Below are 72,089 nucleotides of genomic sequence, written 5' to 3'. Positions count from 1 at the left end.
TTTATCAAAGTCAATTACTGATGATAACATTTGTGATATCAATTTGGAATTAATCATGAAAGTAACAAGGTAAAAATTAAGATTTAAAAGTGCAATAAAAGATCACTGGAATTGGTCTTTGACTAACATTACAGTAAAATCCTGACAACATATATTCTCTGTTCAAGCATTCACATAAGAGTATCTTGGTTTAATTCCTTAAAACAAGTTCTAAAATTATCCATTGAATTATTAATTCCTTAATTAATTCATCAAATAATTTTGCATTAAGTTCAGATGTTGAGAATGACCAAAAGCACAGAAGCTATTCCTAGCGTAATTTACTTTTAGTTTCTTTTCTTACGTTTCTAGTTCTAAAAATACTTTCCAGTACAGAAGAACTTTTAAAGAGATTAATACTTCTGTATTAATCAAAATCAAGTCAAGAAAAGAACATGAACAAAAACATATATTGCACAGGAAATTTACATTAACGTTTCGTCATACAACCAATTCCAATGAACAGAAAATTTAGCCTATTCTAGAAATCTTAAACGTACTCTTTACAGCAATTCCTTGCATAAAGTGAAGTCTTGATGTCTTGAAAGGTCTCTGGATCGTCTCCTGAATTCTCCAGTCTTTTCTCTGGCTATTTTCGTGTGTCAGAAGATAGTTTCTGCCTTTCTGTCACGTCTTTTAAAACCAATAACTTCATTAATTCGCACAGCGCACAGGTGTGTGTGCGCTAAGCGAATTTCGTGTAATTGCTGCCTCTCAACTGATGTTATTCGCATAGCGCACGAGTAATGGTGCGCTATGCGAATTTCTGTTTGTTGGCATTGCGAGTTTTGGCTTGCACTATGCGAAAATTGGCTGACAGCTCCCAACTATACATCCTTTCCTGTACAATAATTTACAAAACAATCTACTTCCTATTACAACATTTCACTAAGTAATAACATGAATAATTAGAAGATTGAGATCATTTATAAGTGTAAAAACAACTCTTTTTCACACTTATCAACTCCCCCAAACTTGAACTATTTCATGCCCTCAGGAAATCACAGAAAGAAACTGAACAACACAACACAAAAGACATTTGACATTTTGATAAAATGACTTAGCACATCAGAAAAAATCACATGTATTCCAAAAGATTTCAACAAGTATGACATGGTGCATCACTCACAAAATCATCTGTGCATAAAATATGAACAACCAGATCATCATTTATCATTACTCCACACTCAAGTGTTTGTCCTCACATGACAGTAGAATTGACATAGAACTTCATCAGCTTTTGCATTTCATTTGATTCACACACTTCACACTCTACTGGTTAAGTCCAAAGGTCTTTTCAGGGTAAGGCTTGGCTTGGCTAGAAAAAGAATCATGGTTTTTCTTGGATTCAAAGACACCTATTAAGAAGAGAACAACTTCAATTCCCAATCCAGTACTCAAATCCCAAAATATATCATTCATCACATAACATTTTCTTTCATAGTTCAACCTTCTTTTTCATTTTGAGCTTTTATGTATTTAATTGTTTAATTTTTTTTTTCATCATCTTTTCTTCCCCCAAACTTGAATTCAACCTTAACATCTTTTAAAGCATAATACATGTTCTCTTCTAAGGTGTAAGGTAGGATATCATCTAATAGGCTCAGGGTGGAAGGAAAAATTTTTCAAGGCTCAAAAGGGTTCACAAATGTATCACAGTGTCTAAAGGTTGGCTATCTGGCCAAGTAGCTATATAGTCAATAATAAGCAAGGCCTTTGTCATCCTTAACCAAAAAGTGTGTGTATATACGTAGCATCAAAATCATGCAAAAACCAATTCCATATCTAGACAACTCAATTTCTCTCAATCAATATATGCTCTCAACACTCACAGATCTGGTCATATTCATACACACAGATAAAAAATTTTAAGCACAGCCACCACAAACATACATGTCATCATCCTAAAGAATCACATAACTTAATCAGACAATGCCAAATCATTAAATCAAAACACAATTGTCTTTAAAACCACAAACATAACTGAACTAAACAAAGTTCCACATAACAACAGGAGTCGCTCTACCACGACCTATCAGCTCCTGATCTCCACTGGCTCTCCTGTGAATGATAACTCTGCTGTGTCCATCTGGGATCTGGCTCCTCTTCCTCCTCATCACCATCGCCTGCCTTCATCTCCTCCTGCTCATCTAACTCTGGCTCTGGTGCTCCTGGATAGGCACTCCCCCACCTGGACTTAGGCCTGCCCTCAGGCCATAGAAGGAGTGCTGCAAACTCAAAAGAGAAGTCATCTGCATAAGCATCGCTAAGCGCACCAGAGCTGTGCGCTAAGCGAATACAACAATTTTTTTTTTATTATGTTTTTTTAGAACAAAATTCGCTCAGCGCACCACATACTGTGCGCTATGCGAACTAGTACTTTAAATTTTTATATATTTTTTTTTATATTTTTTGAACAAAATTCGCTTAGCGCACCACATACTGTGCGCTATGCTAATTAGTACTTAAAATTTTATTTTATTTTTAAATTTTTTTTTTTAAACTTTTTTAAATTTTTTTTTTAAATTTTTTTTAAACAAAATTCGCACAGCGCACCACATACTGTGCACTATGCGAATTAGCACTTCAAATTTTTATTATTATTTTTTTGACATAATTCGCAGAGCGCATTTCCGCTATGCGCTATGCGAATTAAAACACAACTCAAAACCACTCTCATTTAATTCGTTCTGCGCAAAATGTCGCTGTGCGAATTTTGACAGAGTTTACCACTTGCGCTATGCGAATTTTGACAGATCTCACTCTCAAAAATTTTGGTAGCATAGCGCAAATTGTGCGCTATGCGAATTAAATGCTCAAGTTGCTCTAGTGATTTTATTCGTCTTGCTTATCAAATTCGCTATGCGAATACTTCCGCAAAGAGAAAAATTAAACTTTTAAATCGCAAAGCGAATGTAATCGCTATGCGAACTTCAATCTCAAAATAATTTCTTTTTCTCTCTCGCAGAGCGCATGAAATTCGCTGTGCGAATAAATCACTGCTTCATAAAATAATCTAGTCGCATAGCGCACCTCAGCTGTGCGTTGTGCGAATAGAGCGTTAAAACTCATTCCTCAAGTATCTTAGCACTTCCTCTCCACACTTAAACTTAACAATTACAGAAACACAATCAACAAACACAAATATATACAAACATGTGCTAGGGTGCCTCCTAGCAAGCGCTTCTTTAACGTCACTAGCTTGACCCAGACAATTCATGGTTAAGTTGGATTCTTGATGTTAGTGTTCTTTTTCCTTTCATGACACCAACATTTTCTGAGTAACTTTCCTGTCACCAACTTAATTCTTCTTGAATATGGAGCCTCAATTTCGAGTACTCCATTTGCCTTTATGTCCTTGATGACCCATAACCTGTTCTTAAGATTCACAGGTATTCTAGGTTTGAGTTCATCACTTTTCACTTCAATTTGTTGGTGAACTCTTTGCTTCTCCTTATCTTCATCTCTTTCCTTCACTTTTGGATTGAAACAATTAAGATTCTTTTTGGCCAACTTGGCAACTTGCCTTGGAAGACTAGTAATTGCTAAAACTTCATCTTTTACTTTGGAACTAGTCTTTTCCTCTTGATTTTGCTTCACATCTTCAAAAACATTAAATATCACCTCTTCATCTTGGTCTTTTAATTTTACAGTTCCATCATCAACATGAATGACAACCTTAGCTGTCTTCATGAAAGGTCTTCCAAGAATGAGAGGTATATCTACACCTTCCTCCATTTCCATTACTACAAAATCAACAGGGAATTTTAGTTTATCAACTTTAATCACCACATCTTCCACTACACCGTTAGGATGCTTAATGGACCTATCTGCCATTTGCAAGATCATTTTTGTTGACTTGACTTCAAGGTCACCAATCTTTTTGATCATAGATAGGGGCATCAAATTAATGCTAGCACCTAAGTCAACAAGAGCCTTCCCTATATCATGATTTCCAATGGTGCAAGGAATCGTGAAACTCCCTGGATCTTTGACTTTTGGAGGTAGAGATTTCTGCATTATTGCACTGCAATTTCCCTGCACTTCAATTGTTTCCTCATCTAAATACTTCTTCTTTTGACTGAGGAATTGCTTCACATATTTTGCATAAGCAGGAATTTGTTGCAGTTCTTCAGTCAAGGGCAAAGTAATCTCAAGTTGATTAAATATCTTCTTGAATCGATCCATTTGTCTTTCCTTATCCTTCTGTGAAGTATTTATAGGATAAGGAAGTTGCTTCACCAACACTTTCTCTTTTTGTCTTCCATCTTCCTTCCTGTTTCTACTTTCTTCTTCTTCAATCACCTTCTTTTGATCCTTCTCTTTGTGTACTTGAATCTCTTTATTTGTCGGCTTCTCCTTGGAATCAAACCCCACTTCTTTTCCACTTCTGGTTATTATGACATTACATTCCTCCCTGGAGTGAACTTCATTCTTAGCCACAAATTTCTTTTCAGATGTCTCATCCAGCTTCTTTGCAAGTTGACTCACTTGTGTCTCCAAGTTTCTAATAGAAGCTTCAGTGCTCTTTTGATTGGAGATGGATACTTGCATGAATTGTTGTAGAGTTTCTTCAAGTTTGGATGTCCTATCAGAAAGAGTAGGTTGTTGTTGAAACTGTTGTTGTGGTGGTCTACTAGAACTAGCCTGACCCATGCTAGGATGAGGTCTCCATCCTTGATTATAATTTCCATAATTGCCTGGACAGCCTTGATTACCCATGTAATTTACCTCTTCCTTAGCATTGGACTGAATAGCACACTGTCCATTTTGGTGCTCTCCACCACACAGTTCACAACCTTGCACAGTTTGATGTTGTGCCTGTGATACAGTTTGTAGTTCCTTGGGTAGTTGTGACAACTTTTTCATCAAAGACTCAAGCTGTTGAGTCATAATTTTATTTTGGGCTAATAAGGCATCTTGGGATTGCAATTCAAACATTCCTTTCTTTTGCGTTTGCACTCTCTCACTGTGGACATCGTTATCACTAGATGCCATATTTTCAATTATTTCATGTGCCTCATCAGGTGTCTTCCACCTAATGTTACCTCCAGCAGAGGCATCTAACATAAGCTTTGTGTGAGATTTTAAACCTCCTAAGAAAAGGTTTAATTGAGTGGGAATGTCAAATCCATGAATTGGAGTTTTTCTCAGCAACCCCTTGAACCTCTCCCATGTTTGACTCAACGACTCTTCATGCTCTTGTTGAAAGGAGGATATTTCCTGTTTGCCTTTATTGATCTTGGATTGGGGGAAATACTTCTGCAAAAACTTTGACACAACGTCATCCCAACCTGTCAGACTTCCCTCAAGAAAAGAATTTAACCATTTCTTGGCATTTCCTGCCAAGGAAAATGGAAAAAGACTAAGTCTGATTGCCTCCTCTGACACGTTCAACATTTTAACAGTGTTGCAATATTCATTAAAAGTTGTCAGATGATCGTAAGGATTTTCGTGTGACAATCCTGAAAACTGATTACTTTGAACAAGGTGTATCAATGCTGGATTCATTTCCATGTTAGCCGCGATTACCACAGGTCTGGCTATACTGTTGAAAGATGTAGGTATAGACACTGAAGCATAATCTTCCAACGTACGCCTTCCTTGTTCATTTTCCCTGTTTCCCTCCATCTTTTTACCCTCTTGGTCAGATGAAGAAAAAGCGTTTGAGGATAAGCTGGATTCTTTAGCTTCTTTTTTTCTATTTTCTCTTCTACGCCTACTATTATTTCTACGGGCTGTCCTTTCAATCTCAGAATCAAACAATAAATTCTCAGATTTTGTTCTGCATGGCATGCAGAACAAAAATCTCCAATGACCAACCCAAGAAATAACAACAGGAATAAAACACAATATACACAGATACACAGAGAACTAAAACAATGAATTTACAGAGATGGGAACAAAATTGAAATTGATAAACAACTAATTGAAATAACAAAACAATCAAATTCCCCGGCAACGGCGCCAAAAACTTGATAACTTTTTGGCAAGTATACCAAATCGTTCCAAGTAATACTGTGAATAAGTAAAAGAGTATCGTTCTCCCAAGGGAATTTGTGTTACGTATTTCAATTAAAAATTATTTATCAAAGTCAATTACTGATGATAACATTTGTGATATCAATTTGGAATTAATCATGAAAGTAACAAGGTAAAAATTAAGATTTAAAAATGCAATAAAAGATCACTGGAATTGGTCTTTGACTAACATTACAGTAAAATCCTGACAACATATATTCTCTGTTCAAGCATTCACATAAGAGTATCTTGGTTTAATTCCTTAAAACAAGTTCTAAAATTATCCATTGAATTATTAATTCCTTAATTAATTCATCAGATAATTTTGCATTAAGTTCAGATGTTGAGAATGACCAAAAGCACAGAAGCTATTCCTAGCGTAATTTACTTTTAGTTTCTTTTCTTACGTTTCTAGTTCTAAAAATACTTTCCAGTACAGAAGAACTTTTAAAGAGATTAATACTTCTGTATAATCAAAATCAAGTCAAGAAAAGAACATGAACAAAAACATATATTGCACAGGAAATTTACATTAACGTTTCGTCATACAACCAATTCCAATGAACAGAAAATTTAGCCTATTCTAGACATCTCAAATGTACTCTTTACAGCAATTCCTTGCATAAAGTGAAGTATTGATGTCTTGAAAGGTCTCCGGATCGTCTCCTGAATTCTCCAGTCTTTTCTTTGGCTATTTTCGTGTGTCAGAAGATAGTTTCTGCCTTTCTGTCACGTCTTTTAAAACCAATAACTTCATTAATTCGCACAGCGCACAGGTGTGTGTGCGCTAAGCAAATTTCGTGTAACTGCTGCCTCTCAACTGATGTTATTCGCACAGCGCACGAGTAATGGTGCGCTATGCGAATTTCCGTTTGTTGGCATTGCGAGTTTTGGCTTGCGTTATGCGAAAATTGGCTGACAGCTCCCAACTATACATCCTTTCCTGTACAATAATTTACAAAACAATCTACTTCCTATTACAACATTTCACTGAGTAATAACATGAATAATTAGAAGATTGAGATCATTTATAAGTGTAAAAACAACTCTTTTTCACACTTATCAAACACATTAGGTAATATTGCATTTTTTACAAATGGAAGAATAATTCATTTTATAGTTATTTTCACTTACATTCTATATTTTAATATTTCTAATTCAATTTCTCATTAAATCATAATATTAATTTAGAGTATATATTAAATAACCTTGAACAACACTTATCAATAATATCATTTAAGACTTCTTATCTTATGATCCACATATTTTCAAGTTTCGTGCATTCTATTAATAAAAACAACCTTATCAATGTAGAAATATATACTATTAGTCCCTTTTCTTAGATTGAAACGTATTTTATCCAAAAGTCTTTTAAGAACTTATTCCATCAACTCAATAAATCCAAACCTTCACAATATTAATCTTATATTGACAACATCCTTTTCAACCATACAATTAAAAAGAGAAGAGAAAAAAGAACCAAAACTCAATTAAGATTGATTTTACTTACCAAGATTAAGATTTATCTTCAAATCAATTTATTCTTCCCGTATCCATAAAACCTTGCTCTTAGAGAGTTTCAATATTATTTAGTATTAAAATTACTTATAGAAATACTTTAAAATAAATTAAAATAAAAACCTAACTTCTTTTTATAAACTTCATTTCTTAAATACTTTAAAATGTATGATTAAAATATCTTGCGTTTACATTAGTTATATAGTATTTTAAATTTTTTAAATTCACTTTTAGTATTTATAGTTTCGTTATATATATATATATATATATATATATATAATTTTAATTAGTTTAAACCTTTACTAACATATTTATTTCTTTAAAATTTTTAAATTGAACAATTTTAATTCATAACTGATATTAACTGAAAATAGAGGTGTGAACTACTCATATATTAATGATAAATTTTAATAATTTTATTAATACTTATATTATATATTAATAGTAGATACAACTTGCTTAGATGTAAAAAAAGAGTAAAGGATTAAAACTAAAATTAAAATTTTGTAAAAACCAAAATTTCTCGTTTGGTAGGGAATAAACTGAATTCATGTTAGAAGATTTCCCTATTTTGTACATATTTTTCATTCCAAATTTATCTTTTGTAATATAATTGTTGTTAACTGATATTTTAATGATAACAATTATTTTAAGATTTTTTTTTTGAATAAAAATGGCATAAGTTCTTCCCTTTTTTTTTCATCATATTTGTAGTTTTCAAATAAATATTCAAGTATATAGTGTTACTTCCAATTTTTTTTTTTTCTTAAAACTTAAAAAATGCAAACACACAACAGCTACACCTGCTTTTGCTGGTTATAGATAAAGTAATACATACATATATATAACATCTTAAATATAAAATAAATCACCAATTTTTATTTTGTTATTAAAAGTGTTATCGTAAGATTTAAAATTATTCATAAGAATGGTTCCATTCTTGGTAACATTTATTGTAAGATTTTGGGAGTAATGATTGATGAGTTGAGTGCAGACTAACTAATATTGTTAAAGCTTTGTAGTGTTGATAGATTGGTGGTAACTTTTGGACTCTACCCTTTTAAAGAGAAAGCAATTTACTATACATAGTAAGTAAGCATTTGAAATGTGTTGATTTTATAATGTTTATGGTTTTATAATATTTAAGAGGTGGAAACATTGATGAATGTTTAAAGTATATAAATAGTAATTTTACAAATAAATATTCAGGGCACTCATGTGAATGTGACTTAATCAAATTATGAAATAATGTTGAAGAGGGCAAGCAAAGTGAAGTCAAAAGTAGCATGGTCTCAGTCCCTACCACTACAATATGCTACCAAGCCACTAATTTTGGCAATCACATTATATTTTATCAAACAAGTGTTAATGGCACAATCTTTATTATATTTTTTTAGTAAATATCTTACAATTACTTAAAATATATTAAATAATGGGTTAAAAATTTGAATGAGGCCAACAAAGGAAGAGCATAAATTAAGATGGAAGTGGGGAGAGTCATATACACTCATAATGTTGGCTCCAGGGACTGGGGAACAACCCCCACTTCTATGCCCACTAACTTAGTTACTTAATTATTCATAAATAAACTAAGAATAAATCATTTCTTTTATTATATTAAATATAAAATATATTATTATTTATTATAATAAATTAATAATTTATTTTAAAAACATATGTTTAATAAAATAATTCCTGAAAAAAATTGTTTAAAAGGAAGGAAAGTGCATCAGGGTAGTTGGTCTGTGAGACGATAGTTAGTGGCTAGGTCGCATTGCTGCACGAACCATGTTTATTAATTTAACTACTTTATTCACAGAAGAGAAGCACATGAATAACTCTTTTTCAGGTCTTTTACTTTATCTTTATAGGAGTAAGAAAAGTTATAAGTATTTTAAATAAAAGAATTTGGACATTATTTTTAATCTAAAAATTTGTAAATAATAGATAATGATTGAAAGTTTGATATCAAGTTAATTTAAAATATATATATATATATATATATATATATATATATAAATCTTATTCTATAAATTATTTTTTTAAGATAATTATATGTCTTAACATGATATTAAAATTATAAATTAAAATTTATTTTAACAAAATTTAATATTTATTATATTTATTCTTCATTCATTATCAAATTATTTATTAATATTTAATTTCATATTCTAAATACAAATAGGAAAAAAAGTATTGAAAATTCTATAAATCTTATCTTATAAATCAATTTCATAAAATTGGATTATGCATGAAGTCATTTTTATATATTGTTTTTTATATTTATTTCAATTTAATGTATTATCAAATTCATATTTGGAATCCTTCATAATTTGTTTAAAGTGAGTTTTTTTACTTTAAACATTATCTACTTGCATTGTCGTTTTTTATTTCAACAGAACATGCTTATTTGAAAAACACTTCTAAAAATTCTAACAACACAGGATTCATTCAGTCGTTAGTTTCATCCGAAAATTCTAGCAACACAGGGTTCATTCACTCAGTAGTTTCATCCACCGATTCATGTTCACTACACCAATTTGTTGAGGTTTCGTTAAAAAGTTAATAAAGTAATCCAGTACCTATAAACCATAAACATTTTATATAAAAGAACAAAACACTATTTCCAATCCAAACAAAACTAAATATGCTATTTGTTTTATCATCGAAAATCATTCTCCAACTATTTCCATTTTTTTTATGATGTTTCTCTCTGAAAATTTCAACGAAAATCAATATAAAATGGAGAGAAAAAAAAACTATCAAAAACTGAGCTATATAGTCTATAGTACTTTTGTTTCTAGAAAATTAATGGTTAAATACAATTTTTCAATGTTTCATTTTGTGTTTCAGATACTCAACATGCCATTTTGAAATATAGACATTTGATATTTTATTTTAGAAATTTCATAGTGATAAGTCCTGTTGATGTAACAAGTAAATATCTATTACTAAAGTAATTGAATTTCATATTCTTTGAAACAAAATTCATTTTTTTTTTATTTTATAAGTTGATAAGAAAATTTTCACAATTATTGAAAAAACGAGAAAAATCAATTAAAAAGAAGATTGTCAATTAACACGTCATTTCATTCAAGCAACGTTGTGCTATTTAAGCACAATTACGTGGCAATCTAGCATTGTCGTGTTGCATATAAAAAGAAGAGAAAATCAAATGCTTTAAACTAGTAGAAAATAAAGTTGTTCAAATTAATATATTTATTAAATTTTAGATATCAAAAACACTGAAAATTGTTTATAGGTATGAATTTTAATGAGAGACAGTTTGATGACAACAAAAAGTCATTAAATTCATTTCTCCTGTTAGACGTGATAGTTTGTTTGACAAAAGGTAATTTTGGAAAAAAAAAATGCTTAAGCATTTGGGTCCAAAAAGCTGCTCTTAGTTGCACGATTGTAATACATAATGTTTGGAAGGCAGTTTCCTCATGCACCTCCATAAATTTTGTCTTGTATCTCTATATAAAATAAAATATTTTATCTTTTTTTATTATATAATTTGGAAATCAAATTAATTCTGAATTATTTTTTATTTTAAATTATTCAATTTAAAAGTTATTGTTTACTTATGAGTTTACAATTAAAAAAAAAAGTAAAAGTTGTTATATTAAGGTGCAGGAAGAAATTTATGGAAGTTTAAGAAAATTTTTCAAGAGAGTTACTTCCTCCACCACCACACGTTACTTCTTTTACCTCCCCATTTATTCTTTTGTCCTTCAATAATATTTAAACGGATGTGAATATGTGATTCTTAAACGGAAGTCAACATTCATGGACGAATATGGACATCCGTTGAAGGACAAACGGATGTCGATATCCGTCCACGGATGTTGACATCCGTTTAAGGGGTATGGATATTGACAACATAGCTAGTGTATGCAACTGTTTTAGTGCAATGAATTGTCTCATAGGCCTTCCCGAGCAATGCTTTTAACCCTGTAGAATTTATAAAACTTGAGATCCATAGTGTGATAAATTTGGGAATGCAACGTCTTGCTTTTTGAGCCAAAAAAGGTAAACGAATTTTCTACAGGGAGATAAATGGATTTATGCAGCAAGTGCCCCATTTAAGTCCGATCTATGACAACGGCCATAATATGTAATTTTCAAAGCTTCCTTTGTCAAAATTGTTTCCACGTTTGGATCACTTTCCCTTTCTCTTGATCTTCTTGATTTGTATTATTAATTTGAAAGTGAATAACGATTCTTTTCATTTGACTATTCTTTTTATTCATGTATAATTTGCACCAATCTCAGTGGCGGTCGAGAGCTTGGGCGGAACTCCCTTCTACAGTATGTTGCAAGTGTAGGAGAATGGAGGTGTAGGGGTATAAGAAAATTTAGGGTTTTAAAAAATGGTAAATAAAATTAAATAATAAAAGTTAAATGTAAGATAATTTTGGAATAAAAAAAATAGTGAAGAGATGTAGGAAGCACTTGGGGTGGTGAAGGCAGTAACTCTCAAATTTTAATGATTGGGATTGGTAATTATAGATTGCTATTGGCACCTTCATTTTATTGTCTATCATTTAATTTTTCATCCTTTGTTGTGTACAGAGGTGACAAAGTGAGACACAGTATGGGGATTTGCTGCCATAAGCCAGGTTTCATATTTTAGTTGCATGGCATAATAAATAAAAAAGTTAAATCATTTTCTTTCCTACTTTAATTTTCAATTGTATCTTAAAAGTTTTAATTAATTTTATTAATTTATAAATTAACATTAATTTGGACACAAACACGTTATATTAATTTCTAAGACCTTCTATATGACAGGAGAAATCAGGGCACCCCAAAAGCTTTTACTTTTTATATATATTTTTTAAAATTATATATTATATATTTTTAAATATTTTGAAAATGAAAATTAAAAAATCAAATTCTTCGTGTTAATCGGTTAAGTTATTTACTTAATTGATAGCATTGTGTTTTTGATATATATATATATATATATATATATATATATATATATGGTTTGGAAACATCCATTTGTTGAGAAAGAACATCTTGGAACATACTTGAAAAGTATTATAATACAAGAACATCCATTTGTTGAGAAAGAACATCTTTTGAACATACTTTGAACATTTTTGAAAAGCAAAAACATCAATTGAGGAAAATCAAGTCTACAAGCTTGTAAGAATGAGTAAAAAGAGTTAAAAACAATTGTTTCTACTTTTCTCTATAATACTTGCACAAAAGATATATTTATTTCTTTATTTTTTTATGTAATTACTAAGAACTATTCTATCTGTAAGCAAAGTTCTTAGTATGAGTGTGTAGCCTCACCTCACCAAGTTAATTTTATTTGGTTAAAGATTTAGATCATAGATTGAGTAAGTCTATAATTTTGAGACTTTTATAATAAATTTTCTTCTAACTCATATTGTTGGAAAAAGACAGATGTAAAATGAGTATAAAATCTTGAGTATCTTATTCCATTTTATTTGGTTGTTATTTGTTAAATCTTTAAAAGAATGAAAAGTTCATTTCAAACACATTTGTAAATTATAAATTTTTTAATAAGGATAAAACCAGTTTTAAAGCAATTTATTCATTTATTAATTGAGATTTATTAATTCTACAATTTTAAAAATATTTAGTTAATTTTTATATAAATACTTGATCCGTTAAATATTGGCAGAAAAAACAATCAATTTCTCCTGTTTTCTTATTCAAGAAATATTTTTGTTTTCATGTCAAGCAAATTAAGAAGTGGTTTTGCAATTTGCTGCGTTCTCCTTTTTATGTGAAAAGAAAATCACGTGACCAGAAGAATTATTGGTGTTGAAGTGATTTTGTGAGCGTGGAAGTTGTTGAAGGTGGCGATGATTAGAGCATGCATGAAAAATGTAGTTTAAGCAACATAACATGGAGAGTGTAGGTAAAGGTGTCAGCTTTAACAGTTTTTCTGTATTAAAACATACCAAGTTGGAAGATGCTTGGCTTTGCTCATTAGCTGTTACTTTAACTGTACACTACGACTAACTATACATTCAGCATCAGTTCTGTATTCATATCATGTTGCCTTTTTGTTGTTCGAGGACACTTTTTACTTTTATGTAAAGTATGGCACTGCATAAAGTATTCCATTCACTGTATTATAATCAAGTATGGACGATATTCTTAAACTAATATTAATAATAATAAGATATGACTCTAACTCATTTTCAATTCTAATAATCTCAATACTCCATTTACTCTCATACACTCATAACATCTTTTTTAAGACAAGTTACGAAGAAAATTTAATAATAATAATAATAAGATATCAGTTCATTTATATAGAAATAGACACCACTCCCAAATAAAAATCTTAAAACAGTAAAATTTTGAGTTTTATTTTTTATCTAATATGAAACATTAACTAACATTTAAATTCTCTACAAGTCTTATGATTAAATTGAAGCTATAAAATCTTATTATATACTTTTCAAAACCTGAAATGTTGGAAAGAACTATTTCATGCATGCATGTCCATGAAGGTTTAAATTTCATGTACTGGATATATATAAAATAATATTTATAATGTTTTTGGGCTTTTTATCGACCAAGGTAGCCCAATTTCTTGGGCCGAATATGTGGCCATGCATTTTGTTGAAATTCTATTATTAAATTGCAGACCAAAACAGAAGACATTAAGCCATGGCCTAAGTTGACGAATCCCGCTACAGAAATTATTAGGCAGTACAGGAGAAAGTATTTTATTATTTCAATCAATATCTGAATAATATGCATTTGGAATTTTTTAATTTATGGGAAAAAAATTAACAATATTTAGTTCCACGTATAAAAAGAGACCATGAATAAGTGAAAGTAAACAAATAATCACCTAATAATTCCTGCTACCACTCGGATTGTTTGCCTACATTTTTTGGAAATTCTGTTTGGTGTAATTGCTTCCATAATATGCAAAAACATATTTAACATTCTGTTTAATAAGAGAACATGCTCTGATTTATAGCCTTTCTTTTTATATATTTTTAATTGACATACGCAAACAAAACATAGAAAATATGCTTTTAAAAAAATATTAAACAATTCTAGACGTATCGCTGGAGCAAATTTTGCATTGGAAAGCTGAGAAATATTGGACAAAGTCAAATTGATATGATGCTTAAGCAGATGCATTAAAGTAAATAAGATGCATGATTGAAAACGATACCTTTATTCATGAGGCAACGGTCCGATTCAAAAAAGATACTTACATTTTGGGCTATTAAAATTGTCATAGATAATGAAATTCCTCAGCAAGAGACTACAAAAACGCTGTCAATTTTTTAAGTTTGCGTTCTTAAGTCAAGGAAGAAAAAAATCTAAAAAAATATACTAAAAGGAGCTCGATATTACACATTCTGTATAAAATTTCACACACACATACAAAAAAAAAGGCCAAGATCATAAGCTGTAAATGATGGGTGAAAATATCTTTTATGGTAAGCAAATGGTTAGTTTTGAACATAGTTTACTTGTTAAAAAGTTGTTTCAAAAAGCCAAATTATAAAATAACTATTTTTATAGGGTGCCTAGAAACAGGAAGCAGTTGCCGTTGATGGAGGTAGTCTGTGGAATCTTATCACCATATGTCTCCTATTATTACAGTTTGTTGAAAGGTTGATGGTGTTGTGTGGGGCCATTGATCAGTGAAAGTTGTAATCTACTTTCCTATTCATTAATAATCTAAAATTTATGGTGTCCCTGCCAACACACATTTCTAATCTTCCATCCATTAACCATGACTTTAAAGAGTAACCACCTTAACACCAACGAATACAAGACCACAAAATTTAATGTCCTAATGTGTTTTCAAGGGTTTGTTTTTATGTTAAGCTACCTCATTTCGAGGCCTTTGAATTACTAGTTTTACACTTACTGAAACTTATGACGGTGATTACTTACTACAGGTCTTGAAATAACAAAAGAATAAACATTAACTTTGAAGACATTAATGTGTCCCATATCGATTACCTCAAACTTTGAAATGCAGCTTACATGTTGAATAAAACTAATGCTCATCTTTGCTCATAATTTAGTTGGGCGTGTACAAAGTAATTAAAAAATGCTCAAAAGATAAGATTACAAAGGAACGTAGGAGTGGAAAAATCAGAAGGTGGAGACAGTTTTCTCACTGCAACCAACCAGTGACAACTTTAAACTGTTTCCTGAGAAAAAAGTGTTGATATTTACACCTTTCCAAGAGTTAGAGGAGGTTACGATGAATAATCAGTTTGGAGGAAACACTCATAAGCAGTTCCATGTAGTGTCTTGTTCACATCATCCCAATTTTTAATGTGATCTGACAATGTTCCTCTGTGTATCTTAATCTGACGGCTTCTTAATTCCATCTGTGGCAATCCTAAAAAATCTTGAACGTCTTTCAGCTTCTGAATAAATGTTAAACAAATATATTTTGTTAACTTCAAATGTACATATAAATTCATTTTCAAGAAACAAAAGTTTGCCATATCATCCATGTCGCAGAATGTTTGAGGTTCATTTTCAACATAGTTTGCTACATCACCCACTTGTAGCTTCATTGTTTCACATACAACAAACAAAACAACTCTACATTAAGTGTGTCAGAAAAATGACTTTGGGGTTGAGAAGGAAGAAACTTTGGTAAAATCACTTCCTAGATTATCATATAAAAGTTTATACTTATAAATGGTGCTCGAATAATGCATCCAAAAAGGTAATTATCGAAAGTTTTAGAACAAAATGAAGGAGTTTGTGTTGAGGCACTTACAGTACGATTTCTAATTAAATCTTCATAGTACAGGATCATATGCCTATTGATGCTGAAGTACTCTAAAGCCTTTGCCATTCTCATCTCCATATCCTTCAAATCAACCAGTAATGATGTAGAATTAATGATAGGCTTGTACTTTGAAAGAGTATCCGCCTAAAAGAAGACAAATGAGTTTATTTTTTTGTTAAAGATATTAAGAGAAAGGCAAAATATATATATATACATACATATATATATATATATAGAGAGAGAGAGAGAGAGAGACCTCTTCTGTGGAATGTACATGAGATTTATGAGCTCCATTTAAAAGTTTAGCATATCGGTCATAGGAGTTGGCAAGCACTGATACCATTCTACGCAATAAGTTTCTTCGAAAAAGAAATATGACAGAAACACCTCTACGGTTGAAATAATCTGCTACTTCCTTCGGGTGCTCCATTAATCCCTGTGCCAAATCACAAGTCTTGATGCTATTGCTAAATACAAATCTATAAAAAAGAAATGCAAAGTCTGAGCCACAAAGGCATCTATAATGTTAATCCAGTAGTTTCAAAAAATCAACGCAATTTAGCCTCCTATCAGGCTCATGTTAAGAAATCACAGGTGATCTGTATCAAACAGAAGGGTACACTACACAGTATTATGTTATTACAGAGGATAAAAAGATCATAAGGGTATAAGCATAATTTTCCCAATATTTAATTGTATTAATATGCAACGAGGTGGCCCTACTCTGTTCAATGATCATAACTGGTAGACAGAAATTGATAATAATGTTCCAGAGTCTCAGAAAAAGTACTTGTCCTCAAAGTCAAGCACATGGGTCAAGTTTCACTTAGATCCTTCACATCTAATACATGATGCGGTGGGGGTCATCAAAATTACATTGAAACGTAAGCCATTAATACGAGGGCATTCATGCCTACAAAACAAGTAAGGTTTCCTGTTTCTTGAAACACTTATAAACTAGATCACTACATTCTGGAACAAGACTCAAAAGTGAGCACTTTTACCTGATTAAGCATCCACTTCAATCCAATTGCAGCTGAGCACTCATTCTTGGAAGCACTACTGAACCAATCCAAGTTGTAAACTTTATCCAAAGTCTGCACAATGGTAGAAACATTTACTCTTCTTTCTCTAACAGAAAAAATCTCCCCATTGGAGCTCACATTAATATGGCTATTCAAAAGGGTCTCAAACCACCCACTGCCTGATCTCTGATTTGACAAAATAGCAAAGAACCGCACAGGATTCCCAGCACACTCACTCCTACCAAAGCCAAAAGTCAATTAAGAAGACCCCAACCAAAGAAAATATAACCATAAAACACATAAACTTCTTCACATTACCTGTTGAAAGACACGGGATTGGGGTAATGCAACAAAGGAACATCTGTTAGGCCCAATCTATTCCGCGAAGGCTTCTCATTTTGCAACTCCATAAGCATAGTCCTAGCATGAGTGCTTATCTGCTTTGAACACACGGAACAGATAAAAACACCGCATACCATCGAAAAGATCAGAACCGACATCCTTAACAACAAAGGCGATTTCTTCGGAGGCTTTATAACCAGAATGTCCTACAACCGAAGTAAGAGAAAAACATTACAACCACATCAAAGGAAAGAAAAATGATACAAGGTAAAATATAAATCGGTGCTTGAAAGGATGAAAAGGCAGTAATTTTAGAAGTACTTGTTCGAGTCACACAAGCCCATAAAAAGAAAGTTACATTTAAGGCTAATGGGTCAGATCGAAAAATGCAGAGGGAGCTCAAAGCATTCATTTTTTTCCTTCCCGGGTTTGATCACAGAGTGAAAGCAATAAATTTCAAACAAAAGTGTGAGGAGGGACAGATAAGGTAAGAGCCAGTTTCCAGTGTGTTTGAAAAGTTTTGAAAACGGAAAGAAATAAAAAACAGAGGTATGATGGTAACTTGGAAGGGTTGCTAAAAACAGAAGAAGCACATTGTTGCTCACAGCAGAAAGGACAAATGGTTTTATTAAGTGAGGACCGCGCAGTAGCACCTTGTTGAAGAAACACATGTCTTTTAGTACCATTGCTGTTCCGGAAGAAACGAGAGAGAGAGAGAGAGAGAGAGAGAGAGAGAGCGAGAGAGAGAGAGAGAGAGAGAGAGAGAGGACAGCAACTGGAGTTGAAGGTTTGAAATAGCAGAGGAAAAGAGGGGTTGAGTTGAGAACCAGAAAACCTATACACGTCAGCTCCGATTAAAATATTTATGTAAAATTTTTTCATAACATACGTTTTTTATATTAGGTTTTGAGTATATTAGTATAATAATAAATAAATAATATTTTCAATATTTATAAAAATGTAGTTAATTTTCTAAGGAGGATGAGATTGAGGTAATTATGATTTTGAATCAATATTAGTTAATGATAAATAGTATGTTATAGTAAATACATTATATTATTTGGAGGGCTTTTTTAGAAAATATTGAGCATCATGAGAAATTTTAAATTAGTGGTTTCTTTTTGTTTATATATAAAATTTAAAATAGGTTATAATGATAAGTATTGCGTGGTGAAAATTTAAAGAAAAATTGAAAATGAGATTATTTAAATTTATAAAATCCCAATTTTACCAAAAATATAAAGAAAACATTTCAAAATTATTTATAACTATTTTTTTCTTTATTTTTTTTATCTCTATCTGTTTTTTATTTTTACCATTTTCTCGTATTTTTTTCATCCTCTTTGTCAGTTCTTATACCTTTTAACTAAATGTTAAAATTAATTTTGGATGGAAAAATGTTCAAAATATATTGATGATACTTTCCAATAATATGTAATATTAAAATTTAAAAATTATAAATGTATATTTAAAAATTAAACTATCTCGTCAGAAGTAAGACTTTGACATTGAGAAGTGATTTAATCTAGTAAAAAATTAAATGATAAAAAAAAAGTAGTAGGATAAAGTAATTTAAGTTTCATACTTTCTGAAATTTTAATATTATTATCAAAATACGAGTTAACAAAAATTTTAGTTCTTTTAACAGTACCTTAAACAAAACAAAATGTGGGGTATTTTTAATTATGACATTATACCAAACGTGAATTTTGTTTTAATATGCTTTTCCATATTTAAAACAAACCCCGTTATTTTCTTAAAAATATACATTTGTCTTTTGTAATTTTAAATAATACTTCAGATGTTGAGAATAAGTTGAATCATTAATTCAGTTCTAAGGTGTTACTTAAAAAATCAGTTCAGAGATTGAATTATTATTATAAATTTGTAATTATTAAGGGCATGTTTATAGTTCAAACTTCTATTAAATCCAATTTATTAATTTACAAATTTCGATTTCAATTGACATATAGCTTCTTTCACTGAAAAAACAAATATGTCAAGAAGATTAATTCTTTGGATTATTAAAGTGGATTTTCATTCTTTTTTTAAAGAAAAAAAAGTAGTTATCTACAAAATTAAAAAGTTATCATCAATGCTTTCAATAGAACACAGTTATATTTTATTGTGTATGATAATAACATTGATGATACAATTTATGAGTTTATATATATATATATATATATATATATATATATATATATATGACAAGACAAGACACACAACTAAATTTGTGTAAGTGGTGCAACAATAACAATGATAATAATTTATTTTTTTTTCCATTTTAGTGCGACATTGGAATTGTTTTTTTGTCCATATTTTTATTACACGTGTTATATTATATATCATAAATGCTTTATTTTCGTGCGAAGCAAATAGTCAAATGTCAATGAATCTCGAAGGTTGTCATATTCAAAATGACTTGGTCTGCAGCTTCATTTCAATGTCTTTGATAAAGTAAAGTCGTATTCTCTCTTTCAAAGCATTACCTTAAATCAATAAAATAATTTGAAAATTCTCATAAAAAAATTAGCCAAGTGGCTCAATAACAAAGTATGTGAAATAAGCAGACATGACTCATTCATTAAATGGAGTTAATTTCGTTTAAGTTTTTACTTAAAAAACATATGTGGTAAGAGATGATTTTATATTTTAAACATGTAATTAAAGTTTTATCTTTTTGAAAAAATCATATTTCAAAATATGACTTTAATTTTAATTTTGGCTTACTTACGGATTAAACCTTTTACTTATAAAAACAGAATTTCTATTTTTGAATTTTAACACAAAAGTTGCGCTTATAAACGTGCTTGCAGCTTATTCATTTTCGTATATTTTTTTTTAAAAAAAGGAACTCATGATGCAAAGAGGACTTTTATTTAGTTATGAATATTATTGATAAATTGACCTTGACCTAAATTTTTAAAAGAAAAGGTACTTCAAAACGATGTTTCCATTTTTGGCCTTTATTTTTTTTTCTAGTAATATCTTCTACAAGTATGTCTGTCTTTTAGTTTCTGAATCATCATTACTATACAATAAGAATGGTATATTAGTACCACTGTGGTATGATTACTTGTCATTGAAATGTTTACTAATTGCTTCTGTAGTTTTTCAAATAAACATGATTTTTTGAGTAGTTTAAGTATCTTATTTGATAACTTTTTTTAACTAGTTACTGTTACTTTTTTTTTTATGAACATGTTTTAAAGGGAAAATAAATATTTTTATTGAAAAATAAATAAAAAAATCAGTCGGTGATAGACGTTTGTGGCAAATTCATTGATTTGAATTGGTTGGAAACATGGTGACGGTGTCCAGGTAAGCACGGGGAGAAATAAAGATGAAACATGGATGAATTCAAACTTTCGACTCTATAAATTTTTACAGCTTTTATTTGATAAACCTAACAACAATCAATGGCTTGTACCAAATCCACTAATGATATTTAATATATAAATCAAGAAGTTTCATCAAATTAAAAGTTTCATAATTATGTTTTTATTTAAATTTTTGCAAGTTATGCCCTTTGTAACTCGTGATGAGGTGTATGAAAAATACTTAAATATTTAGAATTCTTTATTTGTATGAAAACTGTTAAATTTATTAGAACATTATTATAGTTTCTTGGTCATTTTTAAATATATGATTAAATTTAAAAAAAAAATATTTATAATTTATCATAAAAACTTAATTAAATTTTGAATAATCATAATGATAATATGAAACTTCCTATACCTTTTAGTATTAGAACGATCGTAGTTTAATTTTATATTTATTGTGTACAGTCATGTTGAAAAAATTCGTAAATATTACCACTCAAATACATGTTTATACATGTTTACAAAATAGAAAAGTTTTCTCTTTTTTATTATTCTATATAACTATTGTTTGGATAATATATTCAAATAGCAACTTATCATGTGACTTAAATGCATATGCTATAGTGTATCAGATAAGTGTCACAAGACTATGGGCATGATGGTTGAAACCTTAGAAACAACTATCGACAACCACTAAAGGAAATAGAAATCACCTTCCATTACTCCTTTTATCACAACAATATCATTCCTCTCTAATCTATATCATGTCACCCTCAAAATGACTCGTTCATAAATGTTTGAACATATATAAAGTTCTTCTTCAACTTTAGGATGGTGAATGTATGAATAATGTCATTATTTATCTTTATTCAAACATGAACTTTAAACTTGATAATTCAGTTTCTATGAGAACACATATGAAAGAAGCAACCACAGGTTTAGTATAGACAGGATAGCTAACACCAAGTTTCATCAAACAACTAATTTGTCCCACACAGTCACTACTTGATCTTATTCCCAATTTTGAACACTTTTTCCTCCAATAACCTGGTTATTTGTGATATTTGCAAAGATGTTTAAGATTAACCACTATATTAATCTACTTCTTAATCTTATTCTCTTTCTTGAATACTATCAATATAAAAAAGTATACATCTGTCTTGTATTGAGTTTCGACTTAAACTCTTCAAGTGTAATACAATATTTTTTATGTTAGGTGAACTTACCAAGTTTTCATAAGATGACAAGTGAGAAGTTGGATAAATCATCAATACATTTTCAAATTGTACTTTAGCATCTATTTCTCAAAGCTTCATCAAAATAAAATTGAAGCCACTTATATAAGTCTTGAGTGATATAATCTCTTTTGTATAAGTCCAAAAGTTTGTCTCTTTTACAATAACTTCATACAATTGTCATGAGAAATTTCTTCAACTTTCATACAACAAATTGTTGAGGTTTTCACCTCTAGAGTCTCATAAAGGACCAAATTTGACAACAACAAAAGGATCATCAAATGAGTTTTTCATCCATTTGTTTTAGAAAATTTTTCTCTTTATGTGACTTACTCTCGAAAAGTGATATCAACATACCTTGCTTATTGAGAAATATACATCATCTTAATTCTCAAGAAATTGAAATAGCTTTATCTATAAAACTTTTCAATTTTAGAAGTGATACTCACCTTCTTGAAAGAACATATAACTAAGTAGAACAATATTGAAAATTGGCTTTGATGCCAATTTGGTGTGCCCCTAGTGTCCAAACAAACCCTAAAGAACCGAGTGTGAATAACACTAATTAAAAATAATAAATAAAAATATAATTAAAAATGAATAAATTGTTTCATGTATTAAGAAAGATAATCATGAAGTTGCTTACAAATTATACATACTTTTACATACTCCAATGAGTAGCCTAACATATCCTTATAAAGGAGTGTAAAATGGTTACAATAGTTAGAAATACAAGCAAAATTCTAACTAGCAAAACAAACATAATTCACCAAAAGATAAGAAGTTAAGTCAATAATTAAATGACCTTCAATAGCTACAATCACCATGTGACCTATTTCAGAAAAAGCTCATCACACAAAGATTTACAAAATAAATATCTTCACTTTTTTTTATCTAGAATTGAATCATTTATAATGACAATATTATCACATATATAAAGAAAAGTATTATTTGTTCTTCATGAATATATGTTCTGCAATTCCTCTTTGTTGTGAACAACATACATAAGCAAATCAAAAACATATTAACAAGAAAGAATAAAAGTAATTTGGACTATAACCCTTTATTATGAAGATTATTAGAATATTGTATTAAGACAAGATCGTCTAATGTTATGCGTTAAGACAGAGCAAAAATTCTTTTGAAGTTTAACAAAATGTTTAAAGGAAACAACGTTTAAGAACGTAAATCGTCTAGGATAAAATCGCAAAGCGTTAAACGCTATACATAAAACATATCCTAAACGCTATGCGTTACTCAAATAGATAGTACCTAAATGCTTACTCTCATATAATGCCTAAACGCTTAGGATCGTCTAACGATTTAATGCATGAACATAGTAGTACTCTTTTATTTGTTGTGTTGTGTTCTCTTTTTCTGTATAGATCATCTCAGTACATTACCTTTATTCAAAAGGTGACATCAAAATCAGAAGAACATTTAGAGATAAGAAGATATTTTAGGAATATTTCCTTTATACCTTCTATTTTTCTCCTCCGTACACACAACATAGTTGCTTCTGCAAGATGCAACATAGCTTTTGACTTAGTACAAAAGACTATAACCTTATGTGAAAGTTAAAGCTCTGAGTAATAAACCTTTTTCGAATAAGCCTATATAAAGAGGATTGCATGAAGAGAAGATGAGAAAAATTATTCATTACATTATCTCATGTTGTTGTTTTCTTTAAAGCTTACATCGTCTAATACTTGTTCTTTGAAAAAGAAAAGTTCTTTACAAATTTTCAAAATCTCTTTGTATAATTTCATATCTCTCTACGAGAATTATCTTTCTGATATTGTATCTTGGAAAACACTTTGTTTTTTTCATATTTAAAAAGTGAATTGAGATACTTGTAAGTTTAATTTAGTGGAGTTAAAAAGTCTAGTTAGTTAGATTAGTGTATACCAGGAGTAGTGATACTCAACCTAACCAGTTCGGTTAGTTGTAATACCAAGAATAGTTAAACTTAAGTATAATATTTTGATATTAGTGGAACCCCTTAAAATTATTTAAAGGAAAACTGAACTTAGCTCAAGTTGGGAGTGAACTAGTATAAAAACAAGTATGTCTTGTTGCTTTTATTTTCAAAAGTTTTCCTAAATGTTGCAAAAATTATTTAAGTGTTTAAGACTTATTGCAAATCGTTTAACTCCTATAAAAGAATTTAAACACTTATTTACGAAAAGTTTTAAAAACTTTATTCAACCTTCCCTGCTAGAATTTGTTTGCATTTCATGTTGGTCTAATAATCATATATTTAATTCAATATTCAAAATTAAATATCTTACAACAAACACACTCTTAAAGTTATTATAAAGAAAAGGTACCGACGGACAAATCTTACAAAGCAATAAAATTACGATAAAAATATTTAAGTCATAGTGATCGTATTCTAGACCCTATAGTCTTTGAGAGTTCATATATTTATATGTTTCACCTAGTAAAATTAGAATTGTAGTGATTCATTGTATTTAAGAGTTATTCTTATAGTTTCTCTTCATCAATATTTTCATTATAGACAAATATCACAATAACAAAACTTGAAGTTCTTAATATCAGAAAGATATTAAAAATAAGAAGTGACAATTATGTATACTAAATCAGATTGTTACAAATTTTCTTTTACAAAATATTAGTTTAGAGTTTGTATAAAGACATTATAAAAATATTAAGAAGGTTATATATATAGTTATATTTATATTTATATTGTGGGTAGTGGTAAAAGAATAAGGTAGAACCTGAATGGAAATTTTAAATTATGACAAATATTAGTTATGCAAATTGTAATTCAAGTATATGATTATGATTGTTTAATGTACAATTGTTTCAAAAATGGCCTTCGCTTTAGCAATGAGAATATTTTTTAGGTTTGTTTGTAATTAGATCATTCATTTCGTTAGGAATACATATAATTATTTGTTTTTCTTATTATTAACGTCTCATTGTGGATCAAGTATGAAATTCAATCTAATGCAAGTAGACTGATAATCTTGATTTTGAACCTGATGAAATTAGATCTCATAAACCTTGAAAATATTGTAAAGGTTGTAGATTAGGACAACAAATTCGTTAGCTATAGATGATAAAATGTATAAACAACAAAGACATGAGGACAAAGTAATTGAAAATTTGTAAGGATCACGACCCTTTAAAGTTGAATTCATACTTTTAACTAGGTTTGTTGTCATGTGATTGTACATTTTACCCTCGTCATATGCCTAAGTCTATGTTTCTAATGGTAATTGGTCAATCCAAAACATTACTTGTCAAAATTTTAATCTTATAGTCATTAACTTTTCTTGTAGAGTAGGTAATCTCAACATAACAAATACTAATAATCTCATTTAGTCATTTCATATTGTTATACAATGGAAGTAAATAATTACATGCAACCATGTTTACTAATTGTCTTTTAAGTTCAAAATTTTTAACCTCATAATAACTTACATACAATTGTATAATTAGGTTTATCAAGGGAAGGAGTTTAGTAGGAAGATACACAAATCTCGCCTTCAAGGTGAGTCCTTTCCACAATAATACACTCTCTCTTAAACGAAACCCTTGCCAACTGATACCACTTGTTAGGTTTATCAATAAAAAATGTTCACTAGAAAGATACAAGACCAATAAGATCTGAATCCAACCACATAAAGGATTGACATCACTCTGTTCTAAAAACCTTAAGGCAATAGGTTAATGAGTCTTCATCCTTATATGATGCTCCACTTTCTCATTTTTACCTAATATAAGACTTAGACTCACACTTGAATTTCTAACAATATTGCCTCCTCAACCAACATTAACAATATTGCCTCCTCAACCAACATCAGATGATGACATGAACTGACTTTTTAAAAGATTTAGTCATGTATTTCTTTTTTATTTATGACCAATTTTTTATTCTTTTTCCATAATATGATATGTTATAGATGTCTTAGCAACCCTAACCTCAATATCAACATGTTAGCTCTTCTATTTAATAATTTTTTATTTATAACAAACCTCCATATCCACATACATGGATCATCATCAATACTTGTCTTTTCAATCACCATATCAAAGTGTTCCATGCACATATAATTTTCACTTTTTGCCAAATCTTTTTTCTAATCCATCAAATATGTTTGAAACTTTTATATTCATCCCTCAATTCGCATACAAATCTCATATTATCATATTATTGACCCACAGTGTCATCTAAGATTCCATAATGAAAATGATAACGATGATAATAATGATCAACCTTTAACTCCATCCAAAAAACATTTTTAACAAAAACATAAAAAACATACAAAGAGAACACTTTTGAGACATGAATAAATTATCTCTCAATATATAATAATCGTGTAAATATAATTGAATTGCAATTTTCATTATTAATTTTTATCTTACTTAAATTTTTTTAGTCAACTTTATCGTTTCTTATAATTATATTTTTTATTTTTTTCTCAAAACAAAAACTACACATCTTAAAAATAAATAAAAAAAATAACATATTCAAAAGTTGTGTCACTATTACACTGTTTTAGACAAATATGTAAATTATTAGAGTTATATGAAGATTTCACAACTTCAAAACAAAATAAAAAAACACCAAAATCATTTCATCAGTGAATAACTTCAATAGAATTAAAAATATATCAAAGTCATCAAGAACTTGCACCTACTTCAATATTACTCAACTTTTTGAAAAATTCATGTTTCACAATTTTAGATCAAACAAATAGTATCAAAGTCATAATAAAGATAACAATAAATTAAATCAAAATATGGATAGCATCTACCCATTATTTAATCAGAACAAAAAAAATCCACATATTATTTATTCTATTATTCACCAAATACTTGTTTAAAAAATATTCACAAAAAATTTTAAAATTCACAAATATCCATAAATACTTAGAAAAAATTTATTAATTTTTTAAAATAAAATCTAAATAAAATTATAAAAATTATAAATATAATATAAATTAATTAATTTAATTTTAATTAAATTAACCAAATAAAATATAAATTTAATTTAATTTTATTTAAATTTAATTAAATAATATATATTTAATTTAATTTTAATTAAATCTAATAAAATTTAAATTTAATTTTTATTCTAATTTTTACAGATAATGTATATTCACATTATGGATAATATAATACTTATATTAACCAATTTATAAACTAATATTAAAATATTTATTATTCACTGCAAGTAATGAATATCCGAACTTATCAACTATTTATTGTAAATTTTATCCACAAATACTTCCATATACACTTCATCTCTAATGATACGTTTATAATTAAAATTACTGATAAATATTTTTATTGACCCTCACAACTTCATTAATAGAAGTTATGTTATACCTACACAACTCCAATTTCCCAGTCAAAAGTCGTGTAATTTGTTGATAACTACTTCACAACGATATCATGTCGTATTCTTATCCGTAATTTACAAAAGGAATTGCCTCATACTCATAAAAAATTAAAACCTCTATTTTTTTTTTGTTAACACGGAACATCCATTAAAACTTTTAATCACCTTTTATGTCAAACATTAAAGTAACTAGTAAATTGTTCTAATTGGCATCCCCTTGATAAAATTAAGATTTACTCATCTACTTTTAAAATTAAAATAAACAATTACTAACTTATACGAATATAATTTATTATATACTAAAATGTCTCTTCTAGTTTATTCATCTCTTATTTACATCCTATGTTAATTATCTCACAAGTTTCTTGAAAATTTAAGGACAATTGTTATACTACAAATTCAGTCCAACCAGAATTCAAGCCTAACAGATATAGACTCCCAGAAATGGGGTAAACAACAAAAAAGGAGACAATTAAGGGTGCATTTAATTTTAATTTTCAGAAACTGTTTTAATAACAAAAAAATAAAACACTCCTGAAAATGCATCACTCACCTATATATTTTTAAAGTTTTAAAATACCAACTTAAAATAATTTTAAAACTTCATGCATTCTACAGGTAAGGATTTGATTGTTGAAATAACTTGACACTAAGCCAAAGAAGTTTTTAAAACAACAAAATCAGAAATCAAACATGCCCTAAATTGCAGCCATGTATGAACTGTGCAAACAAAAGCACGAAACAATCAGCTTCACGAATGATTTTATCCGTGAATAGAGCCGCTAGTGTAAAATGTATATGCAAGTATCATTATCTTCTTTTGAATCCCCTTGAGTCACGCCAATAATTTTTTTATTAATTACAACTTTCACATATTAAAACTGAGAGGTAATAATCAAGAGATTCTGTACAGAAGAGAGTAGTTTCCATCAATTTAGATTCCAAACATTACAGTGACTTCTTTGCAGCTATATGTACACGGGTATAAAAAAATCACAAATTTGAATAAAATAATATTTTAAAAAATAATTTTACCTAGGCAAATATCTGCTGAATGACTGTCTCGGCATTTCCGTTGTATTGTGCAAGCAGATGTATGGCATCAGCCCTAGGTAAAGCTAAAAACTCCTGCACTCAGCAAAAATTTGAGCATCAGAACAGACCCTGTATGTCAAATAAGTTGGATGGAAATTATCTTCAAAGCTAAAACACTCCAACAATAAGAATCATGATGACTAGAAAGACTAAAACAACATTTATGACATGCTATTATTTAGTAGTCATAAGAGAGAATAATTATCATAGAATTGACGTAGAAGAACCAACCAAGGAGAAAGACATTAAGATACTGTCGCAAAATAGACACTCAAGTTCACAACAAAACCGAAGTTTCCTGCAAGTTCAAAATCGCAAAATGTATACTTATGCATTTTATTTAATCTACCCTGTAAAAGAATAAATAACATTTGATAACATAGCAATGAGAATGGGGTCTCAAAACAAACTAAAATAAAATGGGAATGGGACACGGTAACAGGAAAAAGGAAGAAAAAAAATAATCCGTGTAACTACATTTTTATTGTTTTATTGAAAAATCAAAACCCATCATGCAAAGCTTCATAGGTCAGAGTCATGTTACGGTCCTTAAGATTTTAATTTTTATTATAGAAAAGAATTAACGGCAAGAACCCAAGACTCACCATTACTTTAAGTATTGCTCCTTCGTCACATATAACATCCCTTGAGGATACTTGAGTTGGACTGCTACCATCTTCTGACGTCCTGGTCCCTGAAGATACTGTAGCCTGAGAAGATCCATTTGTGCAGCTATCAGCATAGGACTTGGATATAGATACTGGTGCAAGGAAGGGAGTGTTGGCTTCCTTCAAGGAATCAATCCTCAGAAGACCTTCAAAACGATCTTTGCACATTTGAAGTTTAAACCACTCGTTATGAGTATAAAGAGTGGCCCGCATTATTTTCATAAGTTGAGGTTCTTCAACACCAAGCCTTCGACCAACTGCAACCTATTTAGTATATAACAGCGTTATATAATATTACAGAAATCAGAAATAATAGAACAAACCCTACACAATAGATACCGATGTGAAACATGAAACCAAATAAAATATCTTACTATAAAGAACTAGTATGATAATAAGCCCCTGCACCTAGTAATTGTAAATCCTAGGAAGTAGATATTACTTAGCATGCTAAGCTATTAATACTAAGTAGGTGGCCTTACTTGCACAAATGGGTTAATATTGTGAAAAAATTACACGACTGGGTAACTTTAAATTTATTATGTTTTAAAACATACATAATTTTTTTTTAAATAATGCTGTTTTTAATAATCTAACTAATATTTTTTGAATATTTTTAGATAAAAGTTGTCTCGTTACACAACTTTTGCAAAAATAAAAAATATTACAAAATATCTTTTATGTTAAACATGCTTTGAGTTATCTTTATCACTGTACTTTTTTCATCACCCCACTTTTTCCACGTGCATTTCAGCCCATACAGCAATTACGTTCCCATCACTTCCGAATGCAATAGCTTCACTACTACCAAAACTGTACAATTTCGCTGGATCCCATATTTTTCAAGATAAAAGTTGTCAATTCTGCATTCATATTTCCCCATTTGTCATTCCTAGATAGCGAGCGGCCGACCCCAAAAGTGGGATGGAGGAAAACATATTTTATAATATATATAATAATTAAAAAATAAAAATATAAGCTGACAATCTGCAAAGAAAACTCAAATTTCACACACTAATAATCATTAACAATAAAAAAAACTCAAACAAATACTGATACATATAAATAAAAACTTCTACAAGTCAATCGAATGCTGAATAAAAAACCAGAAACCAAAATCATAAGTAAATATAGACTGATAGAAGTCATGGTCATATACTGAACAAAAAGACCAGAAAGTTGGGTATGTGGTCGCCAGAAAAGAGGCTAACTTTGAGGAGAGAGAAAACGTGTTCAAGTTCGAACACTAGAAGATGAAGACATATGTTCGTTCATGCTCTATTTGTCTCTATTGATTTACTCTAGACAAGTATGGAAGAGCGAGTGAGTAGGTCGTTTGGATAAGCTGATTTGATTTGAGGAGAATTGGGCGGACAGATTTGCCAGATTTGCCGGATTTGCAGTGAGGTGTCTTCACTCAAGTGAGAAGATCAGTGGGGAAAGCCACCTCACGTGAAATACAATTTCGATTTTGCCCTCATGAATCGATTTCTGAATTTCTTTTTGCCCTGAGAGATGATGGATTGCAGAAGGAGAAAAGGGATCCAAGGGCCAAGAATCAATTCTACTGTAATGTTAAAGACAGGAGAATCAATTCTCCTCTTTCCAAAATCTATTATCTTCTCTAATGGATCCCTGGTGATAATATTAAATAGTTTTGGAATATATGAATGGAGGAGAATTCATTCTCCTCTCTCCTAATCGATTCTCCTTCCATGTGCATATGCGTGAGGGCATATCCATGTAAAGTGGTTTTAGGTTTTATTGGTTTTAGTTTTATAATTATATTTTATATAATAATAATAATAATCATAATAATTATTATTATCATTATTATATTTTTGTAATTTTAAATAATAACCTCAGTTTCATTTTAAAATATATTTACTATTTATCTTTAAATTTATATCACATTAGGATAAAATTATAATCATCTAATTTAATCCATTAAAATATTTTTTTTAATCTATTACATCATCAAATCGTACCCAAACTTTCATTCCAAATCTACTGAAGCACACCATTTTTTCCTTAATCCAAACAATCTCACCTTAGACTCCTTTTCCTCTCAAATCCACTCCCTCAAATCCATCTTAAATCCAAACACACCCAAAGTGTTCACGGAATATAGCTTGCTCATTTAATCTCTTTTTTCTTCCCTAAAACAAATGGGAACTTTAAACCCTTTTTTATGTCTTGATCCGTTTTAGTTCACTGGGTAAAGTCGTTTTTTGATGTTCATGTATGATAAATATCTAGGGGGCGATTCGATGCACACTAAGAATGTTGGGTAGGTCTGCAGTTTCCATTAACTCGAGTGTTTCCGGCGAATATTAATATATGTTCACTTTCACAAGTTTCGTGGCATTTATCTAAAAGTATTTAAAAAATATTGCAGAAGTCATGCTTCCTATATAACATTTTAATTAATTACTGAAAACTGTATAGTTCGTCAAATTAAACACGACTTCTTGAATTAAGAAAAGGTAAGTAGTTTGAATTGTGTTTTAAAACACAACCTATCCATTCTCCCAGATAAAATTTAAAATTAACCCATTCCTAAAATTTTTTAACAAAATTAACCCATGAGTAAGAAAGCCTTAAGTTGGCTTGTGTTCTAGCAAAAAGTATCGAAAAATTTTAAGCTAAAAGCATTCAAATTGTGTTAGCTCCAAACTCATGATGTAGGGATCTATTTATAGACTCAGAAACGGTCTATTCCTACTCTCTCTTAGGGATAGTGAGCCTTGTGTTCACAGTGCATGCATGCATGGGTCTTGGCCCTCAAGTTACTTTGTGGGGAAGGGGATCACCACACTAAAATAGGTGTGTTTCCAGGACTAGTTAGTTTATGCATCCAAGATTATCAAACCCACATAAAGGAATTTACTTGGGACTTGGCTAGTTGAGTCATATTTCGACCCAACTCCCCCAATTAGTTCATTGTGTAATATCCAAGTTGTATAGAGACGTAGCGGTACCTTGTTGTTGGGTCATCAATAGTCCCAACAATGGTAGGGAGGTTCAACACATAGATTTCCACACTGGTAAGATATTGTCCTCTTTGGGGTAGTCCTCACAGATTTGCTTTTGGTACCACTCTATATAATCTCTTACCAAGGGAGATATCTTATATGTATATAAACTCATCCATCTCTTGTTTTATTTTATGTGAGACTTTGTTTATATCCTAACAATCCTCCCCCTCAAACAAAGGACTATGGTTCTCCACCTCCCCTACAGCGAAAGTCTTTTCTTATCTGAGTACACTACAGACCCATGGTCATGCCAATGAACATTTATTGCTCTTCACCTCCCATGATTCATTTGGCTATCTGCCACCAGCCACCTATCAGGGCTAACCTTACCATGAAGGGACGTACTCGTCTGAGCCCGGTTACTAGACTTGAACCATTTGGCTCTAATACCAATTGTAGAGAGGTTCAACCCACATAGATCTCCACTAGGGATGGCAAAAATATCCACACCAGCGGATAAAATCCACGACGAATAATTGGTACCCGTGGATATTTACTACCTGCGGGTTGCGGGTTGCGGGTAACTTGACATTAAAATTGTAAAATAATTCTAGAGGGTTTAATTGATCACTCTCATAATCTTCCATTTATAAAAATAAATTGATACAAGAGTACATGATAATTAGGGTAACCTTAGACACAATATAATCATGATAAATAAGGTAACTCTAAACACAATATAATCATGTTAAATATGGTAACCCTAGACACAATATAATCATGATAAATAGGGTAACCCTAGACACAATATAATCATTATAAATAGGGTAAATATTCTAACACTCCCCTCAAGCTGGAGCATACAAATTGTATGTGCCAAGCTTGGAATAAATAAACTCAATCCAACAAAATCAACTTGTCTAAAATGTCGAGACAATACACGTGGTGACTTTGGCTCCGAAAAAGATACACATATGCTTCATACCATCGAGAGAGAATGTCTATAAACCAAATTGGACTCACAAACTAGCGTAACCAAAGAGACTCCTCATAAGCTTGTGGAGAATAATATTGGACAACCACAAAACTTCATCTAGCACCATGAACCTTCAAGTAGGATGACTTTGACAAAGTTGATTTCCATCATAAGTGAATGACGAGTGGTAGACAGCGACAAACTGCAGAAACTGGATTGCCATCAAGTAAGGATGGGGCTTGCATGACTAAAAGCGACAAACTGCAGAGACTGGATTCCATTGAGAAAGGATGGGGCTTGCAGTGGCTAAAAGCGACAAACTACAGGGATTAAATTGCCATCAGTGACAGATGGGGCCTATAGTGGTTGAAAGCGACCAAACTGCAGGGACTAAACTGCCATCAAGTAAGGATGGGGCCTGTAGTGGCTAAAAGCGACAAACTACAGGGATTAAATTGCCATCAGTGACTGATGGGGCCTGTAGTGGTTGAAAGCGACCAAACTGCAGGGGCTAAACTACCATCACTGATTGATGGGGTTTACAATGGCTAAAACATACTACAGGGACTAAACTGCCATTATTGACTGATGGGGGCCTACAGTGGTTGAAAGCGACAAACTACAGGGACTGCCATCACTGACTAATGAGGTGATGGGGGCCTGCAGTGACTGAAAGGACAAAACTACAAGGACTATCATCACTGACTGATGGGACATGCAGTGGCTGGAAACATATTGCAATGGCTGGAAACGTACTTCCCCTCACGGAAAACGACGGAAATGACGACGTGCCAAGACAAATCGCAAGACAAATCGTGAAGGTGGAAGATCATTATGGTCTCCTTTATTCATCAAAGGATCCAAAAATAGATCTCACAAGGGACTGGTGAAATTGTTTAACTAAGATTCTTAATCTTGCTAGAAATAGACTCCCCTCATGCCATGAGGAACCTTCAACCTATGACTTTGGTTTGAAATTCCTTGTGTTAACAAGCTAATAACACTGACTCTCCTTGGAAACTTGTAAATAAATGACACAAGCCATCAGAAACATCACAGCTGCTACAATATGCAAAGCTAAACACACATTATGAAAGAGGCTAAGGAACAATGTTGAAACAAAGAATTTTTATGATTCTAACCTTGGGAAGGTGACTTGTGACAAACACGCACCATAAGCTGATAAGAGAGATGGGTCGCGCTCCTCGATGCTCACAAAACCCCTAACTTCGCCAGAGAAAACGAGACGGCAGCCGTGGCGGAGGTAGAGTAGATGTGGCGTGCTTGGAAGAGAACTAGCCCTCGAAAGCAGGGTTGACCACGGCTCAAGGAGGCGATCCAAATCCATTGGTCGCCGAACTAAACTGTGGCAGTGGCCGGCATTAGCGGACAACGTCAGAATGGCAGGAAATAGAGGCTTATGGTGACAAACTTATGTAGACAGCTCCTCACAGTGGAAAAATAGTGCCAAGTGGACAACGGCAAACGACGCCAGGCAATGACAAAGGGCACCAGATAGCGACAAACAGCACCAGACAGGGCAAACAGTGTCAGACAGGTGCGGACAACACCTAAGGTTTAGAGACTAGATAAAAACCAGAACAAGACTGCTCATTTAGGTATTTAAGAAAAGATGAAATTTTTAAGGCCACCAGCGACAACAAAGACAGAGTAGAAAGAGACTCAACTGCTCTGATACCAACTTGAGATTGAAATTGTAAAATTATTCTAGAGGGCTTAATTGATCCCTCTATTTAAAAAAATAAATTGATACAAGAGTACATGATAATTAGGATAACCTTAGACACAATATAATCATGATAAATAAGGTAACCCTTGACACAATATAATCATGATAAATAGAGTAACCCTAGACACAATATAACCATGATAAATAGGATAACCCTAGACACAATATAATCATGATAAATAGGGTAAATATTCTAACAGGTCACTTATAAATGGGCCGGGGGACGGGGCAAGTATTATACTATCTGTACCCGCAAAAAATAAAAATAAAAATTTTAATTTATATTTTATTAAGTTAAATTTAATTAAAATTAACATTAATTTATTTTTTTATAAGGTTAAATTTAATTAAAATTAAATTTTAATTTATTTTTAATTTAATTTATATTATATTTTATATATTTTTTGTAATTTTATTTTAATAATTTATAAAAATATACTTTTTTAAATTATTTGTGGATATTCGCAGGATACCCGTAGGTATTTTTTAAATGCGAATAAGCGCAAATTCGTGCGGATAGCGGATGGATTTTTTTTGTAGGGTCGGGTTGCGGTAGCACTATTAGTGCTCGACCCGACCCATTGTCATTCCTAATCTCCACACTGGTAAGATATTGTCCATTTTGGACTAAATCCTCACATTGCTTTTGGTACCACTTCAAAAGACCTCTTACCAAGGTATCTTATATATATATAAACCCATATCCATCTCTTGTTTTATTCTATGTAAGACTTTGTTTACATCCTAACACCAGGGTGTAGGTCGGGCTAGGTGGACCAAGTCATAATTCAATCATGGAACTTGGGCTGTTACACTCTTAAATAAAAAGAGTTAAGTTCTAACTATTAGCTATAGCTTTTAGCTTAGTGATATGTGCTTAATCCAACAAATGGTATCAGAGTTAATACTGATGCCTAACCCCTACATCCTAAGCATACGTGAAAAAAGACCATCAACTAGGACAGCACAATGCCAAGTACACATTGGGTACATAGCTAATGTGTACTAAAATGCAAATTTACATTTAGGAATTGGAACTCAACTAAATTTAACAAGAATGGACGGTTGTGAAAAGTTATAAGCTCGCACCACTCACTTCTTAATTCACCTACTGAACTCCTTCACGTCTTTTATTTGTACTCCTATATCTTAGAATAAAGAATCACACTTACCAACAATTTTATCACAACAATTCTAGACAAACACCATGATGAATAAAATCCTACTATCAACAGATTTTAAAAAAAGAAGTATAGCAATGGAAAAAATAAATCATATATTAGAGTAGCAAAAATGCACAACACCTGTAGAGAAGCAGCTAGAGCATGTAAGGGTAATGCATTTCCAAGAGCATCTTCATTTGGCCTTAGTAAAGCCAAAAGAGTTTCTTTCAACGGCTTTAATAAAGCAGGATCACTAGAAGCTAAAGGACCCAAATGGGTGCAAGCAACCTTTAACGCAGCACTATAATCACCAGAGCTGACCAACTTGAGGAATTCAACCTATAGCCAGGAATCCTCGTTAAAAGATAGCATTCACAACACAACCACACAGCCTATATCATTCTCTGGGCCTCTCTTATACATGTAAGAAAGAAACAGAAATTAGGAAATATAAGCCACTTACCTGCTTGAGTTGGAAGAGCAAAACAGAATTATGCGCAAAGAAATTGGGATCAATAGCATTAACCTCCTGGACTGCTTCAGCAGCCATTCCTCTGCTAGCTAATTCCTTCACTCCCAACAGAATCTCGTATCTATCTTCCACATTACTAACATCATGTACAGAAAGCTTTTCAGAGCCCTGTAAAACAAAATTCTGTCGGTAATTATCTCCTAGTTAGACTACCATCAAAATTATCACACATATACCTGTTTCTCCTTTGATATAGTTGAAACAACAGTACTTATGCTATGCTCTTGCTTGCTGTGCTCTTCCAAAGAAGCATTGGGCATGTAACTATTGTCATCATATCGCCCTCTCCAACGCTTGCGCTTGCTCCTTTCCCCATTTCCAGGCAACCTGCCTCGCTGCAAAGCAGCTGCATCTTCATGTTGCTGCGAACCACTGGTGCTACAGTCTTCATGGATGCTTGTGAGTTCAGAAGCATATCGTACTTCAAAATCAACTTGTCTCAAGCTTGTCACATCAGCATTATTTTCAGGGGAACCATCCATCTGAGCATTGGTAACAGAAGTTTCACCATCAGAATGCTTGCCAGCATTACAATCAATCTCGAGAGAACAATCCCTTGATGAACAGTACCCAGGGTCTTGTTGGTTGAATTTCACGGGTTCTGAAATAGGTTGTTGCTTCCCAGAAGCTAAGTTCATAAATTGAAAGGAAAAAAATAAAACTTATATAAGATACCATTGTAACTTAGAATGGGAATTTGATATTGTACAACATGCTTTACTAGATTACAAAGCACCGATGAAATAACCAACTTTAAATTTAAACTGAATTTTTCATGATACTAGAAATCCTATGAAAACTAATGTTACGAGAAAATGCCAATAAAAATAAACTAACAGGAGCAAGTAGCATAAAAGTTCTTGACACTTATCACACACAGAAAGAGCTGGGATTCAACAGAGGAGATGCTTTACCAGAGTCAACAATGCCTCTGTAAACACAATACTCTCTAACAAGCTGATCAAGAAGTGGAACATCCAACCTCATCCGACATAATTCATTCTGCATAAAAAAAAGTACACAATAAAAAAGCTATAGGCAAGATTGGTGAAAAGAATAAATATATCACCCATGCAGCCATTAGTTAGCATTGAAAGAGGTTGAAATCATTTATCATATTTTTTACATTAACCAAAAACTGATTTTCTTTTTTACTCCTTTTATATTCAAATTCCCATAACCATTAGGGTGATGAGATCGTTCCTTATTGGTGTGCAAAAAGAAATTTTTTTACTACGATCCAGTTAATATGTGAAAGTAAAGAAAAGCTTTTTAAATTAAATTTTCCAGAATCAATATGATATTAAGCAAACAGTGGTTTTTTTTATAGTAATAGTGCAAGGAAATCAATTAACCTGAAGAGAAGACGATTCAAAGTAGAATTTAAAGGTGATAAACTAGAAATTCATTTTAAATTTTATTTTCATCAAAAGAAATTGAGATTTTAAATTGTCTATTGTATGAAAAGAAAAGAAAGAGATAATATCACTAAACCAAATTATATTTTAAAAAAATCAATTTTAAAGTAATTTAGATGTAACAGGAAATTCACGGGTAAAATTTAAATTGAAGGTAGATGAATTAGTAGGATTATACGTAACCTGGAATGCCAGGAACAGATCACCCTTACTGAATCTCAAGCTATCAATTGCCCCTTGTCTGGTAAGCTCTACAGCGTGTGCAAGAGCCTGTATGTCAACCTGGATTCCAAAGTAAAACATATAGCTTAAGCTGAAAAGTGAAGCATGTATGAATAAGATGTAAAGATACAATAAAAAAAATTGTGGCCACAAGTGTTCATTAATACAAACGTGCAAACACAGATTAATCAATTTGTCGTCACAAAATGATAACATTCACCATTAACATACAGATGACTTTTGATAAGCATGAAAAAGTATAACAGTACAGATGGAACAACAGCAGAGGATTGAGACTCATTAGAGCATGTCTGAAAGGTGTGCAATGAGGATCAGTGTATTGTCGGTTTACATTGCAACAACCAGCTTATGTCGCAAGCAGAAATGTTGATTGAGTGCAACGTTCAGTAATGGAAATCAAACGAGGAATCAAGAGACAATAGGGCAAGAAAACACTGAGCAGATTCAGAGCTCAAAGTTTCCTCTGTAAAGCCATATACTGGTGCTCATATGCAACTGATAACGCATCATGATAATTTGAGTGATAATATACATCATAACAAGGTAGTCAAAATCGAGATCTTACTCAAGATCGGAAAGGGAAATATAAATCATAAATCGGAAGATCGTAACACAGGATAATAAGATCCTACAAATTTTATGAAACTTATATTCACACAAAATCATTATATGTCACTCAAAATTCATAATTGAACTTCATAATATATAAATAAAATAGTACATCATTAAATAGCTGAAAAAAGAGTGAAAATTGTGATATTTTGGAGATGGAAGAGCGACAGTCTAAACACATTTTAATGAAGGGAGAGCAGCGCTTATTTCATCCATGGAACTGCTATGCATGGGTTTCACTTGTGGGAAGAGAGGGAATCAAGTGTGGCAGTTTTTCTCAGTTATAGAAGAGAGGTAGTCACTCTTTTGCGTGACAGATTGAACTTTTTTTAGAGTCTTTTTTTTGGGTGCAATGGTTGTTTCAAGAGGCACCTTTTTTTATGTGCAGTAACAGTTTTAGTAATTGGGCTTAAACTAAATTGGCTAACGGGTGTTGTTCCCTCCACCACCACCTTTGCTCCCTTCACCTCCCCAACTCTTTATAAAAAAATTTTAATTACAAAATTAACCTTTTTTATTTTTTAACTTTATTTATTTACTCTTTTGAAACCCTAATTTCTATTTATATTCACTCATCCACTTTACTGCGCAGCCCTACTCCCTTGCAAATCTCACTTTCTCTTTTCTCTCTTTCCATAGCCCCTCCAACTCTCACTCTTACATTCATTCCCATCTCCTCCAAGATCCGTTCCCACCCCTCCAACTTTCAGATCCGTTATTTCTCTTTCATATCCGTTCGTTTGTTTCCTCCATCTCTGTTTGGGTTTAATGGTGCGGGGTGTTTGCGGTGGTCATTCGGCGATACAGCTGTGTGATAGTGAGACGGTGCAGAGCAAGCAGGGGTGGCCTCTCGGCTTTGGTCACGTCTTTCGGAGGGAACTTCGATTCAGCCGGTAATGGAGGAGTTCACCGGTAGAAAACTGGGAAGAACTGAGTGTGCTTGTTTTCTCCTTTGACGGAAAACAAACACAACCTTAATTAGTTGCACCTGCGCAACAAAACGTCCGGTCATCTTGCCACTCCCGGAATTTTTGTGACGGGTTAATCAGCCAAACTCTTTTGGCAATCAGAAAACTATAGAATAAAGTTACCTGTATAATGCATTAGAATCTATCTTTGCAATATTTATATGTATAAATGTCTTCTCACTTTTTCTTTTCTCTAGCAAGTCTTTAGTTTTATTGTGTACACAAACTGGGTCCATGTAAACAAGATTTACCCGTACACCCTATTGTAATTCATCCAAAAAAACATTTGCAAGAGCAGGAATATATTTTTTAAAACATTATATTTTATTGAAATAATATTTGTAATTAAGAAAAAAAAAGGTTGAAAAGAAGTGTGAAGTGACTAGGTTTGATGAGTAAAATAAATGCATGGGAATGGATAGGTGACGGTGGTGGTAGTCAATTTGTGCAGCAGTGTGAGCGGGTCCAGCTTCTGCATTTGTACGAAATAGCAAAATAATGCAATGCAACTTTCAAACTTGTCTCCCAGAATTTCCAAGATCAGACAACTTCCAACCAACCTTTTTCATTTCAACCCTCTTGCAAGTCGTTCTCTCTCTGAATAACAGCCGCAAAATTTATGGTAATGAAAAGGCTTCATCAAAAAGAAGTCTAACAATTATAATAAAAAAATATACTGTTACATTTGCTTGATAAAACGGATGTTGACATCCGTTTCACCTTAAACGGATGTTGACATCTGCTATGAAGAGGTTGTGTGGCGCTGCATGCGAGTAGAGGATTGGAGTGAGTAGAAATTATAAAATATTAACCCTACAAATAAAATTTTAATTAAGGATAAAATAGGAATAGAGAAATGGAGTAAGGGATAAAAGTGAAAGGGGAAGGTAGAGGAAGCAAGGGGTGGTGGTGGAGGGAGCAACACCCCTTTTTAGGTTAGAATACAATTCCAACCCATTAAAAAAAACCCTAGAGTTGTCACCCACCACCCCTCACGAAGAGACTCGTAGTGAGACCAGCGTTGAGGCCACCACCATACTATGTTGATGATGTGAGAGTCACTGCTGATAGAGGTGCTGCCGCTGTGAGGTCTGTTTGCTTATTCTCCCTCACCACCGGGAGGGATCATGAGGCCACAAGAGAACCAGCGCCGCAAGCTCTGTTGGCTGCTCTCTCGTCACAGGGAGGGACTGCATCGCGAGAATCGCCACTCCTACATGAGTCGCGATTTACAACAGCAATTTAAAACAGTAATCTAGCACGATCTGTGAAGATCGTGAGGTTTAAGTGAAGCTAGATCAGAAAGGGAGAATAAGATCGTAGACTCATTCGGAATACATTCTGGATCGGGATTTTGACTACCATACATACCATTTTCCTTCATTAATGTGAGGAATTTCAGAATTATCAACATAAATATCTCACCTCATCAAATGGTGGAACTTCGTATAAAATGTCTTGTGGTGTTGCAGGAGGGTCCCTCTCTTCAAGGAGCAATCTTTCAGTCAGATCAGAGATGGGTGATGTAATACCTTGACGTAAACAATATACCCTGTGTATGCTGTAAAAAGACAGAAAATATAAAAGAAAAATAAAATGAAAAATTTGGCATAAGAATCCTAAAAACTTGCATAATCCATGGCAATTAAAATAGCACAGTTTAACTAATTTCTGCAAAATGAATGAGAAAAGGCTGATAACCTTATTAAATATCTCAAAGCCATTGAAAAAATTGGGTCATAAGCATTTAAATGAGCCCTTAACATAGAGGATATATATCCAGCTAAGTCAATCCTCCTCCGTTCTGACCACTGCAAAAGTAAGCAAGCCTGATCATGAGCTTAACAAATCCACTATTCACAAAAAGTATATAACATCAAACAAAAACCTCCCTAACAGATTTCAAAAATAAAAACGAATCAATAAATTTCCAATACTTTTATTATTAAATGAATTGCAAATTTCAACTAGTCGATCTAAATAAACATTCAAAAATGAAAAACTGACAAGAAATAACATGTTCTGTCTTCTATAATATAAGTTTTTGAAAGAGTATGGACATATCCTCAGAAAACAGTTGGCTAGATGTCTCACTCACCTATAATGGTGATCCAAAAATAAAATAAAATCCATCCTACAAATGTCTCTCCTTTCTACCATTGACAGTAAGCTAAGCACAAAACATACATAACCACAGAAGTCAGACATCTACTATATCACAGAAAACAGAACATAAAATCACTAAATGCTTGTTTTCTAAGTGACCAGAAGATTTTAGTACAGTATATTTACAGATTATTAACATGCTTTCACATTTATATATTAGTATATATTAGAAAAGTGAATGATTTACCCCAGGCATGACACACATACTACCAGCCTATGGTACCATGTCTACACCACTACCAATTGATCACCTTGCATACTTGATAGTAAGGTTATCAAACTCGAGAGTTTACGTAAATAGATTCTACTATAAACATATACATGGTAAAAAAAAATTAAAAAAAAAATTGTGAAAATTCATGACATTTATAATTAACAATAAAAAGTAATATAAAGCAAAGCATTTAAATAACAATGAAAGTAAAGGAAACAAAGAAGGTGACTGGAAACAGAAACAAAAATGTAGCTGGATACAGAAAAGAATGTTGCGTTGCTGGAGAATAGTGATTGAGAATAGAGTTTTCCAGGTTTGTGTGGATCACATTTTTGTGAACAAACTTTGAGGATCAGTTCAAGTTTCTTTCTTTTTCCATTTGCATAAAACAGCCAAATTGCATAGGCCATTGAATGTTGCAAGCTATTATCTTAATCCAATGATGCACTATAATCCTGAGTTTAAAGCATATTATAAAGTCAAGTGTGGAATATATAATTGTTTGGATAGGTTGGTGGGAGACATTGATGAGATCAGTAAGGTTGATGCTCAAATTGAGGGTTTCATGAGCAAATCTAGATTTTTTTGGTAGTCTAATAACTGAAATCAAAACCAAAACTCAAACAACACGATGATGGGAATCATTCGGGGATGAACACCCAGAATTACAAAGGTTTTTTATTAGAGTATTGAGTTTGACTTGTAATTCATTTGGTTGAGAGCGTAATTGAAGTATTTTTTTAGTGGGTAAAAATTTAAATTTACGAAATTGATTTTATAATTATTTGCCTCACCACCCAGAAGGCTAGTATGATGTATTAAATAATTTAATAATTATTTAAGTACACACCAAGAAAAGAAATCATTAACAAAAAAAAATCATGAATGATGTGGTGTTTGTGATGGCTAATTCAACAAGAAGTATGTTAGGAAAACAAAACGACTATAACATTGATAACATTGGTTCTAATGATGAATGGGCTATGGAGGAGAATGAAGCAAATTCAACTATGGATGCTTCAGTTGAAGAAATCTTAGTTGAAGTTGGAGAAGATGAAGATGCTAGTGGTGTTGCTGCTGCACCTATGGATGATTTGGAGGTTCCTCCTGTTGAAATGTATTATGCATATGTTACTGTGTAGCTACTGTGTAGCCCAACTTTGATGGTTGGGATTAATTCCCACCTACTACATACTCTATTTATAGAGTATCACACATTGTAATAAATCATAAAAGAAATAAAAACTACTTATGTAGTTATTTAACATGGTATCAAGAGCGGGACAAAATCTGGCTTCTGTCATCTCCGTCACCATCGCCGCCGTCAACGCCGCCGTCACCGCCGCCGTCGCCACCGCCACCGCCGCTGTCCACCGTCGCCTTTCCTCCGGCGAAGTCAAGGGTTAGGTTCGCCCTGAGAAGCGCGACCCAACCCTGGTGGTCGCCGTCTCATTCGTCGCCGCACGCTCCCACACGCGCCACCTTTCTCCGGCGACTCTCAGGCGCGTGCATCTCACGCGCCACCCTCCCGGTGTCAGAGCGACACCGCGTCTCCACCAGTCGTCTCGCCTGAGCTCCCTGAGCGTGTTTAGGCACTTCGTTTTGTGTTCTGGTGTTTTTGTTCAAGACCTAGGGTTTTTCTCCCTAAAGCTATTTGTCTCTGTTTCAGTTTTTTTTTCAGATCTGGAATGGCTTCTTCTGGAATTAATTCTTCCTTCTCTGCAACTCCTATCATTACATCTGCAAAGTTGAATTGGAAAAATTATTTGTCATGGTCTTCTGCGGTGGAATTATGGTTTCTTGGTCAAGGACACCATAATCACCTTGAACAAGATGCATCTATGGTCTCGGAGGAAGAAAAACCCCAATGGCAGAAACTAGACTTCCAGTTATGTGCTGTGTTGTGGCAATCGGTTGAACAAGAAGTTCTAGATATAATGAGACCTTACAAGACTTGTTTCTCTTTTTGGAAAAGAGCTCAAGATATTTTTGCTAATGATATACAAAGACTTTTTGATGCAACCGAGAAAGTATCCTCTCTCAAACAAATCAATCACGATATGATTTCTCATATAGCAAAGGCTAGAGCTGCAGTAGAAGAATTAAAAACATTCTTCGTAGCTGATTCATTAGAAAGTATTAACAAAAGACTTGACAAGTATTACATGGTCTTAATCCTTAGAAGTTTGCACTCTGATTTTGATCATGTCCGTGATCAAGTTTTAGCAGGAGATCAAATCCCGTCAATGGATAATTTGGTTACTCGACTCCTTCGAGTACCTACTTTAGTGAAAGAAGGGAATTCAACTGATGTTATTGAAACTGCAGCAATGGTAGTTCCACAAGGAAGAGGAAGAGGTAGGAGTACTCGAGGAGGTCGTGGAGGTCGAAGTGGGCGTGTGCAATGCTCATACTGTAAGAAAATTGGCCATACCCAGGAAAGATGTTATTCTTTACATGGTTTTCCTGATAAAACTGTGCAGGTGTTTAGATCTGATAATCCAGAATCTAAAATTTCCGACGAAGAATATCGAGAATTTTTGAGGTACAAATCTGAAAAATCTACCAATCTTGATCAATCATCCTTAATGTCAACGGCATGCATTTCTCAAACTAGAGAAAGTCAAAATTCATGGATACTTGATTCAGGTGCTTCAGATCATCTCTCTGGTAACCTTCCTTCATTTTACTCCATTTCCTCTCAAAAAATTCCTAATTTAATTACTGTTGCCAATGGATCCAAAGTAGCATCTCAAGGAATTGGCAAAGTTTCATTATCTCCTTCCTTAAATTTAAATTCTGTTTTGTACATTCCTCATTGTCCTTATAATTTAATCTCTTTAAGTCAATTGACTCGTTCACTAAATTGTTCCGTAACTTTTACTGCAAATTCCTTTGTTATACAGGAACATGGAACGGGACGTCTGATTGGGGAAGGACGTGAGTCACGGGGACTTTATTATCTAAAGCCTAGTTCATCTGTTTCCTGTCTTTCAACTTTATCTCCTAAACTTTTGCATGATCGTTTAGGTCACCCAAGTTTGTCTAAATTAAAAATGATGGTTCCAAATCTTAAAAACATTAGTGTCTTAGATTGTGAGTCTTGTCAGTTAGGGAAACACGTTCGATCTTCCTATCCAAAGACATCTGAGACACGATGTAATTCTGCTTTTTCCACTATTCACTCTGATATTTGGGGACCAAGTCGTGTTACTTCCTTTGGTTTTAACTATTTTGTTACTTTTATTGATGAGTTCTCTAGATGTACCTGGGTTTATCTAATGAAAGAGAGATCTGAACTTTTAGACATATTTATGTCCTTTTTTAATGAAATTCAGAACCAATTTGGAAAGACAATTAAAATTCTCAGGAGTGATAATGCCAAAGAATATTTTTCTAGTAAACTCTCATCTTTTTTATCATCTAAAGGAATCTTACATAGGTCAACATGTCCTCATACTCCACAACAAAATGGTATAGCTGAAAGAAAGAATAGACATCTCATTGAAATTGCACGTTCCCTAATGTTAAATACTAATGTTCCTATTCATCATTGGGGGGATGCTGTCCTCACTGCCTGTGTTTTGATAAATAGGATGCCTTCTTCTTCTATTGATAATAAGATTCCTTACTCCATAATTTTTCCACACGATCCTCTATATCATGTCTCTCCACGTGTGTTTGGGAGTACCTTTTTTGTTCATAATGTCTCTCCTGGTCTTGATAAACTTTCTCCAAAGTCTATTAAGTGTGTCTTTTTAGGATATTCTCGTCTTCAAAAAGGATATAAATGTTATTCTCCCTCAACAAAAAGATACTATATGTCTTCTGATGTCACATTTTTTGAAGATACACCCTTCTTCACGTCCTCTAAGCAAGAATGTTCATCTGTTCAAAACATGCTTCCTATCCCATCATGTGATCCCTTAGTCATTCCTACTTCTCCAGTTCCCAATCACACTCAAAATGCAGATGACATTATTCAACCACCTCCTCCCTTGCCTGAAGATCCTCGAGACTCAGCTCCTTCTTCACCAGATTCCCAGACCATGGATCCTTCACCCTCTGTTGAATCTGATCAGGCTTGGCCTATTGCTCTTCGGAAAGGTATTCGATCAACTCGTAATCCTTATCCTGTTTATAACTTTTTAAGTTACCATCGTTTGTCTCCTACCTATTTCTCCTTTGTTTCCTCTCTTTCTAACATCAAAGTTCCTAATAATGTTCGTGAGGCACTTGATCACCCTGGATGGCGACAAGCCATGATTGATGAAATGCAGGCACTTGACAATAGTGGTACTTGGGAACTTGTATCTCTTCCTCCTGGTAAGAAACCTGTGGGATGTAGATGGGTTTATGCTATTAAAGTTGGTCCTACTGGTGCAATTGATCGGCTAAAAGCTCGTCTAGTAGCAAAGGGATATACTCAGATTTATGGTCTCGATTATTGTGATACATTTTCTCCTGTAGCCAAAATCAGTAGTGTTCGTCTTTTTCTTGCCATGGCTGCCATTCGACAGTGGCCACTTCATCAACTGGACATTAAAAATGCCTTTCTTCATGGTGATCTGGAAGAGGAGATATACATGGAGCAACCTCCTGGATTTCGTCGTGCTGCTCAGGGGGAGTCTAATTTAGTTTGTAAATTACGTCGTTCACTTTATGGTTTGAAACAATCACCTCGAGCTTGGTTTGGTAAATTTAGTCGTGTTGTGCAACAATTTGGATTGACACGATGTGAAGCCGATCATTCAGTATTTTATGGGCATTCTACTCCTAACAAATGTGTTTATCTTATGGTCTATGTTGACGATATTGTGATTACAGGAAATGATGTTGCGAGAATTGCTCAATTAAAAGATCACTTGTTCAACCACTTCCAAACCAAAGACCTAGGTCGGTTGAAATACTTCCTTGGTATTGAAGTGGCACAATCAAAAGAAGGAGTCGTCATTTCACAAAGAAAATATGCCCTTGATATTTTGGAGGAAACAGGTCTTACAGATTGCAAGCCTATTGATAGTCCTATGGACTCAAATCAAAAGTTAATGAGAGACCATGGTGAACTTTTCTCAGATCCAGAAAGATACAGAAGGTTGGTGGGAAAACTAATATATCTTACTATAACAAGACCTGACCTTTCCTATCCAGTGGGAGTTGTGAGCCAATTTATGCAAAATCCACATATTGATCATTGGAATGCTGTAATACGCATCCTTAGATATGTAAAAGGGAATCCAGGACAAGGAGTGTTATATGAAAATAAGGGAAGTTCTGAGGTAGAAGGATATTGTGATGCAGATTGGGCTGGTTGTCCAAATGATCGGAGATCTACCACAGGATATTGTATACTCCTTGGAGGCAATCTTGTATCTTGGAAAAGCAAGAAACAAAGTGTTATTGCTCGATCTAGTGCAGAAGCAGAATATCGTTCTATGGCCTTGGCTACCTGTGAACTCATGTGGATCAAACAATTCCTTCAGGAATTAAAATTCTGTGAAAATAAGACTATGAAGTTGTATTGTGACAATCAAGCAGCTCTTCACATTGCCTCCAATCCAGTGTTTCACGAAAGAACAAAACACATAGAAGTTGATTGTCATTTCATCAGAGAAAAGCTATTGTCCAAGGATCTCATTACAGAATTTGTCAGTTCTAATGAACAACTTGCAGATATTTTGACTAAGTCTTTAAGAGGGCCCAGAATTCAGTTTATATGTTCCAAGCTTGGTGCATATGATCTATATGCTCCAGCTTGAGGGGGAGTGTTGAAATGTATTATGCATATGTTACTGTGTAGCTACTGTGTAGCCCAACTTTGATGGTTGGGATTAATTCCCACCTACTACATACTCTATTTATAGAGTATCACACATTGTAATAAATCATAAAAGAAATAAAAACTACTTATGTAGTTATTTAACACCTCCAATTGCTAATAATGACGAAGGTCATGGCGGAGATGACATTAATAAAAATGAAGATCATGTGGAAGAGGATGACCATCCTGCTTTTAGTGAGAATGCTTTCCTTGGATAGTTTGATTGTATTAAACATTTATGAATTTATTAGTTGTTTTATTTACAAGTAATTTTATGAATTGTGAACCTACTTTTAGTTGTGGTACTTATTGGATCGTATAATTTAGACTTATTGTGAGTTATTTGCATCATCTATATTATTTTTAATGCATGCACAAGTCTATGAATATAATTTTTCATATAATCTTAACTCTAACGAGTTATGGTTTTTTATTCCTCTTTCCAATCCTCTCTCTTACCATCCACGAGTTTGACAAAACGAGTTGTGTATGGAGTTTAGTTAATGACTTTCTTATGTTTATGAACTATAACTACGATTATAAATTTAAGCTTAATTAAGTATTTGGTGGGATATATGTGTTTTTTCCCTCTCATTAGTTTATGATATGTTATATCATATATATGAATATTGCGCTTGGTGTTACAATTCAACAATTTATTATATAAATTACTTTCCTGAGTCTGAATAGAATCTCGAGTTTGACTATCTTAGCCACCACGGTGGTATAGTGCACAATTAATGACTATGCAAGAAATAAAGAAGGGATACAGTCATTCTCTCACAGCCTCTTCTTTAGTTGCATTGAAGTAATGGTTCACGAAAGAGTTATGTAGCTTTGAAATATTACATGGAAAACTTAGAAGCGGGCCCACCCCTTTCTATAAGGTATTCTGTTTCCCCTTTAACCAAATTCAAGGGCTTGGAGGGGAGGGCAAATAACGTTTTTCCTTTTGATATTTTTCAATAGTTGTGCTTTTTAATATAGCATGTCTAAAAATATGAGAAAAAATAATTCCGTAATAAAGACGATCCAGGCTAGTATGAGTGTAATTAAACTTGGGAAAATGCTAACTGATGCCCTAAGGAAACTGGTTAAAGAATTAAAAGGAAAAATGTTTCATTGAAAATCATATGGAAGTGCATTAAAATCAGTGGAAAATATTTTCATGCGTTTTGTAATGCACTACCATATTATTTGAAAAAATAAATCAGCCATTAATTCCTTAACCGGTGCCTTAGGGAACTAGTTAGCAAGACCCTTTAACTTAACACAGTTGCTGAGTTATATGATGGAAGAATTTGTTTGCCAAACTAATTGTGTTTAACTGAACTTCTATAAGCAGAGTCAACACACTTGAGGAGTATCACAACTATACCCATCGTGTGTGCAACACTACAACAGGAAGTTCTTAGCAAACATCAATGCATATCCCATTCAATTGTAATCTTCTCAGTATAAGTAGACTGGAGACCTATACCTCATTTGCCACGGGAGAAGTGTTATCATCCTTGTCATATATAAAAGCTAGCAGAACGTGCTTGAATTCCTCATATGCTTCCTTAAATACAAAAGCCAACCGTCAAACCCAAACAAAAGAAAAAGTGCATAAATAGCGAATTCAAATGAACGGTTCAGATACCGGATAAGCATCCAGCGCGCAAGGAGCGAGAGACGTCCTCAGACACTGAATAGCAGACTCGCGATCCTCCGCTGTCCCCTTCCGAAGAAGTTCAATAAATTTCTACACCACAATTATAAAAAAATAAAATTAGAAAAATAGGTCGGCTGCATGGTTAAAAATGAGGGGAGAAAGGGAGGGACCTGTTTGTGGAGGCGGAAGAGAATCTTGTGGTCGGTGAGGATGGAGGGGGCGTGGAGGCGGAGGAGATGGACGGCGGCGTCAATGGCGCCGGTGTGGAGGGAGCGTCGGATGTGGCGGATAAGGAGGCGGGAGTGGTAGGAGGAAGAGGAGGGGGAAGGGGCGGAGGAGTCTTCTTCGATTAGGTTTTCCGATTTAGCGAAATCGATGAGGAGAGCGTCAAGGGCTTCCCAATTAACCGGTGTAGACTCCATAGAGGGGAGAATCTAAAATCTGAGTACGTTGTGGTGCTGTGAAATTGGAAGAATGGAGATTGATTTGATTTTGGGTTCTCTCTGGGCAAGAAAGGCGGCGATGTGAGGTAAATAAGGATTGCGCTTCTCCCGTTTATAGCTGCCCGCCACCTGTCTCCTTCTCTCTCTCTTTCTATCTCTTTCTTCTCATTATTCACCATATCTCTTTTTATTACAGACAAAGAAAATGCTGTCCGGCCCAAACGACTTCGTTCCATTGTAAATTTCGATTTTAATTAAATCAATGGAATGTCTTCCTTGTAAAATTTTAATTTTAGAAAGAAAAAAAAAAGACAAATACACATGGTTTTGTTATTGATACATCTCATTTGCATCAATTAAATAATAACAAAAATTATAAAGTAACCATATAATTTAAAATATTGCTGATAATAAAATAAAATTTAAAATATTATACTTAATGAAAAAATCATATTACTAATTTTTGGTCGACTTTATCTAACATTGAGTTCTAATATCTAAAGCAAGCATTTTTTTATTTAATTTAGGTTAGATTTTATTAGACTAAAAAAACTAAGCCAATTTAATTCGTTCAGCTCAGATTATAACTTAATTTGATTATTAATTATTGAAACCCCTAAAGAAAAATGCAAAAATAATGTTTTATCTATTAAAGTTAAAAGAAATCAACTTTGGCGATTGGTCAAAGTTCCCTATTGATAAAAATAGTTATTGTATTAACAATTAACGAGCATGTTCCTTCCTTAATTATTGTGAGTATTCTACACAAAATGGTTGAACCAAGTGCACCCACAGAGCCAAAAACAAACAACACGAAGATTTTCTAAGGGCAGACAAACAAAATAATAAAATCAATCATTTAAAGTTGGAACGAGTAAATCCATCTGTTCACAAAAATCACAAAATTGCGTCTCTCTTTCGGTTTTTAACACAGATACATATAGCTCTTTTTTTCCACAACATTATGGTGTTAAATTTCGATGAAAAAAAAACTTTTTCTCTTTTCACCACATATTTAGATTGGATAAAATATTTTATTTTATTTTTTATTGTTTTCATAAAACAAAATAAATAGTGAAATATTTATTTATGTTTGGTAAAAAAATTGGAAAGAGTAAAAATATATTGGTCAACTTTACATTACTATAAGAATTTTCATAATTATAAATAGAATTTTTTCGTCCAGAACAAATTTGTTAGAATAGTAGCAGTGACGCAAGATGGTCCAGCGCCAATTCATTAAAGGTGGTGGTTGAAGTTGAAAGAAAAGAAAAAAAACAGGAAGAAGAAGAGGAGGTGACGGTTGGGTGGAGAGGGGAAAGGAGATGAATAATAGAGGAGAGGAAAAGAATAAGTTTTTTAAGAATAAGTTATTTAAGAAGTAAAACAAGAAAGAAATTGTTAAATGAAGTCTCATTTTTATTGGATTAGTGAACACTTTAAATTCACCTAAAACTCAAACTGAAAACAAGAAAATAAGAACTACACATGGTACACAATCTCATGTTTAGAAACTTCCTAAAAATCTAAAATTACTGCTAAATTCATTTGAAATAATCAAACAACTTTAAAAATAAAATAATTAAAATATTTTAGCATGAAAAAAGAAGTGGACAATAAAGTACAACTTCAACCCTCCTCTTTTGCTTTGATTTTTGTAAATCTTCAATGCGACCAAATGTAAAATGTGCAAGTCATCTACTTTTATATGAGCCTATTGATGATTTTTGTAAATCTCCAATGCGACCAAATGTAAAATGTGCAAGTCACCTACTTTTATATGAGCCTATTGAGAAGCATTAGAGCCATAAGAGACTGCAAATGCATCACTGTGAAGGGCATATCCTTAACCTTATTGACCTTTTAGATGAAAAGGTTTGTTTTGTCTCCATGGCAAACTACAACCACATTGAGAACGAGCAAAACCAATGTTACACCTGTTGCTACAAAACAAGAAAAACTATTTACATCAAACATATATGGATTTGTAATTCTTAATGAGATATTGAAGTGTTAATCACTCTTGTGCCAAACTTTAGTATGGAAATTTTAAAGAATGTTATTTGCTCCTCATTCATTAGATCAAACAGAGCTTTTTCCTTTCAATTTTACTTTGAATACATCGTTATCATTTGCATCTTTGATCAAACACTAATTACTTTCAAAGATAGCTTTGAAACCTTTTTAAGTCAACTAGCCAACACTCAACAAATTTGGATTAATAATAGTTACAAATAACACATCTTTGATAAGTTTTGTACCTGAAATACAATCAATTTCTATTGTGCCTTTTCCTTTTACTACAATGTATTTTCCATTCCCAATCTTCACTTTAGATACTACAGAAGTACCAAATTCCTTAAAGAGGTCATGATCAAATGTCATGTGGTTAGTGTAACCACTATCAATTAGCCACTTATTGCTTGAATTGGAGATGACAAAGCAAGTGACCACAAAAAGCTCATCTTATTCTTCATCAGTTATCTAAATAAATTTATTTTTTTGCACATCTTTTTTCATGACTATATTTTGTTGATTAATGCTTTTGCAAATTCTTTTTATTTTGTTAATTAATGCTTTTGCAAATTCTTTGATAATGTCTCATCTTCAAGCATTTTTTTCATTGTTGGTTTGGCTTCCTCCAACACTTTGAAGACGGGTGAATTTTTCTTCCACAATGTTTACATAAAGAGAAATAAGAAAATTTTGTTTCATTTCTCCTATAACTTGAGTTAGTCATCACAACTAGTCCACCTTTAATAGACCCTTTAGACTTCATAAGTAGGGATGACAACGATTCAAGTTGGTTACGAATAGTTTTAATCGCTATCTGACACACAACAAAAAATATCGTTACCCACACTAGTGCGAAATGTGGCTTCAAAGTCTATCGTTCAACATTAGACCGCCAAGCACGCAACATAAAAATGAACAGTGGTAATGTTATATATAAATTCACAAATTAGACATCGGTTGTTAATATATTAGACGTTTAAAGGCTTTTAGACATCGGTCAATCAAAGAACAACCGCCTAACTATGCTGAGTCATTAAAAACCTGAATCGAAAAGACGTTTATTGGTGTTCCAATTAACTATGTTGTACCAATTAGACATCGGTGGATCAAAGGTTCAACATCTATTGGTGTTCTAATTAATTAAAAATTTAGCATGAAAGAAGCTTAAGAGACCCATTAGATGTTGACCTTATAGGGCATCCGACGTCTAATGGGTATATGACATTGGTCTCAGGAAGATCCCACGTCATATGGCCTTTTATCTAAAAGAGACAACGCTAGAAAGAGCATTTCCTTTACTATTTTTGTGCAGTCCTTCTTCAGTGCGTTTCGAACGTCTCTAGCGAAACTTTTGGTGACCACTAAATGTAATGTTTCTTCTACTTAACACAAATCTGCATTGATTGAATACTTTATGTATAATTTTCTTTCATTTTGACAGATTGGTTTCGTGCATAGACACCATTTATAGAATCATCGAGTTCTCTTTTCTCCTTCACTAGCGATGACTCTCTACGTTGGTCGCGAACCCACCCTCACAGTTAGTTTTGTTTCTTACTTTTTTTATGTATATTGTACTTTGTTTATAAATTGGTTGTTGCACTTTCATTTTGGATATATATACCACAGGGTTTGCAAAATTTCAAGATTAGTTTGGGTTTTGTGTTATATATTGCACTTTATCTCTTATGCTTTGTATGTGGCATTGGTTGTGTTTTTGTCTTTATCATTTAATGTTATTTTTGGCATTTTATTTTTTTATTAAAATTTTAAAATATTTGTTGTATGAAATGATAATTAAACATTGAGTGAAACTTAGCTCATGTTCAAAATTTTACGTAAACTATTAAATTCTTAATCGTTTGTATTAAATATTGAATTGCCCAATCAGACAGCTTGGAAAAATTATTCTTCATAGTTTGCTATAACATGTACGTTGGAGTTTATGAATAAATTTGATAAAATTTCGGTTGAGATTATTTTGCATTATTCTCTAGATGCATATTTGATTGTAGTCATAAGTGATCACTTTCATTTTGAGTATTTTGGAAACCAATGTAAAATGTTGTTGAATTTTCATCAAATTTATCATGTTGGACTTCTTTATATATGTGTTAGCAATTATGAAAAATACTTTTTCCCTAATGGGAAGGGACTTAACCTTGTGAGAGTTAAAAATTTGAGATTAATGGAGTTTGTTACAAACATAATATTGATTGAAGTTGGATGAATGAACGTCACATAAGTGAAAAGTATGAAAAGAGAGTTTCTCAGTTCTTGCAATATGTTCAAGAATATGCAAAATTTGTGAACGAGACATATTTTTTGTCATTGTGTTCGTTGTCTTAATCAAATACGCCAGGACTTGGACAACATACATAATCATCTTTTCATCAATGCTAAAATGAGGAGTTATACAGTTTGAACTTGACATGAAGAAGTACTACATAAGCCTATAACGTCACGAAGAATAAATTATGTGGATGAATGATCATTTAAAAAACACAATAGATAATGTTGGTAAAGAAAATTTTGAAAGAGTTCATTTTTATGATTCTCTTAATAATGAATCAAAGGAAGAGTTGTATCCAGAGACCTCCCAATGAATTGATTGCTAAGCGACCTAGCAACTTGTCAAGTGAGTGTACCTTCTAGAGGTAGTCGTTGGACAAGAGTGAGTGGTTGCTAGACGAGCATTTAATTTTTAGAAAACTTTAAATGCTCTCTCTAGGTAGAGAATAAGGGATTTGAGAAGAAGAGACAAGTTTCTTTTAAAGAGAAAAAATGTAACAAAAACGAGACATTGTATTTTTGTGTATGTGGCGGTTATTAATTAATGAAGAAATACTTTGTTGTGTTGCTAGACGAGCATGTAATTTTTAGAAAACTTTAAATGCTCTCGCTAGGCAAAGAATAAGGGATTTGAGAACAAGAGACTAGTTTCTTTTGAAGAGAAAAAATGTAACAAAAGCGAGACATTGTATGTTTGTGTATGTGGCAACTATTAATTAATGAAGAAATACTTTGTTGTGTGGTTTATGATGTATATTGAATATATATTTTTTGACGATTTATTCATATTCTATTAGATATTGTGATTCATATATATATATATAAAAGGATATCTAGACGACGAGAGTCAATAAAGATTTTAGCAAGCTACAATGAAGATGATTTAAGTCCTAATATTTAATCATAACAGAACCTAGGCTTATTATTATTATTATTATTATTATTATTATTATTATTATATATATATATATATAAATATAAAGTACATGAGTTATATGATTTTGTTATATTTTATTTTTAAAAAATTGATTTCATTGGAGGAATTTAAAAATCATATATATTTATATTATATGCCTAGATATTATTAAATTACATGTTTACCAGTAATGTGATACTGAATAGAGCGGTTACAATTGTAACATCCCAAAATATATAGTAAAACTATATAAAATAGTAGTCATCATTATAATATTATAGAACAATTAGAGACTTGCAAATAAAGAATTAATCTTACAATAATCCAAAATGACCGTAAAATTTGAAACTTTATATACAATAGAGTATCTCAAAACTATACAAAACAACTCATAAATCCTAACTAAACTAGACAGCAGCGTCATCACCCTCCAAGGCCTGCTCCAAGGGCACCTCGTCTACCTCTGCTCACATCCAAATGGATGATCATTGCAAAAGAAAACACCACATGAACAACATACAAACACAAGCAGAAGGGTGAGCTAGATATACAAAGACTGAGCTCCTGCATTCATTCTAAACAACTTAGAATCTCACCAAGAGATTCTAAAATGAAACTTACATTCACCCCTTTTAAATCACATACTTTTATTTGTAATTAAACTCATAATGATTCTCAATTATATACAAACATCCACCTTCAAACATAGTTCACAATACATACCACAAGTGATTTAATCAAACTCAATACAAAGTAATTAAAGAGCAACTGTTTCAAACCTTCCGCTCTACGCACCCAATTCGCAAGGCGAAACCAGGAGTCTCTCGCATAGCGACTTGTCTCGCTATGCAAATTAACTCGCAGAGGTACCAGACCTCAACCTCTCGCATAACGCCCTAGGTCGTTATGCGAAAGTCCAAACAGAGACCAACATTCCCATCCCACTCGCTATGCGACCCTTTTCGCTCTTCGAATAAAATTAAAAGTAACTCCAGACCCCAACCAGGCGCATACTGATTCGCCATGCGAATCACTAGGCAGAGAGCAACTCACCCCAACCATTCGCACAACGCCCAAACTCGCTATGCGAATGTTCAGATAGAGAGCAACCTCTCAGGTCATTCGCACAGCGCACCAATTCGCTGTGTGAATGCCCTTGGCAGAGAGCAACTCGCCATAGCGACTCACTATGCGAAACTATTCGCACAACAAGTCTGCATAATCTACAGAACGAAATTCTGCAGATTTATGCAACTCAACCACAAAATGTCAATTCTAACTATTTTTCCCAACTTCTAACATTCCTAGATTGTATTATATGCCTAATTAGACTTGTCTAAGTGATTCTAAACATGCCTACCACCAATCTAAAGTGATTAAGAACCAATTCCTACTCTAAAACATTCAATTCCTCAACTTAAAGACCCGAATTCAATTCTACCACTTTGCACATGTTTTTGACCATTTAAATGACTCACACAAGTCACAAATGACTTACCTACTCTGCCTCAACAGACCAAATGAGCCATTGACCTCTAATTCTCAAATTCACTACCTCACTTCCTCTAAAATGACCTAAAACACTACCAATTCACTTAACTTTCAACATAATAGCTACTATAACCGAATACATTGATCTAGCATACTCAATTACAGTTGCACATCACATCTAATCAATTCACAAACAATATTTCACAGTTTCATCATTAGACATTCAAAGAATACAATATTTAACCTACACAAGAACTATATTTCAGCTCAAACAGCAACAAAAATGCAGAATTCAGTACACACATCTATCAAACTACTAATTCAAACAGAAATCTAACTCCCCTTACCTCAGAGATTCACAGCCCAGCTCACAGGATCACCTCGACAGTACCTTGCACCGCAAGGAAACTCAACAGAACCCTACAAATCACCAATTGGTGATCAAGAACAACTCTTAGAGCTAGAATTGGACAGAGAATAGAAGAGAGAACGCACAAGACACATGCAACCAGCAGAGATTGCATGGTCTAGGTTCAAAAACAGCGGAGAAAAAGGGAAGAACAACTTACCAGCTAGAATCGAGAAATCAATCGGTCAGTTGTGTAGCCCTCTACGCCGTGGACGTCTGGGCACCTCCTGATCATCAATCCAACAACTCAGTAAGAAGGAAAGCTAGAGAGAAGGTAGAGAACAAGTAGAAAACAGAGGTTCTAAAGAGATGAAGTGATTTAGATAATGAACCGAGCTTTAATAAGTTATATCTATATTATATGTTTATTTTAAAAATAAGACGCTCGTCTCATTATTTTAATCCACTTATCTATTTTACTACTCTATTTTCTAGGTTCTTACAAAAATAACTTTTTCTCGTAATCATATAAATTAATGTCAATATCATCGTCCCTTCCACGTGTATATTATCTTTTTATCAGCTGGAACACGGTTAATGAAGAAATTTAGAGATTGAATTGTTGTATATTATCTGAGTGAGAGAATTAATGTCACTATATCTTATATTCGTATTAAGAGCAATTTTTTCTTACTTTTATATCTTATATTCGTATTAAGTGGAATTAAAATATTATTGATATCCACAAACTTAAAATTATAGTTCCTTTTCTAATTCTAAATTGTTATTCATGTTTTCTTTCTGTAGTAGATCTTTAACAAATATTTTAGTGATGTCAAAATTTATATATATATATATTTAAAGGTATTAAATATATACAAATATTTTAAAATTTTAAAACAAGTTTAAATTATATATTAATTTATATAAATATAAAAAAAATTGGATTCATTACAACTGTAGAATCAGAAATTAAAAGAGAACAAGGATAGATCTTTTTCCAGTGATTTCTTTCACCTGTTCATTTCAGCATTTCTTTAGTCTATACTTTTTTAAATCGATAGGGAATAACTAGAACACTTTATAGTTTACCTTGATAAATTTCATTATATCATTGAATAATATATTAAGTATAAGGTAAAATATTTAGTTAATTTTGTATTTATTTAAAAATATCAAATAAATGTCTATATTTTAATTGATCTTAATTGAATACTTATTTTTAAAAATTTATAACAATTAGACTGAAATCATTTAAGTGTGTAAAAATTGTTAATGATAGACTGAATGGACATGCATATGGTTGCATATTGTTAAACGTGGCCAACCAGGTTGTTGGTGATACGGGGTCTTTGTGGTTTCAAAAAGCAAAAATAGGGTTGGAAGCGTGTTCTCCTCCACTGCTGCAATATTTTTCCCCAGCATCGCCGTGGGTTAAACCCTGCTGCCCCCTGCCACCACCCTCTCCTTCACCTAATAATGCTTTGTTTCCACCACCGTTGGCTGCGGAAGTGCCACATACTTTTACCATGCCGGAAACACCGGTGATGCTGGATGACCCACCGTCTTTTATAATGCTCACCACACCGGCTGAGTCCCTGCCACCGCCGAAGCTGTCGGAGGATCCGCCGGATGTTTCACTGCAACCGCCGAACAACAAGCTTATCACTGCCTTTTAAAAAGAAATGAGACGCCGTTTCATATATATTTCTAAAAGCCGTTTTATAAAACATAAAGGAAATGATATGATTGTTACACATTTTCAATTGAAATTAATCAAAATTGAGAAATTATTTGAGATTTTAGAATAAATACAAGTAACAAGCAAGTATTTTAACTTATTATAAACAATAACATGAATGTTCCCAGACAAAATCTGTACATGCGTAAAATCAAGTTTAAGACCTTATAAAATTTAAAGAAGCCTAACCTAACAGTAGAAGTGTTCACAAACTAATTTAGTTAAACATTAACTGCAAAGTACTCAAAGTTATACAGGTTTCATCAGATACGATCAAAAGGCAATTTAAGCCAGATTTGGGTACCATCTAATTGACTCAACCCCTTTCAGCCTTTGTAAGTTTTAATAGCTTACACGATGTTCTGGACCTTGCATTTGTCTACGTATCAGTCTTTTGGAAGTACTACAATTTGTTTTCATTGTCGTGAAGGCTAAATCTGTTAACACCGAACAACACTGCCCCGTTTCATCTCAAGGCAACTCATCGCATAGTCGCACACCTCTAACTCTTGGTGCCAATTTGACAATGCATATTGACTTGATCAAGTTGTGTTCCCCTCTAGGCTAACTTCCAATACCAACCAAACTATGTCCTGATGGCTTAGGCAATGCATGGCCTTTCATCCTCCTCCTTACTATTGCAGCATCATCCCATCTTCCAGCTCTTGAGTATATATTTGACAGCGTCACATAATGACCAGCTTCTTGAGGTTCTAAACTGATCAATTTTTCTGCGGCTACTTTTCCAACGCTAACATTTTGGTGTTCTTGGCAGGCAGCAAGTAAAGCTCCCCAAACATGTTTATCTGGCTCCTGGGGCATTTGGTTTATGAAGTCAAAAGCTTCTTCAAGCCTACCAGCACGGGAAAGCATGTCAACGACACAAGAAAAGTGTTCCCTCACTGGTGTCAAACCCAAGTCTTTTGTCATTCTGTAGAAAAGTTTGATCCCCTCATCCACAAGTCCTGAATGACTACAAGCCGAAAGTACACACGAAAAAGTCACCAAATCAGGTCTAACACCTGAATCACTCATCTCCTGCAAAAGCTTCAGAGCAGTTTGGCCAAGCCCGTGTGTTCCGAACCCTCCAATAATCGTGTTCCATGAAACCAAGTCCTTGGCCACCATGGCGGAAAACACAACAAATGCATATGCAATGCATCCACGGACCGAGTACATATGAACAAGCGCATTATTAACCGGAATCACAGAACTGAGACAGCATTTCCGAACATAAGCATGCATCTCTTTTCCACATCTCAAATCACAGACAGGCAATATAGTAGATACAGTTGTGCCATCAATCCTCACTCCCCTTTCCTGCATTTCTCTGAAACATTCAAGTGCCAGATCTCCCGATCCTACATCAACCAAACAAAAAATCATCGCATTCCATGTAACAACATCACTCTTATCCATCCTCCGAAACACAATATCAGCACGATCAAGTCTCCCGCAGCCGGCATACAATGTCAACAATGCAGCACCAGCAGACCTATAAAACACATCCCCATACATGATTTTAAGGCCATAGCCATGAATCTCCATCCCACTAGCCAAAGCTCCCAAAGACCTGCACGACACAAGCACCCCAGAAAGAGCATCCACATCGGGTGAAACCATGCCCACATTCATCATCTCCCTAAAAATCCCCAAAGAAACATCATGCCTCCCAGCACTAGCATAACCCGATAACAAAATCGTCCACGAAATCACATTAGGAACCTCAATCTCTCCAAAAGCCCTCCAAGCCTCGCAGCACTTTCCCATCCTACAATAAGCATCCATCAGCGTGTTCCACGTGACAGCATCCGGTGCACACTCAAACCCATCCCGTTTCATAACCCGGAACACCCCCACAGCCCTCTGAGGAAACCCATTACACACGTAAGCCGACATCATGGAATTCCACGAAAAAACATCTCTTTCAGGCATTTCATCGAAAACCTGTGTTGCACTCCAAACATCACCACATTTGGAGTACATATCCAACACGGAGTTGCGAACTTGCAAGTTGGACTCCGCCCCAAACACAATGACATCTTTGTACACAACAGTGCCGGTTCCCAAGTGCGATAACTGGGCACACGCTTTCAACACCTTGGGGAAGACGTAGCCATCGGGTATGACACCGTTTTGCCTCAGTTTAGCGTAGATTTGGATGCAGTGGTGTGGATGCCCGTGCTTGGAATAGAAGGAAAGGATGGAAGTGAAGGCGAAGACGTTGGGGTGGGAGAGTTGGTGGAGAAGGGCGAGTGCGGAGCGAAGGTCGTTGCAATCGGCGTAGATTTGGATTAACTTGGTTACGAAGAAAGGGTTGCGGTGTGAAGCTGTTTGGAGAATGCAGTTGTGAAGTTGTTTTGCTTGATTCAGAGTTTTGCAGGCTCTGATCACAGAGTTGAAAGAGTGCGTCAGATTATGCATAAATGAATGAACAATGAATCAATGAATGGGTTCTTTTCTCCTATTTCTAAACAGTTTTTTTTTTCTTATATTAGTCATGTGCTGAGAGTTTCTGTAATCTGCACTATTTTTTCTCAGAAAAAGATTCTCATGATTGTAAAACCTTAGTTATTCTCATGGCGTCGATGTTGAGATAATTATCATGGTCGTTATAAAATAGAGAAGAATGTCCACTGGGCTTCTGACAAAATGAGGCCCAGACCAGAAAAAAGTGAAGGGATTTTATTATTCAACCCAGTTTTTATTTATACCTTCAACTGGTTTTCCATTTTACAATATATATAAAGTATGTTTTTGTTGTGTGCTTCGAAAAGGTTTGTGTGATATGAAAAGATCTATCGTTCTATAAAGCAAAAACATGCTTCTACTTTTACAAGCTTGTTTTTCAAAGGCTTGGTTAACTTAGCAAAAGTCAGTGTGAGAATGAAAAGCCCAAGAGAAAGAAACGATGATATAAGTCCATAGAAAACCATCATAATGTGACGGGGGGTGTTGCTCCCTCCACCACCACTCTATACTTCCTCCACCTCCCCACATTATTTTAAATACAATTATATTCTTAAGTTAAAAAGATTTTTATTTTTACCTTATTTTAAATAATTTGAAACACTAATTTTACTTTCCCAGCACCCACCCACGGAACTCTCTTTCACTTTTCCTATTTTCGTTTCACCTCCCCACCTTTCGCACTTTCATTCCTTTTTCTTCCCAGTTTTTTTTTTCTGGTTTGAAAGCTTCCATTGCCGCCGTGGTGTGAAGGAGCGTTGCTGCCGTGGTGTGGAGGAACATCGAGAACGTCCAGAGCATCAACCAGTGTGAGGAAGTATACATCAACGGAGGTGACATCCTTCCGCACTTTCATTCCTTTTTCTTCCCAGTTTTTTTTTTCTGGTTTGAAAGCTTCCATTGCCGCCGTGGTGTGAAGGAGCGTCGCCGCCGTGGTGTGGAGGAACATCGAGAACGTCCAGAGCATCAACCAGTGTGAGGAAGTATACATCAATGGAGGTGACATCCTTCAACGGATGTCTCCTAATAAAACAAACTCTAAAATAAAAAACGTAACTTTTAAACGGGAGGTGACATCTTCAACGGATGTCAACATCTGTTTAAGGTAAAACGAATGTCGACATCCGTTTAAGGTAAAACGGATGTCGACATCCGTTTTTCCTATGTTGACATCCGTTGAAGGATGTTGACATCCGTTGAAGGATGTTGACATCCGTTGAAGGATGTTGACATCCGTTGAAGGATGTCACTTCCGTTTAAAGGTTACGTTTTTTATTTTAGGGTTTTATTTCAAGGTTTATTCGAATACGAGAAAGCACTCCACGCACTGCACCACGAGAGGGAGACTGCTTGATAATTCTTTACAACTTGTAGTATCTCACAACGACGAAAGAAAGAGAAGAAGAAATATAATGCTAAAATGAAAGAAAAATATTTTACTTATGTACGAGACTAGAATAAGTTATTAATGAAATAGGTTGTGAATGAGTAAAATTAAAAAATAATAATCCTAAAAATAAAATTTTACTGAAGACAAAATAGTAAAGGGGAGGTGGAGGGAGAAAGGTGTGGTGGTGAATGGAGCAACACCCTGTGATAGGAAAACACGAGGAAGCAACGATCATGGGTCAGAAAACAAAAAATGTGAATTATATATATATATATATATATATATATATATATATATATATTATTTTATAAAAAATAATATAAGATAATAAAAAATATTAGATACAATAAAATATTTATTCTTTATTCTAGTACTATATTTATTAAAAAATTATTTATCAATCTATCAAACCATTTACAAATTTTAATCAATTTTTCCTTTATTTTTTGTTATCTTTCTCTTAATCTAAAAATTTAATTTTCATTTTTGTCTTTGTTGATCAAATTTCTTCCTTAAAACAAGCAAATGCTAGAATAATGTCAACTTATAAAATAAATTCATAACAATAATATATGAGACCTTTTTAGCATATCAATAATCTCTATTATTTTGATGAGATTGACTTTAAATAACTTTTTATTAAATCCTAAATATTCATGACACATCTTCTCAAAATCTTTTCAACCTATATTTTTTAGAAAGTAAAAAAATGTCATAATAAATTTGGGGGCTTCACTTTGTACTTGCAAGCCTTCTCTGCATACACCTTTAAATTTTTCATTAATGACAAAAGTACCATTTTGACAAGGGTAATCTTTTTTTTCTCTTCTATAATCGAACTCATCCACCTACAACCACCCACTTTTACTCTTCTTGCAAACCCTGGCATTGCACTTTCCTTTGCTCTCTTCCACTTTTTATCGTCCCTGCACAAATTTGTTCTAGGATTTCGTCTCTCGTTCCCTACACAAACTTTGTTCAACTACACCAACCAACCTTTGTTCTTCATCCCTATACATCAGACCCCAGAGATACATATTTCTTTTCTTTTTCATGTTGGTTTATATTTCCTTTAAAATTATTAATATAGTGTATATGCACATAAAACGGTGGATATTGTGGATTTGGGAAAATACGGTTTCTATATTTTGAAATCTAGTTATGATTTTTATCAAATTTCGAAATCCAATTAAAACTCTATCAAATTTAGATTGTAAGTTAGATTTAAAACTAAATTTTAAAATTTGATGAAGATGTTAACTATATTTTGAAACTTAGTTAAAGATTTAATAAGATTTCGAAATCTCGTTAAGACCTCAATTAGAAATTGTTTATCATTCAATTTAAAATGACACTCATATTTTTTATGTCATACATATTCGTTGAATATTAAATTTGTATTTTCTATATTTTTAACCTACTTTCATATCCTAACAATACAAACTTCTATCTCCCACGTAACTTTATTAGATTTTATAATTACGATAATAAATTCAGGATCAAAAGCAATCATTTGAAACAACTTAATTAAGTCATCACATGTGTAAACATTATGATAAGTTGTAAAATTATTTGTATAATCTTCATCACATATTTCATTCATAAAAGAAGATAAATCTGACATGAAACTCAAATTTACTTATGAATTCCTCAAATTGAAAGGTTAATCTTCCATCATACATTATAACAACCTATAACACAAAATCATTACCATTGAATACCTCACTTCTTTGATCATAATACTAACAATAATACCTCAAGAAATTATTAAAAAAGAAACAAGTAAAACAAATTAAAAAATATTAAAATAAAAAAGTTAAAAAAATTACAAATTTTTTCTTTTGAGGAAGTAATTAGATTTCAAAATCTGATACTTTATCAGATTTTGAAATCTAGCTTAGGATATTATCGAGATTTCAACATTTAGCCACTTCTTTAACCTATTTTAAAAATTTAGTGACTTCCTTAAATGAATTTTGAAGTCATATGACTTCTTTAACAAAATTTCGAAATTTGGTGACTTCCATGCCCAAATGTCAAAATCTAATGATAACCTAAATTAAACTTTTGAAATTCGATAAGTACCTTAACGAGATTTCAAATTTCGATGACTTCCTAAACTGTATTTCAAAATCCATTAACTTTCTAAAACGAATTTTGAAATACAGTTACTTCATCAACTAGATTTTGAAATTTGACGAGTTATGAAATTCAATGAGTTTTTTTAATGAGATTTCAAAATTCGGTGATTTCTTAATTCAAATTTCGAAATCCAGTAACTTTCTAAACTGGATATTGAAATCCAATGAGTTTCTTAAATGATATCGAAATCTAATACATAATAAAAATAAATATATCAAACAAAAAAAATATAAAATTTCAAACAAAAACCCTTATACTTGGATGAAATGAAGTGAAGAAGAAGGTGAAGGTGAACCAACCAATGCAAGAGGTTTTAGTTTTTTTATGAAAGCTCACCACCAAAGCACACAACAAGTAGCACCACCACACATAGAAGAAAGAGAAGAAGAAGAAACATGAAAAGTGAAGACTTGGACTGCATGACAGTTTATATACAACTCACGTTAAATGTGATGTGGTAAGCAATAATTATTAATGCTTAACTAATTTGATTTTATATACATTTTTAATGAAGGACACAAATGTAAACTTGGAAATGCAAAGAAAAGGCTTGGAGGTGCAGGCAGAAGCATTCTAAATTTGGATGTCAAATCTCTATAATAATAAATGGGCTATTTACTTTTATATCAAACTGGCTCTTTAATATTCGTTTGTTCTTTGTAAACAAGACGGTTATAGTAAAGGTAGAAGAGGCAAAAATTGGGACAAGAAAAGACAAGTGGGTGATGATCTAATGCATCAAGATGGGAGAAAAAGTGCAAAACCAAAAATAGCAAACACAAGGTTGAATAGTCAGGGCAACAATATTAGAAGTTAAGTCTCCTTTTTCTAATTCTTATCTTTGGAGTCTTTGATGTTTCTTAGTGTTTTCTTCTTATATGCATTTTGTCTCTATAATTTTTGATACCTTGTTAGTACTCATCACTTCTATTGTAAGAAACTCTTGCGAAATAAAACATATTATAGGACATGATGGTTATTTTTATTTCTGATCTTCATGCTTGAATCCATTCTCATTACAAATTGGTTAGATGAGAATACTCCCCTATAGGAACTCTCGTCTAATATCAAATGATTGTTGAGGCTATGAAATAGTGAGATAAAGAGAATGTCATTAGATTTGAGAGTTCACCATTAATGGATTACGGAAACAAAACGTTGGTGTAGGTCGCACATTTAGATTTGTCAATTTGATCCTGACTCACAAAGACTAGACTCGAGTAAGAAAAAAATACAAAACTAAAGTGTCTTCTATTAAAAAAACTCATGGACTAACATATCCACAAAAATCCTATGAGTCAGGCAAGCCCATATGCCTTTTTTTAAAAATAAAATATTCATTTTCAATACAAGAAAAAATACAATCATTTTCTAATCTGGCGCAAATCAATGTATTTTTAATTTGTCAAATAATTATATACAGACATTTTAATCAAACTAACATAGATTTTGTAAGAGGTTTCAATAAATTTGGTTACTTGTTTATATAGAAAAATTACACAATAATATAAGACGTTGAAATATTTGATATACTAAACATATTTCATTTTCCTTGACTAGTTAAATACTTTTTAAATTATATAAGATAGTTATTTAATTTTGTTGTGAAAAAATTCATCATAAAAACTAAATAATATATTTCAATTTAAAAATTTAAAAATAATAAATTTATGAATTAGTAAGTTTATGAATTTTTTTATTATATGTTGTTTATCTTGTATGACTTAAATTTATACTTAAATTTGACCAATTATTTATTTCTTTTTAATAATATATATATTTTTTCTAATATACTTGTTTTATCTTATATTATCAGTAATTATATTTTAAATATATTATTACATTATTTTAAAACTTAGTTTTATATTTAAAAGCTCTTATTTATGATTATTACTATATTAAAAACCCATAGATTTTTGGGACTAAGCCTTTAAAAAAATTTCTAATTGAATGAATAAAAAAATATGACCTATTTTAAGAAGAGGCCAGAATAAACTCAAATCATAGACTTGAATGACATCTCTACCACCACTTTCCAACCATTTCAGCTAAGGAGTATAAAGTTGGATTTTCCTCTATTTAACTGTTCAAATGTCCTTCAATGAATATTTAAAAAGCGGAGTAATTCTTCAATTATTACAATACACCAGGTGAACATGCTTAATCATTGCAGCCATTCTTTGGTATCAAATGCTAACTAGCACCAATCCTTTTCATTCATGGGTTGATTTTACAAGGGCCCATGAAATGGAATTTGGACTTTTCCTTACGAGTGTCCTCGAACACAACTATTTAAATTCACACAAGCCATTACTGTACATGATATTACAACTTCTATAGTTTACAACTCTTGCTAACAGTGTCTGAGCAATCACTGCAGAAGCAATGTTGGACTGTTATGACAATTTCTTACAGCTGAGACTAACACATTGTTTAAAATTACTTGAGGAATCAATTTCCAACTTGCAAGTTTTGGTTGACAATGTAATTCATTGGTGGCTGAAGGATTCAAGGACCCTCCTTGAAATTACCTATATATACCTATTACCTGTTGTTAGGGCAGATTTGATTCTATCATTGATTGATTTTTATTTTCATGAAAAATGTGTTTTTGTGAGTTTCCAATTTGCATGATTTTTCATTGAGTATTCAATTTTTTGTTTGTTTCATTAATTACCCAATTTTCAAGATAAATTTGAAAAAAAAAAAAGAGTTCATATCCCAAGATTTTATATGGAGGATGTTAGTAATGGCGAATGATTGAGTGACTAAACACCATTTAATGGATTTATATTGATTTTTTTTAATTGGAAAAAAAGAAAAGATATTTTATTTTGGATGTAAACAATATTGATTTATCTTCATATCCATGATCAATTTTATGGATATTAATGCTTTCAAAAATAAAATTCAAATATTAAACCAATCATTGCAAAGACAAGAATAATAAAAGATAATCTAGGTTACATAGACAAAAAAAAAGATGTTAGAAATGAGATAAACTAAAATTCAAGGACTTTAATGCAATAGTCAGAATATTTTGTATCTTCTTCCCATGCACCTTCATAGCTTATCAATGTAAATGATGACCAGATATAATGATCATACGGAAGAAGATGGTAAATGATATTTTACTCTTTAACTTCCTTTTAACTTTGTTTTTTATTTTTGGTGAATACAAAGTTACATTTAAATTTACATGGAATTAAAACTTTAATTAATGTTGACAAATCATGATTTAATACTCAAAAAAGATTTTAAAAGTTTGAAATAGTTTATATTAAAATTTTATTTTGGTTGATGGTTTGATGAGTGACTCTTTACCCCTTTATTCTCTCGATGTATTGTTTGGACATAAATTTTTTAAATGTATATGATGCTATTTGATAGTTGTTATATATAAAGAGTAAATATATATGTCAAAACTATTTTATTTCACCTATTAATTAATATACAAATATTAGTTATACTTGAGCATTAAATTATTAAATAAGCATTTATTTTGTATAATTTATTTAAACTCTAGTTTAAAAATAGAACAAGTATTGCCTTCTAAATGAAACTTTACAAATTTTATATTTAAGACTATATTATCATAATTTTACAACATGTATTTATCAGGTAAATATCTGACTTTACGAGAAAAAGCACTAGCATAAAGTATTTGTGATTAAATAGTTTATGATTATGTACACTTTAATTATTAATATTAGTGAAAATATACGTGTGTGTATATATTTACTTTTTTTAAAATAATAAAAAGTAAGGAAATTATAATTATAAAAATAAATATATATAATTTTATAATTTAATTGTAGATAGTTTTTAATTAAATTATAGATAATTTTTATTCATTTTGTAGATATTTTTTTATTTATTTAATTATAGAAAAAATTACATTTAAAAAAAACGGTTAAATTAAAAATAGTTAAATTTTAGAAAATATAACTTCATGGGTAAAATTAAAAAAGAAATGTGAAAAAGGATACATAACAATTAATAGATATTAATATTTGAACTATGTAATATTATTTTTATGAAGCTAATAGAATAATTTAGATATGTACAAATTTATTTAAAGTATCTTTATATTATTTTATATTTTTATCCATTATTTTTTTAAATTAATAATTATGTAACTTATGAATTCTCATTTTGGTGTTTACAATTTTTTTTAATTTAAATTTAAATAATATTTTTTAAAATTAAAATAATTATTTGATTAATTTTGCTTTTTACAATAAATTATATTTGATTAAATTTAAAATAACTATCTACAATCAAGTTATAAAAAATATTTTAATCTTATATCATAATAATAACAATAACAACAATAGTTTTATTTTTTTATTATCATAAAAAAGTGTGTATAATGTGTTACATATGGATTTCACCTATTATTATAAAGTAAAATAGTTGATCAAGATATTATTTATATATTAATTTGAAGTATTAATTTCGTAACCTTTTTAGCATTAATATTTATAAATTAAATGAAAAATTTATATATTATTTTGTCAAATTTCAAAATAATATGAAAATAAAAATTATTCACAATAAAAATGATTTAATTTTATAATTAATTTTTTATGACAATTATTTTATAATTTATTAATATTTTTTATTTCAATAGTTAAAAAATATTTTTTAACTTAATAAAACTCTTTTTATAGTAAAAAAAGACAAACATGTGCATATTAAATATATTTTCACTAGTATGCATATTAAAAAAATATAAAAAGATTTTAGTTGACTTTTTTTTCGAACAAATTTGGTGAAGAAGATTTATAGATGTAATTTGATAGAACAGATTGGGTGGTTAATTTTTATAAGAAATTACTTGTAAATTTTAATTTCTTTAGATACATGTTTTAACTTGTTGTTCATGGAGTGAATATTTTAAGAATTTATATATATATATATATATATATATATATATATATATATATATATATATTTCGTTGGTATATTTTAGTAATGTGTACCGGATTTTAGTAAACAAAAATATCCTTATATATCATGGATTCTAAGTTTTAAGGTTAAGGGTATTTTAATAATTTTTCATTCTTAAAACTAAAAAAAAGAAACCCCAAACACTTGCTCACCTTCTTCATTCCTCTCAACCCTTTCTATTTCATCTCTCTCACTCCAACATTTTTTCTCTCATCCTATGGTAGCTCAACTGAAAAAAATCAGAAACACTGATAATTGGCCTGGATGGTTTTTTTCACAAGCATAATGACATTTGAAGGAATTGGTAATTGGCCTGGATGATTTTTTTAGAGATGATGATTCAACATATGCAGATGATGAAATTAGAGAGATTAGTGAAAATGGTGAAATTGAAGAGTTGAATGAACCTTTGCCTGAAGGTGAATATGTCAATGACTCAACTCTTTACAAAGACAAATTGTTTAACGACAAGTGTTTCTGATTTTTTTCAATTGGAGCTACAACAGCGATGACAGAGAAAAGGTTGGAGTGAGAGAGATGAAAGAGAAAAGGTTGAGAAGGAAAGAGGTGAGTAAGAGTTTGAGAGTTTCTTTTTCTTTTTTTTTTGTTTTGAAAATGAAAATTATTAAAATAACCTTAACCTTACAAACTTAGAATTCATAATATATAAGAGTATTTTTGTCTATTAAAACCCGATACACATTACTAAAATATACCAACTAAAAAATAGGGGTACGCGCGTTAACAAACCCGATATATATATATATATATATATATATATATATATGTATATGTATATGTATATGCATATTTTCTCACTCTTAAGTAATTAATTATTCCTAAAAAAATTTACCTGTAAGAAAAACTATAAGAAACTTATTTCTTGTCAATTTTATAAAGAAATTTATAAAAAGAATCCTAAAAGAATGAAGAAAATATTCTGTTAAACATTTATTTATCTATTGCTCAAACAAAACTTATCTTGTGTTTAATATTTTACTCTCTTTTTTATTTTCAATTAAAGTTAACATTAATAAAATGGGAATAAAAATTCGAATGAGATAGCTATTGCAGAACAGTTTTAATTTTAATGAAAGAAATATATCAAAATTACAGTAGAATATTTGCCTTTGTCTATTTTAATTTTTATTAAATAATTGTAGCATTTTAATAAGTATTATTGTTATTGTTTCCCTCTTGTTTCTAGTCATACATATACATCACTTAAATTCTGAGCATGCTTGATAGTGACTGTGTGGTATCATCAAAGTTATCAAAATCCTGTTGGTGAGAAAATAACATATGATTTTAAATATATTTTAGTTCTATACATAGATATAGAAATTACTGACTGCATTTGCATTAATTCAGTACCAAATAAATCTAACTCATTACTCCAAAGTAACCTTTTAACTTTTATTCTAAGATGTGCATAGTAAATTTGAAAAGCTTGAACCTTAAAAAGAAATTGCATGTATGGTAGTTTATTGAAGAAGTGAAAAATGAAAAGTTGAAGAATTTGAGAAATAATATTTTGAATGGCGACAAAGTGTGGAAACCAATGCCACTATTGATGGTTTGAGGGAGGGCCCTTCGCACTCCTTTTTCTTTTACCATAACCCATTTCGTGGGATCCACAAACCGACTCTCAAGTTGTTTTTGGCCTGGCTCACTTCACTCTCCCCATTTTTCAATTTCCAATGATTTTGTAGTGTTTGCTTAGATGTCTGCAACAAAGAAGAGGTCATTTTCACTTCTATCTTTTTCTCTTCTTTTTCTTTTTCTTCTTCTTCGTATTATTTTTTGAACAAGGTCCACACCACGATTAGCATGGCATCCAGCCACTGACTCAGTGCCTACGGGTTACATCTGTTTTGACGGCGACACACCATCTGGAGCCACGTTACAATGTCTTTCAATTCTATCTGCACACACCTCGTCTCTCTCTTTCATCTTTATTTCCTTTACAAAAA

At 32.0% G+C, this 72,089-nt stretch overlaps 4 protein-coding genes and 1 non-coding gene across 10 annotated transcripts; 2 read left to right on the top strand and 3 right to left on the bottom strand.

The window, feature by feature from the left end:
• Window positions 1-5,167: 5,167 nt before the first annotated feature.
• On the top strand, window positions 5,168-5,274 carry LOC128195134 (small nucleolar RNA R71). Its single transcript, XR_008246706.1, has one exon. It is a non-coding gene; the product is annotated as a small nucleolar RNA R71 (small nucleolar RNA).
• Window positions 5,275-15,523: 10,249 nt separating this feature from the next.
• Window positions 15,524-18,504, bottom strand: LOC108322656 (uncharacterized). 3 transcript variants are annotated; one of them, XM_052868535.1, is made up of 7 exons: window positions 18,083-18,369; window positions 17,701-17,930; window positions 17,521-17,620; window positions 17,362-17,454; window positions 16,614-16,793; window positions 16,346-16,501; window positions 15,524-15,983 (listed from the first exon to the last, which is right to left on the bottom strand). In XM_052868535.1, exons 1-7 carry the CDS (start codon window positions 18,134-18,136, stop codon window positions 15,810-15,812), a joined length of 987 nt encoding a protein of 328 aa, XP_052724495.1. In that variant the 5' UTR covers window positions 18,137-18,369; the 3' UTR covers window positions 15,524-15,809. The 3 variants fall into 3 exon arrangements, with proteins under 3 accessions (XP_052724495.1, XP_017410300.1, XP_017410299.1); XM_017554811.2 differs by lacking the exon at window positions 18,083-18,369 and adding an exon at window positions 18,378-18,504 and having other exon boundaries at window positions 17,362-17,620; XM_017554810.1 differs by having other exon boundaries at window positions 17,362-17,620.
• A 9,938-nt stretch (window positions 18,505-28,442) lies between these two features.
• Window positions 28,443-50,520, bottom strand: LOC108322672 (uncharacterized). Of its 3 annotated transcripts, none has more exons than XM_052874833.1 (12): window positions 50,085-50,519; window positions 49,903-50,004; window positions 49,741-49,821; window positions 41,761-41,888; window positions 41,485-41,620; window positions 38,420-38,518; window positions 37,733-37,820; window positions 36,995-37,446; window positions 36,750-36,926; window positions 36,428-36,625; window positions 29,357-29,683; window positions 28,443-28,784 (listed from the first exon to the last, which is right to left on the bottom strand). In XM_052874833.1, the coding sequence occupies exons 1-12, from the start codon at window positions 50,334-50,336 to the stop codon at window positions 28,692-28,694; spliced, it is 2,133 nt and encodes a 710-aa protein (XP_052730793.1). In that variant the 5' UTR covers window positions 50,337-50,519; the 3' UTR covers window positions 28,443-28,691. The 3 variants fall into 3 exon arrangements, with proteins under 3 accessions (XP_052730793.1, XP_017410321.1, XP_052730795.1); XM_017554832.2 differs by having other exon boundaries at window positions 41,761-41,870; window positions 50,085-50,518; XM_052874835.1 differs by lacking the exon at window positions 28,443-28,784 and having other exon boundaries at window positions 29,491-29,676; window positions 50,085-50,520.
• On the top strand, window positions 42,807-45,485 carry LOC108331450 (uncharacterized). 2 transcript variants are annotated; one of them, XM_052874842.1, is made up of 2 exons: window positions 42,807-45,109; window positions 45,346-45,485. In XM_052874842.1, the coding sequence occupies exons 1-2, from the start codon at window positions 44,128-44,130 to the stop codon at window positions 45,381-45,383; spliced, it is 1,020 nt and encodes a 339-aa protein (XP_052730802.1). In that variant the 5' UTR covers window positions 42,807-44,127; the 3' UTR covers window positions 45,384-45,485. The 2 variants fall into 2 exon arrangements, with proteins under 2 accessions (XP_052730802.1, XP_052730807.1); XM_052874847.1 differs by having other exon boundaries at window positions 42,807-45,088; window positions 45,346-45,427.
• Window positions 50,521-58,664: 8,144 nt separating the features above from the next.
• Window positions 58,665-61,722, bottom strand: LOC108322658 (putative pentatricopeptide repeat-containing protein At1g17630). The gene is made up of 2 exons (XM_017554813.2): window positions 59,517-61,722; window positions 58,665-59,061 (listed from the first exon to the last, which is right to left on the bottom strand). Exon 1 carries the CDS (start codon window positions 61,584-61,586, stop codon window positions 59,727-59,729), a length of 1,860 nt encoding a protein of 619 aa, XP_017410302.1. The 5' UTR covers window positions 61,587-61,722; the 3' UTR covers window positions 58,665-59,061; window positions 59,517-59,726.
• Between the last annotated feature and the right edge of the window lie 10,367 nt (window positions 61,723-72,089).

The sequence above is a fragment of the Vigna angularis genome, chromosome 1 (genome assembly GCF_016808095.1).
Source record: "Vigna angularis cultivar LongXiaoDou No.4 chromosome 1, ASM1680809v1, whole genome shotgun sequence".
Lineage (NCBI taxonomy): Eukaryota > Viridiplantae > Streptophyta > Magnoliopsida > Fabales > Fabaceae > Vigna > Vigna angularis.
The sequence above is the reverse complement of the archived record's forward strand: the minus strand, read 5'-3'. Positions and strand labels throughout refer to the sequence as shown.

Coding starts and splice junctions, on each gene's coding strand:
- LOC108322656 (XM_017554810.1), bottom strand. CDS start 18,136: ATGAATGCTTTGAGCTCCCTCTGCATTTTTCGATCTGACCCATTAGCC. Junction 16,502..16,613: donor ATGTACATTCCACAGAAGAG/GTCTCTCTCTCT, acceptor GTCTTCTTTTAG/GCGGATACTCTTTCAAAGTA. Junction 15,984..16,345: donor ATTTAATTAGAAATCGTACT/GTAAGTGCCTCA, acceptor ACATTTATTCAG/AAGCTGAAAGACGTTCAAGA.
- LOC108331450 (XM_052874842.1), top strand. CDS start 44,128: ATGGCTTCTTCTGGAATTAATTCTTCCTTCTCTGCAACTCCTATCATT. Junction 45,110..45,345: donor TGCTTCAGATCATCTCTCTG/GTAACCTTCCTT, acceptor TTTGTTATACAG/GAACATGGAACGGGACGTCT.
- LOC108322672 (XM_052874833.1), bottom strand. CDS start 50,336: ATGGAGTCTACACCGGTTAATTGGGAAGCCCTTGACGCTCTCCTCATC. Junction 41,889..49,740: donor CTTCTCCCGTGGCAAATGAG/GTATAGGTCTCC, acceptor GCTCATGATCAG/GCTTGCTTACTTTTGCAGTG. Junction 36,626..36,749: donor TGCTCTTCCAACTCAAGCAG/GTAAGTGGCTTA, acceptor TCCTGGCTATAG/GTTGAATTCCTCAAGTTGGT.
- LOC108322658 (XM_017554813.2), bottom strand. CDS start 61,586: ATGCATAATCTGACGCACTCTTTCAACTCTGTGATCAGAGCCTGCAAA.